General features: G+C 38.8%; 1 protein-coding gene across 1 annotated transcript; it reads left to right on the forward strand.

Annotated features, from left to right (window-relative positions):
- Nucleotides 1-12,588: 12,588 nt before the first annotated feature.
- Nucleotides 12,589-50,631, forward strand: LOC128096158 (zinc finger protein 431-like). The gene is made up of 6 exons (XM_052715357.1): nt 12,589-12,742; nt 27,943-28,039; nt 39,548-39,660; nt 47,012-47,138; nt 47,330-47,390; nt 48,531-50,631. The coding sequence occupies exons 3-6, from the start codon at nt 39,658-39,660 to the stop codon at nt 49,942-49,944; spliced, it is 1,605 nt and encodes a 534-aa protein (XP_052571317.1). The 5' UTR covers nt 12,589-12,742; nt 27,943-28,039; nt 39,548-39,657; the 3' UTR covers nt 49,945-50,631.
- The last annotated feature ends 21,458 nt before the right edge of the window (nt 50,632-72,089 follow it).

Here is a 72,089-nt window from a genome sequence, read left to right on the forward strand (position 1 = left end):
AACATCACAAGGTAGTAGAAGTAGAAGAAAGTGACCTTAAGAATAGCATCATGAAGATGCTAGAGGCCTTTCAAGAAAAAAATGAAAAATGAAATGGAGGAAAAGATAAACAAAAAAGTGGAAGAAATCAATAAAGAAATTGAGAAAAAGACAAACAAAAAATTGGAAGAAATAGAGGAAAAGACAAATAAATTGGAAGAAAGCAATAAATCCCTTAAAGAAAACCATGAAAATGCAATTAAACAGGTGAGGGAAACAGTTCAAGACCTGAAAAGGGAAATAGAAACAATGAAGACAACACAGAGGGAATGCTGGATATAGAAAATCTGAGTAAATGAACAGGAAATATAGATGAAAGCATAACTAACAGAGATAACAAGAGATGGAAGAGAGGATCTCTAGTGTAGAGGATACAATAGAGGAAATGGATTCATCAGTCAAAGAAAACACTAAAGCCAACAAAGTCATAACACAAAATGTAAAAGAATTCTGGGATACCATGAAAAGACCAAACGTAAGAATAGTAGGGATAGAGGAAGGAGAAGAATGCCAACTCAAAGGCACAGAAAATATATTCAACAAGATCATAGAAGAAAACTTTCCCAACTTAAAGAAGAAAATACCTATGAAGATACAAGAACACCAAACAGACTAGACCCCAAAAAAAGTCCACTCACCACATAATAATTAAACAACTAAACATACAGAATAAAGAAAGAATATTAAGGGCAGCAAAGGAAAAAGGCCAAGTGACTTATAAAGGCAAACCCATCAGAATAACACCCAATTTCTCAATTGGAAAGCCAGAAGGACCTGGACAAATCCTTAAGGCAGACACTAAGAGACCATGGATGTCAGCCTAGTCTAATATACCCAGCAAAACTTTCAATCATCATAGACGGAGTGAACAAGACATTCCAAGACAAAACCAGATTTAAACATACCTATCCACAAATCCATCCCTACAGAAAGCACTAGAAGGAAAATTCCAACTTAAGGAAGTCAGATACACCCACAAAAACACAGGCAATAGATAATGCCACAGCAGTAAACCCCAAAGAAGAGAAGTACACACACACTACACAAAAAGATAACAGGAACTAACACTCACTGGTCACTAATACCACTGAATATCAATGACAATTCACCTATAAAAAGACACAGGCTAACAGAATGGATACAAAAGCAGGACCCATCTTTCTGCTGCATACAAGAAACACACTTCAATTTCAAAGATAGACACTACCTCTGAATAAAAGGCTAGGAAAAGTCTTTCCAATCAAATGGTCTTAAGAAACAAACTAGTGTAGCCATCCTAATATCCAATAAAATAGACTTCAGACTAAAATCAATCAAAAGAGATCAAGAAGGACATTACATACTCATCACAGGAAAGATCCACCAAGATGAAGTTTCAATTCTGAACATTTATGCCCCAAACACAAGGGCACCCACATATGTAAAAGAAACATCACTAAAGCTTAAATCACACATAAAATCCCATACATTAACAGTGGGAGACTTCAACACCCCACTTTCACCACTGGACAGATCTACAAAATTGAAACTTAACAGAGAAATAAAGGATTCAACTGATGTTATGACTCAAATGGACTTAATTGATATATCTACAGAACATTCCATCCTAACAAAAAAGAATATACCTTCTTCTTAGCACCCCATGGAACCTTCTCTAAAATCGACCACATACTTGGCCACAAAGCAAATCTCAACAGATACAAAAAATTGGAATAACCTCCTGTGTTCTATCAGACCACCATGGTATAAAGTTAGATTTCAACAACAACAAAATTTACAGAAAGCCTACAATCTCATGGAAACTTAATAATGCTCAGCTGAATCACCAACGGGTCAAGGAAGAAATAAAGAAAGAAATTAAAGACTTCCTAGAGATCAATGAAAATGAATATACCACATAACCAAACTTATGGGACGCTATGAAAGCAATGCTAAGAAGAAAATTCATAGCACTAAAGGCCACATAAAGAAGTTGGAGAAATCCCACACTACTGATTTAACAGCATACCTGAAAGCCCTAGAATAAGAAGAAAAGTCACCCAGGAGGAATAGATGCCAGAAAATAATCAAATTGAGAGCTGAAATCAATTAAATAGAAACAAAGAGAACAATACAAAGATTCAGTGCAACAAAGGGTTGCTTCTTTGAGAAAATCAACAAGATAGACTAGCCTTTATCCAAACTAACCAAAAGACAGAGAGAGAGCATCCAAATTAGCAAAATCAGAAATGAAAAGGGAGACATAACAACTAACATTGAGGAAATTCAGAGAACCATCAGGTCATACTTCAAAAACCTGTACTCCACAAAACTGGAAAATTTAAAAGAAATGGATAATTTTCTGGATAACTACCACATACCTAAGTTAAATCAAGATCAGATAAACTATTTAAATATACCAATAACCCCTAAGGAAATAGAAACAGTCATTAAAAGTCTCCCAAGCAAAAGAAGCGCAGGACCAGATGGTTTCAGCACAGAATTCTACCAGATCTTCAAAGAAGAGATAATACCAATACTCTTTAAATTGTTCCACACAAAAGAAACAGAAGGACCATTACCAAACTCCTTCTATGAGGCTACAATTATCCTGATTCCCAAGCCAAACAAAGATGCAACAAAGAAAGAGAACTACAGACTGATCTCCCTCATGAACATTGATGCAAAAATACTCAATAAAATATTGGCAAACAGACACCAAGAACACATCAAAACAATTATCTACCATGATCAAGTAGGCTTCATCCCAAAGATGCAAGGGTGGTTCAACATATGAAAGTCTGTCAATGAAATATACCATATAAACAAATTGAAAGAAAAAAGCCACATGATCATCTCACTAGATGCTGAAAAGGCCTTTGACAAAATTCAACACCCCTTCATGATAAAGGTCTTGGAGAGATCAGGAATACAGGGAACATACCTAAACATAATAAAGGCAATTTACAGCAAGCCAACAACCAACATCAAAGTAAATGGAGAGAAACACAAAGCAATTCCACTAAAATCAGGAAAAAGACAAGGCTGTCCGCTCTCCCCATACTTATTCAATATAGTACTTGAAGTTCTAGCCAGAGCAATAAGACAGCATAAGGAGATTAAGGGGATACAAATGGGAAAGGAAGAAGTCAAGCTTTCCCTATTTGCAGATGACATGATAGTATACGTAAGTGACACCAAAAATTCGACCAAGGAACTCATACAGCTTATAAACACCTTCATCAATGTAGCAGGATACAAAATTAACTAAAAAAAATCAGTAGCCCTCCTATACACAAATGACAAATGGGCTGAGAAAGAAATCAGAGATGCATCACCCTTTACAATAGCCACAAAAGATATAAAATACCTTGGGGTAACTCTAAGCAAGTGAAAGACCTGTATGACAAGAACTTTAAGTCCCTGAAGAAAGAAATTGAAGAAGATGTCAGAAAATGGAAAGATCTCCCATGCTCATGGATAGGCAGGATTAACATAGTAAAAATGGCAATCTTACCAAAAGCAATCTACAGATTCAGTGCAATCCTCATCAAAATCCCAACACAATTCTTCACAGACCTGGAAAGAATAATACTCAATTTCATATAGAAAAACAAAAAAACTCAGAATAGCCAAAAGAATCCTGTACAATAAAACAACCTCTGGAGGCATTATGATCCCTGACTTCAAGCTCTACTATAGAGCTACAGTAATAAAAACAGCTTGGTACTGGCATAATGGACCAATGGAACAGAACTGAAGACCCTGACATTAATCTGCACACCTATGAACGTATGATTTTGGACAAAGAAGCCAAAATTGTACAGTGGAAAAAAGAAAACATTTTCAACAAATGGTGCTGGCATAACTGCATGTCAACATGTAGAAGAATGCAAATACATCCATATCTGTCACCGTGCACAAAACTTAAGTCCAAGTGGATCAAAGACCTCAACATAGATTCAGTTACTCTGAATTTGATAGAAGAGAAAGTAGGAAGTAGTCTTGAACACATTGGCATAGGAGATCACTTCCTAAATATAACACCAGTAGCACAGAAACTGAGAAAAACAATTAATAAATGGAACCTCTTGAAACTGAGAAGCTTTTGTAGGGAAAGGACACGGTCAATAAGACAAAACAACAGCCTACAAAATGGGAAAAGATCTTTACCACATCCCCACATTTGACAGAGGGCTGATATCCAGAATACATAAAGAACTCAAGAAATTAGACATCAAAATACCCAACAGTCCAATTAAAAAATGGGCTATTGAGCTAAACAGAGAATTCTCAACAGAAGAATCTCAAATGGCTGAAAGACATTTAAGGAATTGCTCAACATCCATAATCATCAGGGAAATGCAAATCAAAATGACTCTGAGATAACCATCTTACACCTGTCAGAATGGCTAAGATCAAAAACACTGAAAATAGCTTATGTTGAAGAGGATGTGGAGCAAGGGGCAACACTCCTACACTGTTGGTGGGAATGCAAGCTTGTACAACCACTTTGGAAATCAATATGGCGCTTTCTTAGAAAATTGGGAATCAACCTCCCTCAAGACCCAGCTATACCACTCTTGGGCATATACCCAAGGAATGCTCAATCATACCACAAGGGCACTTGCTCAGCTATGTTCATATCAGCATTGTTTGTAATAGCCAGAACCTGGAAACAATCTAGATGCCCCTCAACTGAAGAATGGATAAATAAAATGTGGTACATATACACAACAGAGTACTACCCAGCAGAGAAAAACAGACATCATGAGGTTTGCAGGCAAATGGATGGAACTAGAAAAAATCATCCTGTGATTATGTACTCACTCATAAGTGGATACTAGATGTAAAGCAAAGGATAACCAGACTGCAACTCACAACACCAGGGAGACTACCTAGTAAAGAGGAGCCTGAGAAAGACACAGAAATTGCCCTATGACAGAGAAATGGATGAGATCTACATAAGCAAGCTTAAGTTAGGGGGGTAATGGAGGGCAAGGGTCAGGGGAAAGAGAGCTTAGGGGAGCTGGAGGTACCAGCTGGATCAGGAGTAGAGTGGGAGAATGGCGAGGGAGATACCATGATGAAGACCCCAGGGGAATAGGAAGAAGCAGAGTGCTAGAGGGGTCCCCAGAAACCCACAAAGATACCTGCACTGTAGACTACTGGCAATGGTCGAGAGAGTGCCTGTGCTGACCTGCTCTGGTGATCGGATGGCCGGACACCCTGGCTGTCATGATAGAACTCTCATCCGGTGTCTGATCAAGGCAGATGCAGAGATCCACAGCCAAACCCCAGGTGGAGCTCCAGGAGCCCAATCAGTGAGAGAGGAGGGATTGTATGAGCAAAAGATATTGAGATACAGAGACCATGATTGGAAAAAGCACAGGGACAAATAGCTAAACTAGTGGAAACACATGAACTGTGAACCAATGGCTGAACAGCCCCCATGGTACTGAACCAGGTCCTCTGGATAAGTGAGACAGTTGATTAGCTTGAACTGTTTGGGAGACCCCCAGGCAGTGGAGCTGGGACCTGTCCTTGGTGCATGGGCTGATTTTTTGGAGCCTGGGTACACTTTGCTGGGACACTTTGCTCAGTAGGGAGGAGAGGACTGGACCTGCCTTGGCTGAGTCTACCAGGCTCTGCTGACTCCCCAGGGGAGACCATGTCTTGGAGGAGGTGGAAATGGGGGGTGGATTGGGGAGGAAGGCTGGGGGGGGGTGTGAGGAGGGAGGATGTGGGAATCTGTGGCTGATATGTGAAATCAAGTTAATTATAAAATAAAAATATTTAAAAAAGATTAAAAAGACCTAATTAGCTTTTACAATAAGATAAATCCAGAATTGGAAACATGTAGCAACTCTCAAAACTTTCATGGATTGATTTAATATAGTATTTTAAAACATAATTGTAGCTTCAAATTTTATTGAGCAATAGGACCTATAATGTTGATACAGGAATAAAACAGAAAGTATAGAAACAATATGTATGGCTTGCTTCTCAAGTAAGCTTGCTTAAATAGGACACATTTATAGGAGCCGTTCCTCTGCAACATTTCTTATTAGCATAGATGCTCTAAAATAAGGATTAGAAACTAAAATGAAATGTTTTTGATACTTACAAAGTAGCTTAACAAACTTAATTCTGTAAATGTAAAATGGTAAATTTGAGGAGATGTGAAAGTCAATTTATGTGCCCAAGACCCACCTCATCCCTCACAAAGAACTAAAGCAGTAGCCTGCTGCACTTTGAGGTAACCAACGATGGGCAAGGGAAGGAAGCCAGGAAAGGATTAGAACTTGCTCTTCTGGGATGAGAGCACAGAAAACTAAACCTAGTATCCTGACACTGTGGAATATGCTTTGCAGAGTGGACATGAGAATCTCAGCTAACTCTGTTTGCATGGATGTAAGTGACCATAGTTAGTGTAATCATCCAGGCTTTAGCTGATTTTGAGAGACCAGCTGGAGTCCGTACAGCAGCTTTGCCTGGGAGAAACTTCATCCTTCTCTGTACCATTCTCCCAGCCCAGAATGCAGTAGCTATGTATTAAGTAAGGGAAGTGTTTCTGACTTCACACAGGTAGGATTGTGGAAGATAATCAATCCTTGTCTGTGAGTCCACAGAAATCCCAGAGCACTAGCACAGGGGTTCCAGCCTCACCATTCAACTTACCCAGCAGAACAACAGTGACAGCAACACTCAGGCCTGTCACGTGCTCAGTGATGGAGTAAACCAGCTGTCCTCTTGGAAAGATCTTCGGAAAAAACTTCATTTATATCATGATAAATGTATTCAAAGTGAAGCTCAAGAGTCTATTAGTTTATACAAATCTATGGGAATGTGTTATGGTTCATATTACCTGTCAACTTGACACAGGAGACACGGGCTTCCAGAAACATCTGTGAGAGATATTTAGATTTAGAATGTCTCTGACTGTCTGTGAGGGATTTTCATTAGTTAATTGATTTGAGAAAACGCATCTTAATTTTAGTATCCATTTCAGACTGAAAGTATAACATTTGTGGCAGAGAATTTTCCAGTACTCAAACAAATTCCTTAGATAAATCATCCAGGATTAGCAGAAGCTGCACAGAAATATTGGGTAGAATAATTTCCTGAGAAAATAATATTTGAACTCTAAAATGGAGAGGGCCAGCCAAATACTAGCCTTTTTTGCACTAATTCATTTCCTGTTCTTGTCTATGGATATACTGTGACTCTGACTCAAGATCTGGCCACCTTGAATTCATTGCAACGAAGAACTGTAAGTTGGATATGTGAGCCAAATAAACCCTTGCTTTATTAAGTTTTCTTTGCCAGGGCATTTTATCATAACATAACAACTTCTTCCAGAGTGCAAGTGGGAACACTTTAGTAAGTATTTGCTTAATGAGGCATGAAAGGAAATATCATTATGTTGAGAAGGGGAGAGTATGGACTGTTTCCTAAGGCCGGGAGAACGGGGTGACACAATGATGCCCAGGGTATGTTCTAGATCTAAAGTATATATTCTATTTCCTGCTGAGTACAGCTAGGAACTGGGAGAAAGAAAAGATAAGTGATCTCACTGACCACAGATGTGTACCTAGGAAACAAAGAAAGGAGCCAAATCCTCAAGACACTCTTTTCTCCCCAACAATCCAGGTATAAGAAGTGTTTGCGCCAGGCAGTGGTGGCGCATGCCTTTAATCCCAGCATTCGGAAGGCAGAGGCAGGCGAATCTCTGTGAGTTCAAGGCCAGCCTGGGCTACAGAGCGAGCTTCAGGACAGGCTCCAAAGCTACACAGAGAAACCCTGCCCTGAAAAACCAAAAAAAAAAAAAAAAAAAAAAAGTGTTTGCATTATTTCATATAATCTACCATCTAATCTCCTTACCAGGGAGCTGCACTTACCATCCCTGCCTTCTAAGTGTGGGCTGTGAGGTCAGCAGTATACTTGCATGTGGGTGATCTGGGACTAGACACCAGGTCATGTAATTCCAAAACCCTTGCTATCTTTTCCTTTCTATAACTGGTGAAGATGGTACTGCTTTCCTTTTAAAGATGAGGAAACTGAGGCTCAGAATACTTAAGTGAGGGTGATTTACCAAAGAGAAGTAAGACCCCTTTCAAGCTGGAAGACCTACCTTGTCTCTCCACATAGTTGCAGAGCTGGTTGAATGGAGCTTATATACTCAGGGTCTTGGGACTTTGCATGTAGTCTGAAAATTCAGCCAGCACCTTAGACAGCAGAGCAGAAGGGAACTTGGGCATTCCCATTTCCTGCATCTAATCTCATGCCTAAAATCTAATGACATCACTGGGTTTTATTGAACATGTAAACAACCTGGCTGCCTGCCAGGTACCTCCTGTACCAACTACCCAACTCTATTACCACCTGGGAGGCTGAAATGTGCTCCCTCCTCATCCACTCTCCCTGGCCCTAAGACTTCAGGCTCTGGCTCTCAAGGCTGCTGGTTGCCTGCATCCCTGAACATTAGTGAGCACTGGTGAAGATAAGAAGGAGAGAAGAGAGGGGGCAATCATAATTTTTTCTTGGCCCGGACTATGGTGTTATAAAGGGTGGGGCAGCAACAGTGTTATACAAAGCTCAGAAACAGCCGTGCTCTCATTCCCCCTTTCTCTCTCCCTCTCTCTCCCTCCCTCCCTCCCTCCTCTCTCTCTCTCTCTCTCTCTCTCATCCTCTCTCTCTCTCTCTCTCTCTCTCTCTCTCTCCTCTCTCTCTCTCTCTCTCTCTTATTCTTTGGGATCTGATAACAACTCTCTCCTCTTACTCCTCCAGTCTTGAAGGGATAACTATGGAAGCTGCTAAGATATGGGAGACTTAGGGATTACTAGTTGATAGTCAACCATTGATACCTAATATAAATGTAGTTCTCAAATGCTCAGAGATCTGCAGAATATGGTATTTAAAATGTTAATCAAAAAAAAACTTATTATATCAAAAAGATGTCTCCATCTGCTTGATGGCAACACTGACCTCTGGGCAAGTTGCCCAAATGCAACACCTGCCACCAGGACCCAGCCCAGACTGTGGCAAACAGCAGGACATCAGGGAATTGACACCCCCTTTTGCATAGACAAAATAAGATCAGTCTTCCCTATGTCTCTCAGGAGAAAAACTCCCACCTCATAGTCCTGATGTGTCAAAGATTGATGCTGTTCTGATACTTCTGCCAATGATTTGGAGACCTGGGTATGGCTAACTGGGTAAGGAGTAGTCCTTGTCATTTTTAATAGATTTGAAAGCTGCTTGGTCTGCACTCAGATGTAATGTATCGCTTCTCAGATCTCTGATTCCATTTGACAACAAGGCTTTACTTTAGCTGCTTTCTCAGTTCTCTATATGAAATTCACAGATCCCCCTCTCCTGGGGCTAATACTAGGTCTAGACATAATTTACCTATACAGACAGGTATGCCTCATTCACAAACTTCATGGTACAGGGTAGACTGGTTTCAGATATAACTCCAGAGGTTCAAAGTTTTAACAAATGATTCTTAAAATTTTTTTAACCCTTTGCCATGATGCAAATCCATTCTAACTGTCTTAGAGATACCTGCAGGCTCCTGGGAAAAGTTCTGTCTGCTACTGTATCAAGAAATCTGGTCTGATGAAAACTAGCAATCTCCAGAGCCCATTTTTGACTGCACCCATTTTCGAGCATAGTTTGCAGTTTCCCTCTTCCTGCCTGGGCCAAGTGGCTCTCCAGATATGCCAATACCTGTACCAGCTGGCACCAGCTCTGAGGATGCCAACTGGGACAGATGCACCCCCACCCTCCAGAGAAATGACAGATACGATGGCTCCTGTACTCCTAAGGAACACATCATCCCTCAATTCACTGCTGGTACCACACCTCTCCAGGCCCAGGAAGGCACTTGCCCAGCAACTGGAGCCTGGTTTTCCAAGATGTCCCCAATGAAGGGCATATCTGCTCTCATGTCTCACTTATTCACCCTTGCCTCTTCTGCACAATCAGGGTACTTCTCCATGCCATTCTTTCTGGCAGTTATCACTCTTCCCATGGCTAGCCCAGCTCATAAGGCCAATGATAAAAATCTATTTTTTTTCCTCAAGCAACCCTTAAGGAACAGGTTGAGATCTCCACAATGACATTTAAACTAAATGCTTCTTCACTCCCACCTCCCTCTGTGTGTGACTCCTGGCACCGCCCCCCCCCCCCCCCCAGGCTTGGAATTCAGCGCCCTTGTTCTCCCACTTGCTTCCATAACTCACCTCTTTCTATAATAATCACAATGGAGGAATGTTGATACTCTGATGCACCCCTTGAACTCCTGCCCCTGCCTTCATCCTGACATAAAAGCCTCACTTTAAGGAAAACTCCTCTCCCTCTCCTTCCGCTTTTTCCTCTCATGAGGTGTGCACCCTCGGCCTCTCTCTCTCTCTCTTTCTCTCCCTCTTTTCTTCCCCTCTTTCCTACCTTTCTCTTCATATCTCTATTATAATAAAATCTCCAAGTAGATGCAGCACCGGGCGGGGTGAATGACTTTCCAGGTGCTGCTGCCCCTGCTGCATCTGCCCAGCATGTTTTCCCTCACAAGGTCCAGCCAGCCTTGGTTGCCCTCACCATGTGAATAATTCATAACAGGTACAGCTATCTTGTAGATGAACCATTATGATTGACAGGTATCATAGGCTCCAAAGCAATCTATTTTCACAGTGTCATTTACTTGATTTTCAGCTAAGGACATTGTGGTACAAAAGGAACATGCCAGAGACATTTTTCCATTATTTTTATAATTTATATATGTTCCTGCATTACTTTGATGTAAGAATGTCCCTACATGTCCCTTGCTTTTACACTGTGATCATGTTCAGAAGTGGATTTGCTAACTGAGCATGTTTAGGAACAGGCAGAATTCTATGTGAACATGTCCAGACTCCCTAAGTTAAATCCCCATGCTTCATTGTTTAGGAAAAGCATTGCTTTGGAAATAACTCACATGCTCTCCTTGCATCCTGTAGGTAAGAAATCTTTCTCAGTTCTCTGTTTTGGCTTTTGTGATGGCTATTCTTGGTAGTCAAATTGACTAACTCTGGAATTAACTAAAACCCAAACACTTGGGTACATCTGTGACGGAATTTTCTAACAGGTTTTGAAATTAAAGACCTGCTGGGCGGTGGTGGCACATGCCTTTAATCCCAGCACTCGGGAGGCAGAGCCAGGCGGATCTTTGTGAGTTCGAGGCCAGCCTGGGTCTACAGAGCAAGATCTAGGAAAGGCGCAAAGCTACACAGAGAAACCATGTCTCGAAAAACCAAAAAAAAAAAAAAAAAAAAAAAAAGATGAAATTAAAGACCCATCTTTAATCTGGATCATTTCAGGTGATGAGATCTACCTTTAGCATCTTTTTGGAAGTTCACACCTTTTACCCTCAGGACTCAAGAAGCAGAGGCAGCTGACTTAGAAAAGCCTACCTGGTCTACAGAAAGAATTTAGGGGTTACACAGATAAACCCTATCATGAAAATACCGAAAAGCAATCTAACCAAGAATAAGACCCACGTATAATCTGGATCACACCATCTGGCAACATATATAATGATATTGAAGAAAGAAGCTCTCTCTCTTTGACTGCTTGCCCCAGCCCTGGCTACCAAATTCATTCCTTTACAAAGCCTTAGAGCCTACTTCTTTACAATTTTAGTGTATACTGAAGACCAGCTGAGACATTCAGCCTCATGGAGTGACCAACTACTGGATTCTTCAAATTTCCATAGGTAGACAGATATGGTTGGACTAGCTGGACCACAGCTTGTGAGACATTCTAATAAATCCACTTTCTACATACATGGAGAGACTGATTTATACAAGTCCTGCTCATGTAGAGAACCTTGAACAATGCAGTCATGATTTTATTTTTCACTGCCCCCCTGAGGAAGATGTGCTGACATACAATATTGCTCATTAAGCCATTCTTGCTAGCTCCATTATTCTCTAAGTATTCAACTGACCATGAAGACTACTCTTTTTATTATTATTCATTTGTCAAGAGTTTGCCCTTAATTCCAGAAGAAAACTTCAAAATCAATGGAGCCATCATCAATCTTCTGATGGGAGACAGATTTATCATTATGGTTTTTCATCTGGTTCCTGCATTTCTCTCCTGGTTCTCTTAATGCCTGTGACAAACAGGTAAAATGTACCTTTAGTTCATCTGACCTCAGCATGAAGCCACAAAACAAATATCTCCTTTGGTGTCCCTAAATCCCTCTTTAAAATTGTCAATATTCTAGGTACCCTTCCGCTAATAGGCCAGGGAATCACTGCACTCCACTCTGAGTAAATGGCTGTGCAAGCTACTTGCATTGAGTCCAGGAGGAAGAATGGGAAGTGCCTATGGAATGCAGGAAGACAACAGAGTCAGCAATTGGAGCCAGGGGCAAGTGCAATTGAAATGCAAATCTCTGCAGTCTCGGTCTGGGCTGGAAGGTAGGGTCAGGATCCAGTGTGCTGTGTCTTTAAGCACACTGTAACCTTAAGGGAGGTGCTCTTGTCACTCATGCCTCATTAGCCAATCAGCGCCCGCAGGCCGAACTGCTAGTCAGAGGTGGTGCAGGGCCCTTCCGGGAGCCAGGTTGCAGACTTGGCTTTGCAAAGAAGCTGGCTCCTTTGTTTTCATTTGCTTTCCTGCGGATTCTGCTACAGGGAGCTGTGAGGAGGCCATGAGTGAACATGGAGGCCACGACATGGTGAGCTAGGAGCTGCTGTCCCCAGATGGGGAACGGAGGATGGGGAGGTTTGGAAGCCGGTGTGGCAGGTCCTCCCAGGGGCTGGGTGAGAATCTGCAGCCAGATTCCCTTTCCTGTGAATTCCCATGCAGTCCGTGCAAATTCATGGACCCAGGCACAGGTCTCTGAATAACTTTGCTCTGTGGCTACATCTGTGCAAAACAATGGGAGCAGGGAGCTGTGTATAGAAACATATTTGTAGTCAACAACAACAACATGCTTTTGGTGCATGCCTGGCAGGCAGATTGCCAAACTTGGAGAGGTCCAGTTTCCCCAGTACCTTCTAGAGGTTCAGCACTTTGCATTTAAGCTTTACATGTAAGATCCATTTACAGTTAATCTTGTGGAGGTTGTAAAAGGCATCTCTTGTGTTGGGTAGCACTCCACTACTTAGCTGTGATGTGGAAGAGTAGAACTGGTGATATAAAGGACTGCTGAAGAACCAAAAACACCCCCATTTCAAGCAAGCCCCTCACCCCAGCTTGAAACAGGCCTGAGTTTCAAAGTTCTCAGAGCTGCTGACATAGGTCCCAGGACAAAGTCAGGATGTTTGAAGAGCCATCTGGTAGCAATTGATTAGCCATAGAATGCCCCAATGCCAGAGATGGTCAAAGTACAAAGTCAGGATGATTGAAGGACTATCTGTTAACAATTGATTAAACACAGAATGCCCCAATACCGGAGGTAATCTATAAAGTTTGGCAAACAACTGGTTAAAACTACAAAGTAAGATAACACAGAAATTCTGAAAAGCCCCTAAAACTTGAGCCAATCAGAATTGTACCCGTGCTAGCACCTCTAAATGATGTAACCTTGTGGTTTTTGCCTTTAAAACCTGAGCTTGCAGAGGGGCAGGCACCTCCTCCAGCCTCTACTATGTTGAATGGCTTGACAAGGTCCCTGCAGCAGGGCTTGAACTGCTTCAATAAACCTTGCTTTTGCTTTTCGGTGAGTTCATGTCTCTGGTGGTCTCTTTGGGGGTCTCACGTCCAGGGCACAACACTTACCAATGCTTAGAAGATAGTAAGTCTCACAAAGTAGAGTTAAGCTGAGGGATGGCTGCCTCTGAAACACCCCAAACATAAGTATATGCTAACTAGGCCTGTGAGAGTTAAGAATACTAGGATACATATTTCTTTTTTCACCAGGAGTGTCCAGACATTTGGCTCCAAATTATTACAAAAGAGACACCCTGATTTACAACCAGCCACTAGGCCCATCCCTGTATCAAAGAATAGGCCTCTAACAAGCAGCTCAAGGAGTTCACAACCTAACATAAGGCCTGCTGTTCCTTAAAGTTCCAGTTTTCTTTCTTGAGAAAAGCATAGTTCTGAGAGATAGGCAATATGACACCAGGTCACAACTATTTAAAAAGTAAAACACTATTGTGTTAAGGACTGGCTTGTTCAAGCAAGGCATTCATTTAGGCCCTTAGGCTAGGAAGAGGAACATTCTTGGAAGAGCTAGTAACAGCCTGGGGCCTAGACCTTTCAGAGCTTTGCCTAAGGCCTTGAAGTATTGAAAATAAAATAGCTCCTTGTCTGAAACCAGGAATGTAGAGCTGGTGATGGTCTGGGGCCATGACCTTCTCACCACATGGAGCTATGGTTATAAGTCGTAAGGCCACTGTAGGATTAGTAATGTTCTTGCCGTACCCTATGTTCCCCCTGTGCAGCATTGTTTGATTAGCCTCTTCCTGAGTATGTCGTATTGTATGATAGTTTCATCTGACTTTATAGAAGTGTCTCATTTCCTTCTTTTCCCCCTAGAAGTAGTATGCAGGAAGCTATTCTTCTTAAGAAGCTTACTTGGCATGAGACATAGCTTGTACAAAAACCTCCTCACCCCAGCTTTTATCTTTTCTACCTTCTACTTTTCCTATCTTGCTCATTCCCTGACACCTGCACCTCAGGACCCTGTCACTGAAGAACGATCTGCTCTTTCAGGACACTGGTGTACTTCAGAAATAATTCTGGTAATACCTTTTCTGTGTAAGTCTTCCTTCTGCCTAAGTGGCTAGACTTGCAGTCTCCTGTCCTGATTTTTTACATTGTTCAAAGTGTAACCTGGAGTGTGAACGTAAAAGACACTTAAGGATGACAGCATATGTGGAATGCAAAATCTACCTAGACTGGCTCTTCTTTGAGCATTAGACAGAGATAGGTGTATATTCTCATTAAAGAGAATTTTCTTTATTAATCTCGTAAGTGTGTAAAGTGATATTTCCTGGGAACTAATATTAATTCTAGAACAGCTGCATTTCTGGCCTTGTAGAAAAATGTTTCTGAGACAAGCTATCTTCCATTGACTCAGGTGGCTTTGATTTCAGACTGTTGCACGCCATGGCAATAACCTTGTTGTCCTCTATATTGCACCTGCAAAATTCTTAAATGAAATGACTGTACCACCTCAGAGTTTTAAAATTATGCATTTGAGTTATATAGTAAACTATCCATTGCAGTTATAGGAAAAGAATTTTCATCCGGAGCATAGCTTGTCTTTAGACCAGAATAGAAGGAATAGTTTATTGTATACAGTGCAGGAGAAAACAGAGTAGACAGACAGTCAGCTCCTGGAGCCACCATTATGAAAAAGGACCTGATTGTGGCAGGAGGAGTTAATTTCCCAGCATGTATTAATTCATGTCATGTGAATGAAGACAGACCAGATTGATGGGTGTACAATCTGAGGAAGTTCCCTTGAGGCAATAAATATTGAATTTCCAATTAGGGAACTCTCCTGTGCAGGTAAGTTCAGTCCTGCTTGACAAATTTAAGTCAGCTTAGAGGTTTGAGACACTGACCATTGACTGTAACTCAGTGTGTCAGGTTACAGATCTCAGCAGCCAATATGTACATATGGAAGATCAGTCAGTCTCTTATTAATGCCTTCCTTCTACTACAGAAGGGTCTGCTCTTTTTCAAAGTCAATATAGCTAAGGTCTTTATTCTTAAAAATACATCATTTTTTTCTCATTTAAAAAAGTCACTTATTCATATTATTTGTTAACTTTTTTATGAGGGTATTAGTGCTTTTATCTCCATTTTTTTCTGTTCTCCTATGTTTCTTGTTCATTACGAATTTTATTCCTTTTTTTCCTCAAGTGCTATTGATTTATTTACTTCTGTTCAGAGCCATATCTCCTGTAGCACAGGCTTGCCTGGAGCTATGAAGTTGAGAATTGCTTTGAACACCTAACCCTGCCTCTACTGCACAGTGCTGGAAAAACAGTCCTGCAACTCCTTCCAGGCTCAGCCTTGACTGGTTGGTGAGAAGGATAAGAGACCAGTGAATGAGTGTCCTCCAATTTCTCTGATTTTTATTGGGCAATTACAAATGTATACAGACCCATGCAAGAATTGAGGTCACTGACCAACATAGAAGGTGATGTAGTCATAGGGGCAGGAAGGAGGGTAAGAGCTTTCCTGCTTTGGCAGTAGTTGATATTAGCAATGTAAAGTCAGGTAATCAATTTTAGATGCTCCATAAATTTCCTCCTGACTGGCCATTTCTTGAGATCTACAGACCACAACAATCAAGAATCTGAGTAAGGGACTGACCTTATCATGTATCCAAATTACTACAGTTACACTAGTTCAACCAAAATAGAGAATCTTTGTAAAAAGTTGTGGCCCTGCCTAACAGGACTGTTATTTTCCAGTTTGAAGATGTACAGGCTGAGAGACAAGGTGTGAATAATCCTTGGTATGCACTCATTCAAACCCCTAGTCTCAGGAGAACATGGCCCTAAAGCCTGTTTCAACTTTTCAAAATAATTATTTAAGATGAAAAATATATCATATCCCCAGTCTCTTTCTTGCCTCTAAGCCCTACCTGGACCCTTCATTGTTTTCTAATTCATGGCCTCTCTTGATTTAACAACAGTCGATGTTTGTGTGTTACCTATACTTAGCTGCAGAACTTCCCAGCTAAGAAGCAAAGGTTGGCTGTACTAGACAGTGAATGTGTAATGGAATGTGCACACAAAGAACCCTGTGTCTTGGGCAAGGAACAGGAAGTGCTCTGGGAGAGTCGAAGAATTTCTACTAAAATACAAACTTTCCTGACTAGGGCTCTGTCTGCTGGGCTGGAAGGGCAGAGGTGAGAAGGCCTGTGCTGGCTGAGTCATTTAATCTCTGCTCACCCAGTAGGGGAGGTGCTAATATTCTGAGGCCCAGCTGGGTGGTCCTAGTTAATGAGGGACTCTGGCAAAGCTTAGCAATAGGAGTTCTAGCTTGCAGGTTCTTTCCAGAATTCTTCTCTGATTTGCTGTAGGAAGTTGTAAGGAGGACCACAAGCCATGCCATGGTGAGTGTGGGCTGTTCAGAGGTCTGCTGCACTATCATTTATGCTAGGACTTGGGTGAACCATTACCCAGATTATGGTTCTGTTGTTCCATGTGGTTGGTGACCTGGGCAGTGGCCCTTGTCCTCCAAGTCTCCCTGTGTGGGATTTCCTGGGTAGGTGGAGGCTCTGCAGCCTTGGCATAGGATGATATGTTGTTTGTAATATCACTGTCAATAGTGCACATGAAAGCACTCTTGTGGGGTGTGGTGGGAAAACAAATTGGAAAACTGAAGTTCTGGTTCCTAGAAGTTCTGAATATTTCCCTCCACATTCAGGTTTGTCTTATAAATGTTATAAATAGTTTAGGAACTGATAGAGGAGTTTATGTGGATCATCCTTCAGCAACACATGGTTAGAATTCTTTTAACTTTCTGCTACCACTAGCCACCATGGTGTGATTCAGTGAAGTTCAGTTTCAGAGGACAGAGGGGGTTTCTGATCTGCAGAGATTCCTCATGTGTCCACGGTGTTGTGCAAGTAGATAGGGCAGATTCCACATATTGTGGCAGAAAGCAGATTTTAAATTATTCTTCTGTTGTTTTGGGATTAGGTATCGTTGTGACTGGGTTTACCTGAAACCACAAGGAGCCATAAAGGATTGCAGAGCCATAGCAAGAGATCACCTCCATTTTTCAGAGAGTACTTTAGAGCATGAGGCTTCTGTCTTTTGAAGAAATATCAGTAGCTGCAGAGTTAGAAACAACAGGTTGATAGTCACTTTGAGTTAATTTTGTGGAAGTTTTGAAGTCTGTGTTTAATTAATTCTGTACACATAGAATCATAGGAAGCTGTGTAACATTTGTCAAGATCACACTTTTTCTGACTAGTTTCCTTTGGTCTTTTGATTAAAAGTTGAGTATATTTTTCTGCCCTGCCTTTTTCTTGGCCCTTTCTCTTCATCCCATTTATTCTTTCACAAATATACACATTTTTTACTGTTGTAGGTCTGTGGTAAGTATAGAAGTAATATCGTGTCAATCTGTGTACTATTTTTCCTAATCCCATTGAGCATTCTGAATGTTTCCACTATGAATGTAGCTTTGTAATCAGCTTTCCTGTTATAAACTGTTGGGCATTTTCTTTGGATTGTATTTACTATATGGTGTAAATAGACCATATACAACATCTTATATTGATGCATCATGTTCCCAAGGATTATTTATTTACTTCTTAATTATTTAGGTTTTGTTGTTCTTGTTGTTAATCTGTGAAAGACTTTTGGTTTATTGGATAAAAAGTGTTATGTGTCTTGGAAGCGGGGTCAGCACATATTCTTCTTGGGGAAGACCTGAGTTCAGATACCAACACTCAAGTTGGGAGGCTCATAACTATCTACTCTTCTAGACCTAGTGGATCTGACATCCTCTTTTTTGTGTGTGTCACCTACATACATATAGAAGATATTCTCTCTCATGCACAAACATACAAAAAACATAGGAATAAACTTATTTTTGAAAGTGCTTGTGACTTATAAAGCAATTAGAGCAAAACGAATTGCTTTAGGTGCACACTGATTTTTTTAAAAATCTGTTATCTTGCATTTTGTTTCAATAAGTTTTCATCTCCTCACCTCAATGCAGAATTACAGGCAATCATCAATCATAGAAAACAAAATGGTGTCTATGTGATCCTAGCAGGTATCCTTTTCTTTATCGTAAGAGAATGAAATCCTTTTAGTAGTCAAAACTCTTTTCTACAAAGTTAAAACGTCAGAGGCTTCAAGTGAATCTCTCCAATTTTGGTGGACCAACCTCCTTTCCCAACCAATTTTCTATGATTGGTAAAGGAGAGAACTGTGGTACACAGGATGAGTGGTGGCCAGTGATTTCTTGGAATTTGATTTTGATTAGAATTTTTGTAGTTCTTGTTTAAGGGACCATAATATATATTTGTAGGATTGTCTTTGTGTCTTGTTTTGTCAGTGGTTCCATCGATGTTGTTGATTTTATTAATTGTAATCTAATTATATTGTCTATTTTCTGGAAAATGATGGACCTTCACCAGTTTTGTATTCAGAAAATTTCTGGATATGAGTTCCTTGAGTTTTTGTTGGTTTGGGGACTTTCTGTGGATAAAGTTTTAGTTTTCTCTTCTTGATTTAGAGGCTTGCCTCTTCCCATTTCCTAGCATATCTGTATTTTCTATTTGTTGCTGTCTTCATGTTTGGGTTTTTGCTGCTGAAGTGATTAGTATGATTAATACATTGGCTTTGAATCTTTAAAGCCTTGTTGTATATTATTGTCTTTGTGTCCTAATTAGCCTCAACTGTCAATGTGACATAGCCTGGAGTCATCTGAGGGAACAGCAGTTGAGGACCTACCAAATCAGAATATCTGGTTACTGTGTCTGAGAGAGATTGTGTTCATTATGCTTGATGTGGAAAGGCTCTTCTACTGAGTTGGCAACATCTCTAAGGAAGTGAGCTGAGCTAGATAAGAAAGCTACCTGAGCATGAGACAGTGACCAAGCAAGAAAGCCAGTAAACAATGTTTCCTCGTGTTTTGCTTTTAGTTATTATCTTGAGTTTCTATCCGAAGCTCCCCTAAGGAGGGATTGTGACCTAGTGGTATCAACCAAATAAACCTGTTCATTACCTGAGTTGCTTTTGGTTAGAGGATTTAATGACAGCAACAGAGAAGAAAGTTGGAAGAAAAAAGTGGTACCTCAAATGTGATTTTGTTGCTGCGAAGGCTGTGGGGATGTTGACTTTTGGAGGAATGTTGAAGATATTAGGACTTTAGATGACACAAGCCATAGAAAGCTATTCACAGAGTTTAATCAGCTGTTTGTTTGTTTTGGTTTTTCAAGACCGGGGTAGTTTTGGTGCCTGTCCTGGATCTCGCTCTGTAGACCAGGCTGGCCTCGAACTCACGGGGATTTGCCTGGCTCTGCCTCCCAAGTGCTGGGATTAAGGCGTGTGCTACCACCGTCCGGCGATCAGCTGTTCTTGTAGGACCTGGAAGATTGGAATGTTGAGAATAATGGCAGATAGTGGAGGTCAAGGTCATAGGATTTTAGTGGGTAATAGGCCCTGCAGGGAACCATGGAGTTGGCCTGGCCTACCTGCCTGGAGAGATGTGTCATAAGTTTATGACACATCTCTCGTTAAAGTCCATGACTCCTGGGGCACAATGTGCCTTCCATTTCCTGAGAGATCAATGCACCCCACAGGCAGTGGAGCATTCAGGCTGTTTTTTGTTTCTCTCTGTAAGATCCCTTAATAGTCAAGGAAGCATGGAAGCTTAACAGGACAATTGGTCTTAGACATTAATGTTGTGTACCCTGTATAGCTTACAAACTTCCTTTTGTCATGGCAAGTACAACTATTGATCCTGGAAATTGTCATTATCGTCTATTTTTGATAAAGGCATAAGACATCTGATTGTTATCAATAAAACAGTCTCAGCCTCATCTTGCTGTGACCCCTTCTAACCAAAACCTGGTTTCCTTCCTTGTGGCCTATCTGGTGACCTTGGCCTGGTAAGTAAACACAGACACTTGTAAGACTCCATGAAAATTTAGCTAGAGGTCATTTGTGTGATAGTTTGGTCCCGAATTTTTCTTATTCTCTCCATGCCCCAAGAAAGAGAGTAAGGTAGAGTTAAAAAGTAATGGGCTGATTTCTCAGACAAAATATTGCTTCTATTGGATGGTTATTACTGATGACTCATTCAGGTCTACAGTGAAAAAAAGTGGGTTTAGAAAGAAATGAAATGTCTTTGTTTTGTAGAGAAAACCAGCAGTAGGTAGTTTTGTATGGCTGTTAAGTGGCTAAAATGAGGCAGGAAATTTTAAGGAGTTTAGCATCATTACTTAGAAGGCCTTTACTCTGCATTAGAAGACTAGGAAGTTGCCCCAAGACTAAGACTCCATCCAGCTGAGCATTTAATTTATGGAAGAAATAAGCAAGGTGAGTCCTAGTCCCAGGAAGCAACTTCATACAGAACCTGCAGCAACTGTGGTCCAAGCTTGGTAGGGTCCATCAAAACTTGGCGGGATCATCTATGTTGTACTGATTCTGGAAACAAGATAGATGCAAAATTTAAAGGTCATGGATTCTTTTTCTGTGGTCAGTTCATCACTATTCTTCCCACTGTGTTTGACAGAGTCGAGGCCCAGTGAGGAGAGTATGAGATTTCATGGTATTTAGCAGTGAAGATGAAGATAGGTTGAATATCTTGTGATAGGCCACAGGATGTTGAGATACTCAAGCTATGAGACATCTGCCATGGAGAGCTGCATATAGGAATTGGATGTAGCAAAAGAGAGAGGTACATGAGAAGTTGAAGTCATAGAACTATCTGCCCTTTGAAAATGAAGCTCCATGTGTCTGAGACAGAGCCACAGGATCGGCATTTGCCCTGCTGAGTTGTAATCTTGCCTTGGTCCACTCTTCCCTCACTTGTCTGCATTCATCTCTTTCTTTTATTTTTTATTTGTTATTTCATCCCAACTTCGGTGTCTCCTCACTCCACTCCTCTTAGTCCTCCATCTTGTACTCAAACCCCCTCTTCTTCCATTTCCCTTAGAAAGAGGACCTCTCTCATAGATATCAACTAGACATGCGGTCTTAGTTAGGGTTTCTATTGTTGGGCTGAAACACCATGGCCAAAAAGCAAGATGGGGAGAAAAGGATTCATTTGGATTGCACTTCCAGATTGATATTTACTATTAAAGGAAGTCAGGACAGAAACACAAACAGGGCAGGATTCTGGAGGCAGGAGCTGATACAAATGCCGTGGAGGAGGAGGGCTGCTTACTGGCTTACTTCAAATGCCTTGCTCAGCTTCCCTTCTTATAGAGCCTAGGATAGCACCACTCTTGATGGGCTGGGTCTTCCTCCATTGTTTAATAAGTGAGAAAATGCCTCACTGATGGATCTCATGGAAGGATTTCCTCAACGTACTTTCCCTCCTCTCTGATGTCTCTAGCTTGGTGTCAAGTAGACACATAAAACCCGCCTATACACATGGTATAACAAGTTACAATAAGACTAGGCATAAACAATCATATCAAGGCTGGATAAGGCAACCCACTTTTAGGAGTTCTATAAAAATACCACAGTATGTTATTATAATGTAAATGTAAAGAACTTAGCACAGACACCTACAAGGTTCATAATTGCTGCTTCTGTCTGTGTGAGCACCTATGACCTTAGGTTGTCCAATTCTCTGGGCTGTGTTCTCCTGAAGTCTTTAATCTCTCTGGTTGCTACAATTCTTCCCCCTTATCTGCAGGCATTCCTGAGGTCCTCCTAATGTTTGGCTGAGGGTCTTTGCATCTGCTCCCATCAGTTTCTGGATTAAGCTTGTCTGAATACAATTGGGCTAGCTACCATTCTATTCTATAGGTACAGCAGAATATCATTAGGAATCCTTTCATTGACTTTTTTTTTTTTGCTGGTCGTTTTTGGTTCTATCCTAGGTCTCTGGGCTATTGAGCTTCAGGTTCTTAGACATCCAATCAGTGTTTGGCATGGGCTCCTTCTCATGGAATGGGCCTAAAGTTAGACCAGTCATTGGTTGTCCACTCTTGCAAGTATTGAGCCACCAATAACCCAGCCTCTTGCAAGTAAGACTAATTATAGGTAGAAGATTTTGTGTCTGGGTTGGTATCCCAGTCTCAATACTGAAAGCCTTGCCTAGTTAGATAATTTTGTTCAGGCTCTTTATCCCCCATTCCAAGGAGTCCTCTGTAGGGTCATTTTCATAGACTCTAATGACAATCCAAAGAGTAAGAAGGTTTACGGCTTCTCTTAGAGTTAGAAAGGAAAGTGGTTCAGCCAATGAAGGTCATATAACAGAAGCTACACTAGGTTTCCATACCAACTCCCAAATGTTCCCCCCCATTCCAGTAGTCTCTCCCTATACTCTCTCCTTGTATCCCTCAACCCAGCCTGCTCTCTCTGCTTTTATCTCCACACATCTCTAGTCTATCCAGAAAATTTATTCTATTTCTTCTTTCAGGGGAGATCTATATGTCCCTACTTGAGCCCTCCTTGTTAAGTAACCTCTCTGGGTCTGTGGATTGTAGCATGATTGTCCTTTACTTTACAGCTAATATCCACTTATACATAAGTTCATACCATGTTTGTCTTTTTGGATCTTGGTTACCTCATTTAGGATAATTTTTTTCTAGTTCTATCTATTTGTCTGCAAGTTTTATGATGTCTTTATTTTAATAACTGAGTAATAGTCCATTGTGTAAATGTACCACATATTCTTTATCTATTCTTTACTTAAGGGACATCTAAATTGTTTCTCATTTCTGACTATTAAGAATATAGCCTTTAATCCCAGCATTCGGGAGGCAGAGGCAGGCGGATCTCTGTGAGTTCAAGGCCAGCCTGGGCTACAGAATGAGTTCCAGGACAGGCACCAAAAAAAAAAAAAAAAAAAGAATATAGCTGCTATGAACATAATTGAGCAGGTGTCCTTGTGGTAGGATGGAGCATCCTTTGGGTATATGCCCAAGAGTGGTATAGCAGCTTCTTGATGTAGATCTATTCCCAATTTTCTGAGGAACTGCCATTTTGATTTCCATATTGGCTATTCAAGTTTATAAAAGTTATTTCCACACAGGAACCAGAGTGATGGAGTTAAAGTGTTGCTCAGCTCATGCCGTTCTGAGGTTTAAGAGTTTTTCAGTGACTTGAAATTCTTAGACCTGCTCTTACTATCCCAAATGGTATTTTGTTGTTGTTTTGTTCTCTAGGCAAGACTGGCCATCAATTCATGGCAGTTTTTTTTTCCCAGCTTCTGAGTGCTGGGGATATATGCTATGTATTCCTCTGAATAGCTAAAAGTTGTGTCAGATCTGAAGAGCTAGGTTCACTGCTTCTTGTAGAATTAGAGGGGAAAGTGGTTTAGCCAAAGAGAGCTCTACAACAGAGTCTGCAGAGACTGTGGACATTTGTTCACTTCCATTGTGCCGTTCATTTGTGGGCATTGATGTGAAAGATTAAAACACAAAAACCAAACAAGTGTGGGGTAATGGTAACCAAATTTGGCTGCTTATCAGAATAGCTTACTACAGTTTACTGGACAACACCTGAGTTACTCTGAATCTTGTGGATGGAGATGGAGCCTAGAAAGTGGAATTTTAAATAAAAATGATTTAATGCAGTAATTTGTAATCCACAGCTCTAGGGGGTTTCACAGAAGGAGGAACTCTCAACTTGGCATCATGTGGATCTTCACACTATAGGGATTATTTCCTAGTATGTGTATTCAGAATTGTTTTTTGTTTGTTTGTTTTCGAGACAGGGTTTCTCTGTGTAGTTTTTGTGCCTGTTCTGGATCTTGCTCTGTAGATCAGGATGGCCTCAAACTCAGAGAGATCCGCCTGGCTCTGCCTCCCAAGTTCTGGGATTAAAAGCGTGTGCCACCACCACCAGGCATGCACTCAGAATTTTTTTATTTTTTTTATTGATTTTTCTGTTTTCTTTTTTGTTTTGTTTTTTGAGACAGGGTTTCTCTGTGTAGCTTTGTGCCTTTCCTGGAACTCACTCCATAGCCCAGACTGGCCTCAAACTCACAGAGATCCACCCGCCTCTGCCTCCCAAGTGCTGGGATTAAAGGCATGTGCCGCCGCTACCTGGCATGCATTCAGAATGTTTTAAAGTTTAAGGACTTTTCTGTCACTTGCCTATACCAATGGATGGTATTATAAATTGTTTGCATCTTACATTGCTAGCTTTGTTTTGTGGCAAAGGCAACTAGCTAATATCTAGCACTAGAAAAGTTTCAAACTGGTGTTAGTGACTATATAGATCAGTGGATATAGCAAGTTTGTCTAAATGTAGCCACTGTTGATTTAGAGGAAATTAGTTTATGCACTGAAACCTCCTGACTCATGAAGTTGACCTAAGATAGTTCAGTAATAAACTTATGTTAATTCTTGTATGTTTGAAGAACAATCACTGCTGGGCGTGGTGGTGCACACCTTTAATCCCAGTACTCGGGAGGCAGAGGCAAGTGGATCTCTGTGAGTTCGAGACCAGCCTGGTCTACAGAGTGAGTTCCAGGATAGGCTCCAAAGCTACATAGAGAAACCCAGTCTTACAAAGCAAAAAAAAATAAAAATAAAAATAAAAAAAAGAAAGAAAGAAAGAGAGAACAATCACACAAGACAGTATATTTACAGTGACATTAGGAGTCAGCAATTATTTTATAAAGTTTATTTATATGTATTTGTCAAAGCATGTTGCTGTACAAGCACAGTAAGCTGGTTCCTGGGAACCAATGGTTGTGGTAATATTGTGTTCCCCAATATATTGTGCCTCCTAATAAACTTATCTGGGGTCAGAGAACAGAACAGCCACTAGATAGACATAGAGGCCAGAAAATGGTGACACACACGCCTTTAATCCTATCACTTGGGAGGCAGAGATCCATCTGGATCTCTGTGAGTTTAAAACCACACTGGAAACAGTCAGGCATGGTGACACACGCCTTTAATCCCAGGAAGTGATGGCAAGAAGCAGAAAGGTATGTAAGGCGAGAGGACCAGGAACTAGGGCAGGTTAAACTTTTAGGCTTTAGAGCAGCAGTTCAGCCGAGATCCATTTGGATGAGGACACAGAGGCTTCCAGTCTGAGGAAACAGATCAGCTGAGGAATTGGCGAGGTGAGGTAGCTGTGGCTTGTTCTGTTTCTCTGATCATTCAGCGTTCACCCCAATACTTGGCTCTGGGTTTGTTTTTATTAATAAGAACTTTTAAGATTCATGCTACAAATGGTAGAAAAAAACCAAGTCCTATAAGGATAGTTGTCCATTGGCCAGTACACATGAAGTATAGCATGTACCTGTACTCACACATCAGATACACAGTCAGACACACTTCTCTCTCTTTCATGCACACACATACACAACATACACACAAATGCACACACATCAAACACATAAACACACAGCACAGACACAAATGAACATATACACTCAAACACACACAAACATAAACACAAACACAAATACACACATATATAAATGCTCACACAAACATAAATATACACATACCATACATACAAATACACAAACACATACACACGCACAAAATCATACACCCACAAAGAAACTTTCAAAAATAGTATTAGTATTTTAAAAAACACTTGATATATGTGTGGTGAATAAATTTACAGAGGATTGAATTTTTTGTTCCATTTGTTATTCTTTATTTGTATGATATAACAGCATGTTCTGAAAAGTTCTGACCTCATGGAATGAGTCTGTTCTGGTAGCCAAAGTAGAAATATTTGCAAAGTATGATAGTTGTAATACTTTGGTTACCATGAGGGGAGGATGCATAAAATATTTTTGCAGGGGCTGGAGAGATGGCTCAGAGGTTAAGAGCACTGGCTGCACTTTCAGAGGTCCTGAGTTCAATTCCCAGCAACCACATGGTGGCTCACAACCATCTGTAATGAGATCTGGCGCCCTCTTCTGTATACATAATAAATAAATAAATTACAAAAAATATATATTTTTGCATTTAATATTAGTGGTTTAGAGGAATCATTTTGAATCTTTATCAGTAACATAAAAGGCCATGCGTGTTGGAGATGCTCAAATTTTAAAGACTCTTGAGGGTTAAGTAATAAAAAACTTTAATATCTCAATGTAATAAAAAGAGACCATGTTTTGATTTGGTTTGATTATTTGACACGTTCTTTCTATGTAGCCTTGGCTGTCCTGGAAATGGCCATGTAGACAAGACTGGCCTTGAACTCAGAGACAGGTCCTCCTGTCTCTCATTTCCAAGTGCTGGGAATGAAGGCTTACACCAGCATACCTGACCTTTGTTTTAGGTTCTTTGAAAGAGTCTCAATATGTATTCTTAGTGGGCCTTGTAGTTGCTGAGTCGAGCAGGCTGGCTTCAAGTTCAGAGTTCTGCTTGCTTCTGACTGCAGATCCCTGAGATTAAAATGCATGCAACCACACCTGGCTGAGATCTTTTTTATATGACCACTAAATGCCAATGTTGGGTGTGCTTTGAAAAAGTTGAATAACACATGTGATCAAAATTTTGGGCCAGACTTATTTTGTAAACTGGTCTTTAGTAGGCCAGAGTGGCCTTGAATTCCATATTTACCTGAAGATGGCCTTGTCTTGATGATTTACCTATAAACAAGCCACGGTCCAGCTTATGATAGAACATGTAAAATGTGGAAATGTTGCTCGTTTGTTCATACTGCATAGATTTTGATTCAGAGTTGAAGAATAATCTTGTTTTTCATTCAGATATCTGTGATTTCTATTTGCTTTTTGTCTTTTTTGGCCCAAGTGTACACAAATTAGTTCTAAATCATCATTTCTACTCAGCTTTCCTTTTAAAAAGCTTATTTGCTTTTTCAATTATGATTTCTTTACATATTTTAGATTTTCCATTATTCTAGATAATTTTGTTTTGGGAGTGAAAGCCAGGCAGAGGTCATGGTAGGCAGTTGCTCTGCTCCAGAGCTGCTCCCTTCCTTAGAAATACTTCGATGTTTGGAAATACTTTTTCTTTGGTATGGTTTCAGTAAATAGATCAAACCCTTTGCTTAATCTTTTGTATTAGTTTTTTGTTCATCTGTGGGTTTTCTCACTGTGGGATAATTGTGCTGTTAGATGACTTCATTTCTGAGTTTTTAAGGCATTTTTTGTTTCATGTATGATATCTTTGAATAAAGACTCAAGCTTTTCTTGTGGATAATATTGAGACTGCATGTATGGAATTTTCTTTCTTTTTGTCACAAAGCCTAATATATGTTTTAGCTAAATTATATTTACCCTGTTTTTAATTTTTTAATTAATGAATTAATCAATATATTTCAGCTAGTTTTGCTGGCTAGCTTCTCTGGAGTTCATCTATGTAGACCAGACTGTTCTCACACTTGGTAATACTGCTACCTTCCAAGAGCTGAGATTACAGGTATGTGCCCAGTAAAATGTAATTTATTTTCCAGTTGTTTTTTCCCCCTAATATATGTCTAAATTAATGATTGTGTATTGCAGCAAATGTGCAATCTGCTAACAAATGTAACTTTTGCTTACAAGTAGGTAATCATTGGGATAGACATTTCCTATTCTTTATTTGGAAGTTAGGATTTTTGAGTTCAGATTACTTAAATGCAGGATACATTTTCAATTCTACGGAAGTATGGAGATGTGTGTTTATGTTAAGTGAAGTTACTATTACTTTTGTATAACAGTAACGATGTACCAGGAATGTCCAGACAAATATCAAGTTTCCTGCAGTCCCAGTCTATGTTCTTTTAGGCCACTGAGAACATGTGCTCATTTCTGGGAAAGCTGTTTTCTGGTTTAAGAAGCGTTCATTTACTTTATAGGTGCTAGGGTGGTGTATCATGTTACAGTTCCTTTTCTTCTACCTAGGCTTATAACTGGCCAAAATCAGTTGAGAAATTCAGTGTGATTGACTCACAGACACTTAGGTTTAGGTTTGTTAGCCATACATTGTAGCTAGAGTTTTCCTGCCTGGCCCACAGTCAGGACAAATCTCTGACACCCGCCAGTCCCACAGCCACTCAGACCTGACAAGTAAACACAGAGACTTATATTGGTTACAAACTGTATGGCCGTGGCAGGCTTCTTGCTAACTGTTCTTACAGCTTAAATTAATCCATTTCTATTAATCTATACCTTGCCACGTGGCTTGTGGCTTACCGGTACTTTACATCTTCCTTGTCCTGATGGCGGCTGGCAGTGTCTCCCTCACCCAGCTTCCTGTTCTCTCAATTCTCCTCTCTGTTAGTCCCGCCTATACTTCCTGCCTGGCCACTGCCAATCAGTGATTTATTCATTGACCAATCAGCAACACATTTGACATACAGACCATCCCACAGCAATACATTAGCCACCCTTTATTATTTGAGAATTTCACACATGAATATAATGTATCTTGATCAAATCCACCCCTTATTTCCTCCTCGTCTGTACCCCTCCCTCTTTTTGTTTCCTCTTCTCTGCTTCAGGGGCTAATTTTAGACTCACTGAGTTCACTTAGTGATTGGGGAGGAAAGAGTTTATTTGGCTTCCAGGTCCAGTTCACAGTCCATCATGCAGGGAAGTCAGTCAGAAACTCAAGGCAGAAGAAGCCTAGAGGTAGGAACTGAAATAGAGACCCTGGAGGAATGCTGCTTACTGGCTTGTTCTTCCTGGCTTATTCAGTTTTCTTTCTTTTTTCTTTTCTTTCCTTTTTCAATTGAAAATAGATTTCCACACAATATATTTTCATTATGATTTTCCCTTCCCCAGCTCCTCCCTGATCTTCCCCTCCCATCCTTATCCACATCCCTTCTTTCTCTCTCTCATTAGAAAACAAACAGTCATCTAGAAATTCTATTTGCTTTCTCATATACCATTGTCCCACCTGCCCAGGAATAATGCAGCTCCACAGTGGACTAGACCCTCCCTCATAAGTCAATAATCAAAAAAACACCTGATAGTTGAAGTTCTTCTTCCCAAATATTGCTATCTTGTGTCATGTTGAGGAAAAGCCAAGCAAGACAAGGATCATGACTTTAGAGAAAACATGGGCTGTGTAGTGAGACTCTGTCTGAAAATAAAGTCAAATAAAGTAACAAAATATTTAAACACGCAAATAAATAAATCCTCATAATTTATTCATCTTTTAGTATTAATCTATTCAAATAATTTGATCCTCTTTCTAAGACTTTGAAAGACTTGGTAATGAAAGCACCTAGTAGTATTTTCCTTTAAGTTTGGCTTTTAACCAATTTGATGATTTTATTCAAAGGTATAAAACAGGGAAATTTTGGATGTGGGTAGGACCTGCTCCAGGTGTCATACACTTTGATCTTTATTTCTGAAGCAAATCTCATTATGACATCTAAGGAGTAACACCCCAAGTTGTCCTCTGGCCCCCTCATGAACATTGCACCCCATACTCATATGTGCACCTTCATATGAATACACATGCAAAATATAAAGAAAAATTAAAGATTAGGAATAGTGAGAAGTAAAAGTGTCTAGGAGTTCATTAATAGGACTTATTGTTGTTGCTAGAAGGCAAGTTGAATTTTGTAACTTAAATGGGCTGATGGAAGTCTGAGAGAGGAATAAGATTCAGAAGAGCCATTTAAGTTAAGAGCATTAGTAGGGATGAGTAAGTGTAAATCAGTGGAGCAGAAGTTAGTTAGGAGCAATGTCTATAGGTACCAGAAAGTGTCCTATCATTAGAGGAATGAAAAAAATAAAAGCACACCACTTGTCTCTTTCATGTAAACACCTGTGTTCAATGTTCTTCTTTTCACGTACACACAGATTCCACAGTGCTTTCACAGAAGCCAGATGACCACTATAGGGAATTTGTTTTCTTCTGACTTGTGGGTCTTGTGGATCAAACTAGGTCTTTAGCCTTGGTTGCAATTGTCTTTATTGTCTGAGGCAACTCCTTAGCTCTCATATGTATTTATTCCTTTTATTTATTTGTCAGGATAATTTGCATGTGTGTCTGAGGATCTGACTCAGATGGTCTTGTCTGTCTATCCTTAGAGCATTAAGCATACATAGATTTGCTTGCCATCCCAGGACTTAATGCAGTCCAGCGTAACGTTTATTCAGTTCCACAGTTTATAACCATGTAGATTGCTTCTGGTTTTTATTATTTGTACTCATGTAAAGGTGTCTTGATGATCATGTGGACATAGAAATATTCTCAATGTTTTCAGAATCAAGCTGTTTTGAAATTATTGCTTATGATGTAATTTTGTTATTACCTTCTCTAATCACATTGATCTATAGGTCATTGTGCAGATACTTTAACATTTTTCAAGAGAAGGAGTTCCATTTCTGCATGTTAATTAAAAGCAACAATATTTGTTTGTGGTGTGCAGTAACATTAAGTGTACCACATTTGCTTCTCACTCTGCTCATAAAATCTAAGATCTCTTCTTGGACAATGTGCATTTTAGTGTTTGGTCATTACATACTTAGAGCAATTACAGTACATGTACATATAATTCAATAATAGCAGTTTTTTATTTTACTTTACTAGGCTCTTGACACTGTTTTTAGAGGTACATTTTGTTGATGCTTTGCATTTTTATGATTAAATGTAAGCAAATTGTAAAAAGTAGTGATTATGCAATGGTATGAATATCAAAGTATATACCTTTATACTTATATTTATATTTTTTAACAGAGTCTATACCTGGATCATGAGGGTGAAAACAGACTACTTGAACTAAGAATAAAATACAATTCTGGATTTTAGTCTGCCCTTGAGGATATTTAGGGGACATGGAAGGGTAGATATATATTATTCATTGAACTATGCATTGTGAGTTCTAGGCCAGCTGGAGATTTCTAATGAGACCCTGTCTCAAACAACAAAGCAAAATTATATTCCACTATACTTATGAAAGTGTGTGTGTGTGTGTGTGTGTGTGTGTGTGTGTGTGTGTAGCACAAGCCTTCCTCAAACTGACAGTACCTGCCTGCCTCTACCTGCCTCTGTCTCTAGTCTGTTACTATTACAGGCTTGTAGACCCATTCCTGGCTCAAGTGGGCTCTTCTAAAGCTATTAGTGAGATTTGAAAATGTTCAGACAAAAATAGCAGTTCTGTGGAAAGATGAAAGAGTTAGAGACACAGTCCCATGCTAGATGTTTGTAGAGACCTCTGCTGAGGTTAAGTTAGGATCCTTCAGTGACTTTGGAAAAGGAATTCAGGATGAGTTAATACAGATCAGAGTTGGAATTTTATTTTGAGATGGGGTCTCTATGTATTTCTACCTGTCCTTGAACTCAGAATGTAGACAAGTTTAGCCTTAAACTCCCATAATTCTACCTGCCTCTGCCTCTTAAGTATTGGAATAAAGGTGTGTGCCATATCAACTTGGAATAGTATTATTTATTTACTTAGACTGTTTGTATATGTGTACTCATTTATATATGGAAAGGTGTGCATGTGTCTTATGATATGGGTGTAAACGTTAGAGTAAAATTTTAGGTGTTGGTCCTTTCCCTTCAGCATGTTTGAGAAAGAGTCTCTAGTTTACTGTCACATGAAAATAGGCTTGTAGGATTTTTTTTGTCTGCCTTTTATTTTGCCTTAAAAGCACTGGATTATAGACATGAACAGTTGCAACTGGCTTTATAGTGCAGAAGTAAAGGGATAGTTGCAAGGTGAGTACTTGATCTATTAAACCATTTTCTCAGCCCTAAAATTTATTAAGTAGAGATTTTTGGAGTGAGTTTGTTTTGAATCACAGTCTCACTTTCTAACCATGTCTGGCCTGGAACTCACTATGTAGTAGATAGGCTACGCCTGGAACTTGAAGAGATCCACCTGCCTCTGCCTTATGTGACCACAACTGGCTAATAAGAGATATTTATCATGAATTTCACACAGATATTAGTAGAAAGAAAGGACTTTGGAAACATTTGGTCTTGTGAGGGAGAGCTACACTTAAGAATTGATACAAAGTCATATTAGCATTTTATTAATTTATTTCAAGTGACAGATCTTTACAGTGATAAAGGACATTATCCCACAGCATTTCCACTTTTTTGTCTAATTAAAGAGGAAGGTTTTAGCATTACTATAATAAAACAAAAACAGTTATTAAGTAAGAATTACAGTAACAATATCTAATCCATTTGCATTGATAAAATTAGAGAAAGTATTAATTATCTATCTTATCTTGGTGAGCCTAAAGTTTTGTATCTAATTTACTTTCTAATATAACTAAGGAAAACTATAACTATTTAATTTTCAAGTCCATCAAAGAACTCAAAAGGATGTAATATTATATAAGTAAACAGGAAGTGCATTGTAAGCAATTTCCAAAAAATCTAGAAATGACAGAGACATCTAGCTGCCTAGATAGTCACCCAAAGTCCCTCAGCAACGTTGGGGCATCCATCTTCAACCTACAGGCCTAGAGTCTCTGGCATATTTTTCAATGCAGTAGGAAATTTAAAGGACTGTTCTGCCTAATGGTGAAGTTCATCAGTTGCTTTCTTTTGTGTACTGCAGAATGTCTGGCAGTTCTTCTGTGAAGCAGGAACCTGAAGGACTATCTCACCTTGATTTGGCAAAGTTCATTGGTCACTTTCCTATGGGTCCTGCATGTCTAGTTTATATAATGTACTGTCAGGCAGTCCAGGCAAGGGCCATTTCTTGCCCAAATGGCCAGTTTTGCCAAGAAGAAGATAAACCTCATATGGAGTGTCTTCAATGCCCATCTTCCTCTTTGAAGTAAATCAGTGCTGCCAGGAGCAGATGTGTTTCACTGTCCAGAAATGTCTAAGTTCTTAAAATATTTTAAATCCCATATTCTGTATGTCTTTGAAGTGTTTGAAGATTGCCTATCTATCTGAAATATATCTTTGTATATCTAGAAAACTTAAGTAACCTGAGTATAAGTTTGGTTATCATAGATGACTAATTATTAATCTGTATTTCTTAATTATACATTACAATTTTAAATGAGTTACATAAATATAATACCTTAAACAAGAGTAGAAATATACATATAGTATAACAAAATTGATGTTAGTTTTGTGTCAACAAACCAAATCCATATCAATATAAAGTATTTTGAGATTAACAGTTGTTTTTTGGATCAAAGTAGATTTTTTTTTTTTATCATTTCTATATCGTATCCCTCCCCCTTTTTTTCCGAGACAAGGTTTCTCTGTGTAGCTTTGCACCTTTCCTGGAACTCACTCTGTAGCCCAGGGTGGTCTTGAACTCATAGAGATCCACCTACCTCTGCCTCCCAAGTACTGGGATTAAAGGCGTGCACCACCACCACCTGGCCCCCTTTTTTCTTTAGAAAGAGATTGCATTTATAATCAATCTCCTTTAAATAAAAACAAACATTTATAAACAATATTTTGGGAATTTGGGTGTAGCTTTTCATACTACTTCCTGCCGATGTGGTGCTGGCACTCTTATGGGGATCCTGAGAACATTTAAAATTATGGTTAAATCTTGGCTGTAGTAGTCTGTGATGCTGTGTCATGTCAGCCAGTTGCCTTGAAGTAGTTTTGGATGTTGGATCATTTGGCCCATCTTTCCTATTGGAAACCTCTTAGGGAGTCTTCCTTGATAGAACCATATAAACCTGGAATTAACCAGCTTCTCATGTTCTATGGAAACAAAAGCAGAACCTCTTTTCCCAAGCAACATATCCTTAGGCCCAAATTTTGAAGTCAAGATACCTTTAAAAATATATATGTTGGTTTAATTGAGCAGTCCCTGTAATCAAATCTCTCTCTCTCTAGTTTAAAGTCCCAAAGACAACAAAAGAATATACAGAATCCAGACTCTCTGTGTATTTGCCATATGTATATGGCTTCTTTTTTTATAACTATTTCTTTTTTAAGGACTTTCTCTACCCTTTTTTCTTTTCTCTCTAAAGCCTATGAATATTTTTAAACATCTTGTAACATGTTTAGAGGTATTTTCTATCTGAATCTGTCTTTATTGTGTATCTTTAACCCTTCTCTGACTAGGAGAGTTTTAAAACTGTTAAACTGCACAACTAGGATGAAAGCCAGGCTTTTCAACATGGTGCAGGTACCAATGAGTCATGCTTACCTCCCCAATTCTAAGAAGCAGTATTAAGCAGCATGGAACTGTGTTCTTAAGTCTGCAGCTGTGCTCTCAAGCCTGGAGTCAGTGGCTGGGAGAAGCCTCTCTGTACCATGGCCTATGGGAGAGACTGCAGATGTTCATCATGCCACTTAGCTCGTGGTGACTGACTCCATCTTGCAGGCAACTCTCGGGAGATGTGTCTCTGTGCTGCTGATAGCAAGAAAGTGTGAGACTAAGAAGCCCAGTGTGGCTCCATTTATGTGCATTCAGATTATTTTTAAGCTTTTTCTGGTCTATGTGGATCAATGTCACACATATTGAAGAAGCTCAGGCTTCTTCCCAGCTAGCTCTTTAATCTTAAATTAACCCATTTTTATTAATCTATGTATTGCCACATAGTCATGGCAGTACTGGTCTGCTGGCATGTTGTGCCTTGGGTGGCGGGCCAGGGTCACCTCCCTCCACCCCCTTTCTTCACAGAATTCTCTATAGAAGAAGATTACCTCCCTTTGCCAAGAGAGCTCTATAGAATGGGGCCTGTTGGTTGTTTTTATTCTTTGCTGTTTTGGTCCTTTTGGGTGTTCTCCACCCAGCTTCCACATAAATCAAACAGAGAGGCTTATTACTACTTGTGAGTGCCTGGCCTTATCTAGGCCTGTTTCTAGCCAGCTTCTCTTCACTAAAATCATCCCATCTACCTTTTGCCTCTGGGCTTTTTCCTTCTCTTACATCTTACTTTCACTCTTACTCCATGGCTGCCTGTGTGGCTAGGTGACTGCCAACTTCCTTTCTTGCTCCCAAATCTTGCTCCTTTTCTCTCTTGCTATTTTCTCTCTCTGTCTGCCAAACCTGCTTATACTTTTTCTTGCCTAGTTATTGGACATTCAGATCTTTTTTAGACCATCAGATAATTTAGACAAGCAAAGTAACATAGCTTTACACAGTTAAACAAATGCAACATAAAAGAATGCAATGTATCATTTTTGCATCATTAAACAAATGTTCCACAGCATAAACAAATATAACACATTAAAATAATATTCCACAATATTGCCCTCTCTGTTTGGGAGAAAGATCATTAGTGGCAGGGTCAAAAACATAATTTTTTAAGAGTTACTTTGAGTTAATTTTGTGGAAATTGTGAAGTCTATGTTAATGTCTTTTTTTATTAAATTTTTAAATTCATTTTACATACCAACCACAGATCCCCCTCTCACCTGTCCTCCCACTCCCTTCTCCCCTGCCGAAACCCCCTGGCCTACCCCTCATCCTCTCCTCCAAAAAGATAAGTTCTCCCATGGCGGGACAACAAAGCTTGGTACATTCAGTTGAGGCAGGATCAAGCCCCTCACCTGCATCAAGGTTGAGCAAGGTGTCCCACCATAGGTTATAGGATCTAGAAAGCCAGAGCATGCACCGAGGATAGATCCTGATCACACTGCCAGGGGCCCCTCAAACAGATCCAGCTACATAATTGTCTCCTGTATGCAGAAGGCCTAGTCTGGTCCCACTCAGGTTCCACTGCTGTTCATCTAAAGTTTATGAGTTCTTATGAGCTTTGTTCAGTTTTCTCTGTAGATTCCCCACCTCATGATTTTGACCCCCCTTGTTTATAGACTCCCTCTTCTCTCTTTGACTATACTCCCAGAGCTCGGCCTGGTGCTTGGTTGTAGATCTCTGCATCTGCTTCCATCAGTTAATGGATAAAGGCTCTATGATGGCATTTAGGGTATTTACCAATCTGATTACCAGGGTAGGCCAATTCAGACATCCTCACCACTATTGCTAGTAGTCTAATCTGTGATGGTCCTTGTAGATTCTCCTAGTACCAGGTTTCTTCCTTGCCCCATAATGTCTCCCTCTATCAAGATATCTCTTTCATTGCTCTCCCACTCCATCCCTCCCCCAGCTCAATCATCCTGTTTCCTCATGTTCTCATCCCCCATCACCTCCCCTTTATTGCCCTTCCTCATTCCCAGTTTACTCATGGAGATCCCATCTGTTTCCCCTTCCCAAAGATGATCTGTACATCCCTCCTTATTTCTTAGCTTCTCTGGAGCTGTGGGTTATAGTCTGATTGTCCTTTGCTTTACATCTAGTATTCACTTATGAATGAGTGTATACCATGTTTTTCTTTCTGAGTCTGGGTTACCTCACTCAGGAGCTGGAGGGTCAGAACATAACTGTTTAAGGGTCACTTTAGTTAATTTTGTGGGAATTATGAAGTTTGCTTTAATTTATATGTACAGAATTATAGAAAGTTTGGTAGCATTCATCAAGATCACACTTTTTAGAGCTCAGTTTCCTTTGGTCCTTTGATTAAAAGTTGACTATATTTTCCTGCTTTTGTTCTTGGCTTATTCTTTTTCCTTTATCCTTTCACAGATATTGTACATATTCTGGATTGTTTTAGCTTTGTGGTAAATATAGAAGTCAGATTTTGTCAATATATGTATTATTTTTTCATGATTCTATTGAACATTCTGAGTGTTTCTACTTTGTATGTAGTTTTGGAATTGGGTATTATGTTATAAATTCTTGGGAATTTTCTTGGGATTGTATTCAATTCATGCTGCAGATTTACCATATACAACATCTTAATATTGATGAACTGTGGATCATTTATTTACTTCTTTGTTTATTTAGGTTTTGTTGTTGTTGTTAATCTGTAAAAAACTTTTAGTTTATTGAATCAAAAGTTCTATGTGGCTGGGCAGGTGGCAAAGAATGTATTCTTCTTTGAGATGACCTGAGTTTATCTCAGTATCCAAGTTGGGAGGCACAAAACCACCTGCTATTCCAGATCCAAGAGATCTGACCCCCTTTTTTCTTGTATGTCACTTTTATACATATGGAACACATTCTCTCTCACACACAAACATACACAAAATATGGGGATAAACTTTTTTCTTTAAGTTCTTGTGACTCATAAAGCAGTTAGACAAAACAAGTTGTTTTAGGTGTATAATACAAATCATACACTACTGTTTCTTTAAAAATCTGTTATTTTTTATTTGGTCTAGACAAGCTTTCAATTCCTTGCCTTATAGGCAGACTTATAGGCAATCATCAGTTATAGGAAACAAAAGGATTCCTAAATGATTGTAACAAATATCCTTTACCTTGTCATAAGAGAATGAGATCCTTTTAGTAACCAAGTCTGTTTTCTACAAAGTTAAAACATCAGAAGGCTTCAAGTGCATCTGTCCAATTCTGTTAGAACAGTCATCCTCACACAATCCATTTTCTATTATTAGCACAGGAGAGTACCAGAGTGCACAGGAGTACTGGCCAGTAATTTCTTGTGGTTAAATTTTGATTAGAATCTTGTAGTTCTTGTTTATGGGCTCATGATATATATTTGTAGGTAAGTCTTTGTCTTGTTTGGTCATTGGTACCATCTATGTTGTTGAGTCTATTAATTGTCATCTAAATTTATTATTGTTTCTCTAGAAAATGATGGAACTTCACCATTTTATTTTTCAGAAAAATTTACTATATTATGCTTTGAGTCTCTTGAGCTCTTGTTGGTTTGGGAAGTTTCTGTAGAGAGACAGATTTAGTTTTCTTGATCTTGGAGGCTCACTTCTCCTTATTTCTTGGTGTATCTGTGTTTTCCTGTTATTATCTTCATATTTGCATTTTTTTCTTCTTAAGGGGTTGATATGGTTAAACATCTGAGGGAAAATAAATTGAGGCTATGCCCAGATCAGAATTGTTGGTTACTGTGTTTTTGAGAAACTGTGTTAATTGATGATTGATGTGCAAAGACTCTTCCACTGAGGTTACATTACCCTAAACAAGTGAGCATAAGATGGATAAGAAAGCCAGCTGAGCACAAGATGGTGAGCAAGCAAGAGAAAAAGCCAGTAAACAAAGTTTCCTTGTGGTTTTTGTCTTCAATTCCTAGCTTGAGATTCCATCCTTAGCACCTACAATTGCGGGTTGTGATCTGGCAATATCAGCCACATAAACCTGTTCATTACTTGAGATGCTTTTCATTAGACAATTTAATCACAGCAAGAAATAAGCAAGTTAGAACAAACTTTGGTGCACCAAAAGTGATTTTGTTGGTGGATAGAATGTGGGAATGTTGTCTTTTGGAGTAATGTTTAAGATATTAGGACTTTAGATGGCAAAAGGCATAAAAAGTTGCACATAGAACTTAATCAGCTCTTCTTGTAGGACCAGGAATATGAGTATTGAAAGTAATGGCCACAGTGGCACTTCAGGGAACAGGGTTTCAGGGGGAAATAGACTCCATTAAAAATTTAGCTAGAGGTCATTTGAATAATATTCTGTCCCCATATCACTCTTATTTTCTCCATTCCCTAAGAAATTGAGTAAGGTAAAATTAAAAAATCATAGGCTGATTTCTTGGACAAAGTATTGCTTCTCTTGGGTGTTTATTGCTGATAACTCAATCAGGTCTACAGTGTAAAAGAAACAAGTGGTGCAGAAAGAAATAAAAAGTCTGTTTTGAAGAGATAAATAGGACTAAGTAGTTTCAAATAGTAGTCCTTTGGTGGAGCAGAGACAGGGAATTTTGAAGTTTAGGACCATTAAAGAGAAGGCCCTTCTCAGGATTTGAGACCCAGGAAGGTACCCTAAGTGCAAGACTCCATCCATCTAAGCCTTTAATTTATGGAGGGAATAGGCAACTTGATTCCTAATCCCAAGAAGCAACTTCACAGAGGACCTTCTGTAAAGATTCTCCAAGTGTGGTAGCATTCATCTCAATGTAGAAGCCTAATTTGTGGTGAGTAACTCATGTCATACTGGTTCTGGAAACAAGACAGATGTAAAATGTACAGGTCATAGGTTCATAGGTTCTTCCTCTGTTGTTTCAGTTGAGCACTGCTACATACATCTATGTTTGGCAGAGTCAGAAACCCAGTGAAGAAACTGTGAGAGGTCATCGCATGAAGCTGTGAAGATTACGCCAGTGTTGTATTTTGAGATGGTAAGATATTGAAATGCCCAAACTATAAGACATCTGCCATGGGGAGCTGTATACAGTGAGTAGAAGTAGCAAAGAAAAAACATGTATGAAAAATTTCAGGGGTAGAGTTATTTAAGCCCTTTGGGAATGAAAACTCACCTGTCTGAAACAGAGCTATAGGATTTGTTAATTCTTGCTGAGTTTTAGTTTTGCCGTGGTCCAATCTTCCCTCACTGTCCACAATGTGTCCACATTGCTTTCTTTTTTAAAATTTTTAAATTTTTTTAAAAAATGTATTTTTCTCTTATACAATATATTCCAACTGCTGTTTTCCCTCCCTCCACTCCTCCCAGTCCTCTCCACTGTTCCCCTCTCCACCAGGTCCATTCCTCCTCCATTTCCTTTCAGAAAAGAGCAGGCCTCCCAGAAAAAATGTACATAACAAGTTAAAATAAGACTAGACACAAACCCACATGCCAATGCTGGATGAGACAACCTAGTAGGAGGGAAAGGGTTCTGAGATCAGGCAAAAGAGTCAGAGACAGCCCTCCACTCACACTTTTAGGAGTCTCACGAAAACACCAACCCACACAACAATAACTTACATGCAGAGAAACTAGTGCAGACTCCTGTAGGCTCCATGATTGCTGTTTCATTCTCTATGAGCACCTTTGAGACCGTTTTCCTGTAAGTTAGGAAAATTTTTGGCTCTCAGTTGTTTCTAGAAATATTTTCTGGGCCTTGGAGTTGAGATTATTTGCCTTCTATTCTTATTACTCTTAGGTTTCATCTTTTCAAAGTGTTCCAGATTTCCTGGATGTTATGTTTCGGGAAAATTTTAGATTTAGCATTTTCTTTGATCAATATATCCATTTCTTCTATCATATCTTCAAAGCTTGAAGTTCTCTGTTCTGTGTCTTGTGTTCTTTTGTTTAAGCTTGCCACTGTAAGTCCTGTTTGATTACCCAGATTTTCATTTCCAAAATTGCTTCAGTTTGTATTTTTTAATAGCTTTTGTTTCCATTTTCAGGTCTTGACCAGATTCATTCATTTTTATCACCTGTTTAGTTTGTTTTTGCTTTTGTTTTTGTTTTGGCTTTCTTTAAGGAGTTTATTCATTTTCTCCAATTTTTCATTTATCCTTTCCCTGTTTTCTTTAAGGAATTTATTCACTTCCTCTTTAAGAACTTCTATCTTTTTTATAAAGTTGGTCTTAAGGTTTCTTAATTATGCTTCAACTGTGCTGGAATAGTCAGGGCTTGCTGTAGTAAGATAGCTGGAATCTGGTAGTGACATATTATAGTGGCTTTTATTGATTGTGTTCTTATGCTAGTGTCTGGGTATCTGAGTTTGAGGTGATTGTGAGTCTAGGTGCCAATTTCTCAGTTTGTCTTTGTTGGATGGGTGTTTTGTTCCTTGGGTTCTATTTGTTCTCTGGTCTTCTGCTCTGTGTGGCCTATGGTTGAACACTGTTTGTTATCCCAAGCTGAGGACTAGAAATGTTGCAGTAGGTGTGGCCTTTGTTCCAGCAGGGAGTATCTGCCCAAGTTTGGGGTTGATAAAATGTGAAGAGAGGAGGGAACTTAGGGATAGTGTTGAGGGGGTACTGAGAGAGTTGGGAAAGCTATGAGCAGTTGGCCTACATGAATTTCTGGTAGATGATGTATCCTTTGCTTGAGCAAGGGGTCTTCCTTCACCGAAGTTGAAGGCTATAACCCAGAGATGATTATGGAAGTGGGATTGAGGCTAGTGTTGGGATTATTGAATGAGTGGAGGAGTCCACAGCTAAGCAGCCTATGTGGATTACTGATGGATGGCATGGCCTCTGGTCCAGGAGGGAGTCTTTGCCTCAGTTTGCCTACCTATTTTTCTGGCTGGTATGACCTGCACTTGAGCAGAGGCTATCCATCTGATTTGGGGGTGGGGATATGGCTTTACTGGTAGCAACTATAGGGTTTGTGGGGATTGTGTCTGTGGAAATGTACAGAGTATGGAAGTTTCCTGGGCTGGTGGCCTGCCTACCTATTCTTCTGACGGTTGTGACACACACATGAGCAGGGGATGTCTGCCTGAACTGGATGCCATATTCCTCTTTTCCTGAATGGGAACATATCCTGTGACACTGTATATTGAAAATTGTTAAGTTGTTTCTAGATTTTCAAAAGATGTGACAATAAAGAGATTGTTTTGAGTATCAGCAGAGACTTTGCACATTTGGGCTGTTACAGATTATGAGGATCATTGAAGTTAGACTAAATGCATTTTCATTTTTTTCTTTATTCTTTGTATTTATTCTTTCATACAATACATTCTAACTGCAGCCTCTCCTTCCTCCAGTTCTTCCAATCCCTACCCAATCCCTATTCTCCTAGATCCACTGCTCTTCTGTCTTCCTTCAGAAAAGAGAAAGCCTCTCAGGGATATCAACCTAACACATCATAAAAAGGTGCAATAAGACTAGGCACAAACCCTCATATCAAGGCTGGACAAGGTAACCCAATAGAAGGAAAATGATCCCAAGAGCAGGCAAGAGAGTCCAAGACACCTTGATTCTGATAGTTAGGAGTCCCTCAAACACCCCAAGTTAAACAACCATAGCACATATGTAGAGGACCTGGCACAGAGTCATGCAGGCTCCATAATTGCCACTTCAGTTTCTCTGAACCCCTATGAGCCTTGCTTAGTTGATTCTGTGGGCCATGTTCTCCTGGTTTCTTCCACCCTTCTGGCTCCTACAATCCTTACCCCCTTCTTCCACAGGATTCCTAGAGCTCAGGCTAATGTTTGGGTAAGGATCCCTGCATGTGCCCCCATCAGCTGCCAGAAGAAGCCTCTCTGGTGACAATTGGGCTAGGCACTGATATGTATTATAGCAGAATATAGTTATGAATCATTTCATATTTTTTGTTGTTTTTCTGTTGTATTTGGTTCTATCCTAGTTCTCTGAGCCATTCAAGTACCAGTTCTCCTAGTCATCCAGGCAGTGTCAGACATGGGCTTCCTCCCAGAGCCTTGGCTTCAAGTTAGACCAGTCATTGTTTGGCCACTACAGAAGCTCTGAGCCACCTCTGCCCTAGCATATCTTGCAAGCAGGACAAGTGTGGGTTGAATGTTTTGTGGCTAGTTTGATGTCCTAGTCTTGCTACTGGGAGCCTTATGTTGTTACAGAAGATGGCTGATTCAGTATCCGTGTCCTTGATTACTAGGAGTCTTCTCTAGGGTCACCCTTATAGGTTTCAGGAAGCTTGCACTGCATTATGTTTCCACATGCCCTGCTGAAAGTTCCCCTACTCCAATAATCTCTCTCTATATTTTCCCCCTATGTCTGTCTCTTCCTTACTTACTTGGTCCTTCCTGTTTCCATACCCTTTTCCCTCCAGTGTGCCCACAAAATCTATTTTCTCTTTCCAGGGAGATCCATGCAGCTCTCCTAGAGCTGTTCTTGTTACTTAGCCACTCTTCATCTATGGAATGTAATGTGATTAACTGTGATTATACTTTATTTAACTAATATTCACTTAGAAGTGAGTATACTATGTTTATGTGCTTCTGGGTTGCCTCACTCAGGATAATAAAGAACTCAAGAAACCAAAAAACAACAAACCAAATACTTAAATTATAATGGGGTACCTTTCTAAACAGAATCCTCAGTAGAACAATCTAAAATAGCTGAGAAACACTTGAAGAAACGTTCAACATCCTTAGCCATCAGGGAAATGTAAATCAAAAGTACTTTGAGATTTTAATCTTATACCTTTCAGAATTGTTATGATCAATAACACAAGTGAGAGCTAATGCTGGAAAGGATCTGGAGCAAGTGCAAACCTCAAGACCCAGTAATAACATGTTTGGGCATATACCCAAAAGATGCTTTTCCCTCCCACTACAAGGACACTGGCTCAGTTATGTTCATGGTGGCTTTGTTCATAACAGACATAAACTGCTGTGTCTGTGAGAGATTTTTGTTGATTGATTATTGATCTGGGAAGGCTCCTCCACTGAGGGTAGCTGTATTCCTAAAAAAGTGGGCCTGGGATGGAAAAGAGCTATTTGAGCTTGAGACAGTGACTAGGCAAGAGGGAAACACAGGGGGAAAAATCTTTGCTCATGGATTTTGCCTTCAAATGCTAGCTTGAGCTTCTATCCTAAGCTCCTAAAATGGTGAACTGTGATCTGACAGAATCAGCCAAACAAGCCCATTCATTGTCTGAGATGCTTTTGGTTAGAGGACATTTAAACAACAGCATAAAAGAATGTAAGAACAAAAAAATGGAGCACCAAAATTGGTTTTGTTGCTAGGTAGAATATGGGAATGTTGTCCTTTGGAAGAATGTGGATGATATCAACACCTTAGACGGCAAAAAATATAGAAAATTTTACAGAGAACATAATTAGCTATAGTTGTAGAACCAGGTAGATAGGATTGTTGAGAGTAATGACAGAAAGTTGAGATCATAGGATTCCAGACAGAAATAGATAGACTCAATAAAAAAAATATATTAGAGATCATTTGGGTGATATTGTGGCTTCATAATCTTTCTTACTCTGGCTATGCCCTGGAAATTTAGTAAGGCAGAATTAAAAAACAATGGGCTAATTTCTTTTTTTTTGGTTTTTTTTCGAGACAGGGTTTCTCTGTGTAGCTTTGCGCCTTTCCTGGAACTCACTTGGTAGCCCAGGCTGGCCTCGAACTCACAGAGATCCGCCTGGCTCTGCCTCCCGAGTGCTGGGATTAAAGGCGTGCGCCACCACCGCCCGGCTGGGCTAATTTCTTAAATAGAATATTGAATCTCTTGTATGGTTATTACTGATGACTCATTGAGCTCTGCAGTAAAAAAAATGGATCAGAAATTAATGAAAATGAAAAGGTAGTTTCAGATGGTGGCCAAGTATTGAAATAGACAGGAATTTTCAAGGAGTTTATCACCATTATACAGAAGTCCCTTGCTCTGTAATGGAAACCTAGCAAGGTGTCATAAGGATAAGACACCATCCACCTAAACCTTCAATTTATAGAGGAAGTAAAGTGATTCCTAGTCCCTGGAAGCAACTTCATATAAAACCTGCTGCACCTGTGGTCCAAGCATGTTGGTGTCCATTCTAATTAAGAAGTCAGAATTTGCAGGCTTACCCTTCTTGATCCTGGAAACAAGAAAGCATCAAAATTTTAGGTCATGGACTCTTAGTTTGTGGTTTCAGTTCAGCATTGTAACAGGCATCTATGTTTGGCAGTGTCAGAATACAGTGAGGAGACAGAGTTTATTGTGTGAAGCTGTGAGGATGAAGTCTGTGTTTCATTTTGAGACCACAAGATGATGAGATACCTATGCTATGAGACATCTCCCATGGCGAGCTGGCTGCATATAGGGAGTTAAAGTAACCAAAGAGAGAGATGAATGAGAAGTTGCAGGGATAGGGCACATCTAAGTCCTTTGAAACTGAAGCCTTATGTGTCTGAGACAGAGCTATAAGATTTGATGGTTTTCCTCTGTGCTTGAGACTTGCCTTGATCCACTCTTCCCTCACTATATTCCCATTCCTCTCTTTTGGAAAGTGAATGGTATTCTGTGCCATTGTATGTTGGAAAGATGTAATTTGTTTTCTGATTTTACAAGATGTCACTGTCAAGATTTTCTTGAGTGTCAGAAAAGGCTTTGGACATTTGAACAGCATAGGGGCTATTGCAGACCAAGAGTATCATTGAAGTGACTAAATGTATTTTTTTTCATGGATGACCATGAGCCTATAGTGACCTGGATCAGAATGTAGTTGATTGTATGAAAAACTTCCCAGATGTGATGATGTATTTGAACATGTTTCTCTTTTGGGGAACTTTCTTTTGATTAGGAGGAGCCTTTCTGGATGAAATTCCTCATTGGGGATGGGTTATGAGCATCTATAGACTCAACCAATTTCCTATTCTTTGTTTCTACCTATTGTGTTTTGGTTGAAATTCATAAACCAGCATCCTTCTTGTGCAGTCATGCCTTCACCACCATTATAGACTCTAGATACAGTAAAAGCAATTGCCATTCAATGCTAAGCCAGTATTGGTAGTCTGTTGTTTACATTTTTTGTTTGTTTGTTTTTGATGACAAGGTTTGTCTATGTAACCTTTGCTGAACTGAAAGTACCTCAGTAAGCCCAGTTGGCCTTGAACTCAGAGACCACCTAAATCTGGCTCACAAGTGCTGGGATTAAAGTTGGGCCAAAATTCCTGGCTTTTCTGTTTTTTATTATTGGGTGATGGGCCTGAAATGTAGGTTTTTGTACATGTCAAACAATACTGTTATACTGAGCTTTACCCCATCCTGAAATTTGAAATTTGGCAGATGGTATCATTTTGTTTTCCAGCATGACATGTATTCATGACATTAATACTGCCTGAGCCTTCTGTCATTGGATTGCAGGTGCATGACATTTTTCCTGCCTGCTGTGTTTGTTTTGAATATTTTAAATGAATATGAGTATTTTACCTGTATGCATGGATATGCACCATGTGGGTACCTGGTCCTCACAATGATCAAAAGATGGCCTCAGAAACCCTAAACTTGGAATAATGGATAGTTTTGATCTCCTGTGTAAATATTGTCAGTTGACCCCACCTATATGCAAGACCAGCAAGAGCTCATTACTATTGAGCCATTTCTTCTGCCCTGTGTTGATTATATTTATATTTATTTATATTGCTAATGTTTTCATCTGTCCATTTGAAACTGTGTTTAAACACTCAGTGCCTTTTAGAAAAATCTTATTGATGTTACACATTAAAATGAGGTACTTCGGGTTTCTGGAAGATGAATACAGAAGTGGAGTGAATGTCTAACTCTTTGTAGAAACTAAAGTAAATAACCTCTGTGTTCTTTCTATCTTTTTGCTTGTTTGACTGATATTTTTTGCACAGGAGACAGGGTCCCAATATGTACTTCTGGCTGTCCTAGAACTGATTGCATAGACTAGGCTACCATTCAACTCAAGCAAATATACCTGCCTCTGTATTCTGAGTGCTAGCATTAAAGGCATGATCCAATACACCCAGCTTGTCCTTCTTATTTTTCTTTTTTATACTTAGTAATTGTTCATACAATTTTTCTAATGTGTAGTCTGTACTGTTGATCTGTTTACTTTTCTATGTTTGTTAATAGGCATTTCTGTTGCAAGGTTATATCCCATACAAGGGGTACAGAAATGAGAGAGGTGAACCTCCTATTCAGTTTCCTTCTAGAGTGACTTGATGATTACATTACAATGTCTGTGTTATGGAGGAAGTATGTGGAGCACCAGAATTATATGACTATACCATCAAGAAGTATAGATTTACAATGTTGTCAGTATCATGCTTTCTGTTGTACACATCTATGGGATATTTTAGAATGCAGTGACCTATGATGATGTGCATGTTGCCTTCACTTGGGAAGAATGGACTTTGCTGAATCCTTCCCAGAAGAATCTCTACAAAGATGTGATGCTGGAGACCTACAGGAACCTCATTACTATAGGTAAGACTGAATTTTTCTTCATATAAAATAAGGGGACAACTATTCTTTGGCTATGCTTCTCTGTAATTTGAGTGAGAAAGAAGAATGAGGTGAATAAATCAGGCATGGTTCTAAGGTTCACTGAAGATAGTAACTTAAATTTTGCACAATTTTTAATAATATACCGTACATTTTCTGAAACTATATTTTAGGATACAGCAGAGAAGACCATAATATCGAAGAACACTGTAAAATTTCTAGAAGACATGAAAGGTAATTTTCTCTTGAAAACTGTTACAAATGTGTCTTTGAAGAAACTGTAATGTGTCCTGGAAGTTACAAAGAAAAGCAACAGTGTAAATTAGCACAGCTTATAATGCATTGATGATTATTAAATTCTCACAACAAATAACATATATCTCAACTTCAGGTAGGTGAATTACATTTGCAAGACATTCTTTTAAGAAAGAAGACAAGAAAACAATGCTTTAACAGATGTGGCCATTTGAATCAAAGCCCCATGAGTGTTGTGCTGTACAACTGCCAGCCCATTTCATTTCATAACACTTATATTAAAAAAGGTAGACACATTGAAGAGGTGATAAGTATATGTTCAAAACCTCCTAATAAGCAAATAGTCCATAGTAAAGCTAGTGTTACTCATATACTTTTTGTGACTTTGATAAATTTAGTGAAAGAAACACTTAGAGTCAAGGACTATTGTCGAGAGACCTTAATCCCCATACCACATATCTATGAGAAACAGAAATTCAAACTATGAATTCAATGTGGAAACCTTTTATTTGTCATTCTTCCTTTACTATGTATGTCATATGTCATTCTGGATACAAGCCACATGAACATAGGGATATGGAATGATGGAACATACCTCTCAGAACTATTAGAATATATGTAGCAGTCCCCACAATGAATAGACTTGTTGAGTCTGATTCAAGTATACAAGTAAATGGTTTTCCACCTTCACTGTAAATACATCAACAATCTCACACTGCAGAAAAGCCCTATGAGTACTAGGACTGTGTAAATAGTTCTGTTTGTCATAATTCACCTAGAAAATGTAATGTGACTCACAGTATAGGAAAATTTATGACAGCAATAAGTGTGATAAAGCTGAGTTTTTCCAGTTCTCTTCAAATATGTGAAAAATCTCATATAGAAAAAAAATGTGTAAATGTGAATCATGTAATAAATGCTTTTACCATCACAGGTATCTTCAAAGATGCAAAACAACCCCTAATAAATGGGAATAATATGAGTGTAAACAAAGTAATAAAACCTTAATATCTGATTCTTTGCAACTGGACCAAATTGTAAATTAATTCATTCAAATGTAAAGATTCAACAGTGTATTTAAAGTGGTAAAGCTTTTACATGTGCCAATTATCCTTTCAGGAATGAAAGAAGTCATACTGGACAACAACCTCCTGAATATCCTCAATGTGTTAAAGCCTTTGCTCATCACTGTACTCTTCAAAAGCATAAAAGAATGCATACTGGAGAGATACCCTGTGAATGTAATCAGTGTGCTAAAGGCTTTTCACATTTTAGTAATCTTCAAAAACACAAAAAAACACATACTGGAGAGAAACCTCATGTATGTAATCAGTGTGGTAAAGGCTTTTCACAACTCAGTGTTCTTCAAGTGCATAAAAGAACACATACTGGAGAGAAACCTTATGTATGTAATCAGTGTGGTAAAGGCTTTTCACAACTCAGTATTCTTCAAGTGCATAAAAGAACACATACTGGAGAGAAGCCCTATGAATGTAATCAATGTGGTAAAGGCTTTTCACAAGTCAGTCATCTTCAACGGCATAAAAGAATCCATAGTGGAGAGAAACCCTATAAATGTAATCAGTGTGGTAAAGGCTTTGCACATCCTAGTAACCTCCAAATGCACAAAAGAACGCATACTGGAGAAAAACCCTATAAATGTAATCAGTGTGGTAAAGGCTTTTCACAACCCAGTCATCTTCAAATGCATAAAAGAACACATACTGGAGAAAAACCGTATGAATGTAATCAGTGTGGTAAACTCTTTCCACGTCCCAGTAATCTCCAATTGCACAAAAGAACACATACTGGAGAGAAGCCCTATGCTTGTAATCAGTGTGGTAAAGCCTTCACTTCTCAAAACAGTCTTGGAATACATAAAAGAACCCATACTGGAGAGAAACCCTATGAATGTAATCAGTGTGGTAAAGATTTTGCACGTCCCAGTAATCTCCAAATGCACAAAAGAACACATACTGGAGAGAAACCCTATGCTTGTAATCAGTGTGGTAAAGTCTTTGCAGAACAAAAACGTCTTCAGATACATAATAGAACACATACTGGAGAGAAACCCTATGAATGCAATCAATGTGGTAAAGCCTTTGCGGAACAAAGAATTCTCCGAATACATAAAAGAACACACACTGGAGAGAAACCCTATGAATGTAATCACTGTGGTAAAGCCTTTGTATGTCAAAGTCATCTCCGAACTCATAAAAGGACACATACTGGAGAGAAACCCTACGAATGTAATCAGTGTGGAAATGCCTTTGCCCATAGCTCTCATCTTCAAAGGCATAAAAGAACACATACTGGAGAGAAACCCTATGAATGCAATCAGTGTGGAAAATTCTTTGCAGAACAAAGATGTGTCCAAATACATAAAAGAACACATACTGGAGAGAAACCTTATAAATGTAACCAGTGTGGTAAAGTCTTTGCCCATCTTTGTTCTCTTCAAAGGCATAAAAGAACACATACTGGAGAGGAACCCTATGAATTTGATAAGTTTGGTAAAGACTACACATCATAGTGATCTTCAAAAAAATTAAGATTGTCAACAATCTGGTCAAGCATTTTCATATCTGTCTTTATATAGTTGTATCTGAAAACTCATTGGAAAAATAAATTTATGAATGTATTAAGCCCTATGAGTTTCAACAATAATGTTACCCTTTTAGATTTTTGTACATGAATTACATGAAATAACTAACTCAGGTGTAAAACTTTATGGATTTGTATTAGTGCCTTTTCTGTTTTTGTGATATAATGTCTAGGTCAACTTATAAAAGAGTTTAGTTTGACCCTTGGTTCTAGGGGGATATAGGATCACCATGAAAGTGGCATGGTAACAAGTGCTAGACATGGCAGCTAAAGCAGGAAGCTAAGACTCAGATCATCAGCTTGAAACATGATATAGAGTAGGAACTGGAAATGGTGTGCAGATGTAAATTCTCAAAGCCTTCCACACAGGAACATATTTCCTCCAGCAGGGCAGCATTTCCTAAATCATTCCAATTGACACCAGTAACTGAATAGGATTGATTTCTCTCACTTGAAGGCTACATTCTTGCTTTCTGTTACACAAACCAATTTATGATAAAGAAAAACCGTGTAAGTGAGCTTGTAGATGCCTCAGCACCTGTGTTATAGAAATGAATGCTTGTAAGAGAAAAACTTTCATGAGTAAAACTTGTTTAAAGATTTGTTTTACTTTCAATTATGTGGTGTCAATGTGTTTGTGTGCATACATGCATCTAAATGCTGGTTCCCAAGAAGGTTAGACACTTGGATCTTCTTGTAGCAGGAATTATAGGAAGTCATCCAAAATTGGACCCTGGTCCTCGGAATGAACTTTTCTTAACTGCCCAGCTATGTCTCTAGCCTCCTAAATATTTTAAAACTGACATATTATGTTGATGTCAGGAAATAGGGATGAACTTATACAAGAGGAAACCCTATTCATCTAAATAATTTGGTAAAGACTTTAGACTTTTTCAGCTTCAAGAAAAAAAGCCTTTTTTTTTTCATTTCTTTTTCATCAAAGTCTTGAAGGAAGTAAATTACTTACCATGTTCACTCCAGACTGATGGTGGAGGTCACTGCATTGTGGTTTCTTTTGTTTGTTTGTTTTGGTTTTTTTGTTGTTGTTGTTTTGGGTTTTTTTTGAGACAGGGTTTCTCTGTGTAGCTTTGTGCCTTTCCTGGATCTCGCTCTGTAGACCAGGCTGACCTCAAACACACAAAGATCTGCCTGCCTCTGCCTCCCGAGTGCTGTGATTAAAGGCACCCCCCCCCAGCTGCATTGGGATTTGTATTGTGAAACATTTGAGATAGTTACTAAAGTGTGATATATGTGTGTGGAAGTCCATTTAGTGAAGTTTATTTTGTTTTTGTTATATTTCTTCTGTGGGGTTTGTTCATTTTCTTTGGTGCTTTTACTTAGTAATAAGTATTTTTATCATAATGGGTAGAATGGGATCCCCATCATCTAAGCGGTCCACTGTTTATTATCAGGCAGTGGGATCCAAAAACCTGGATCATGCTCCTTCAACAGCCTTAATGCAGAGGGAAAGAGCATGGTCCTGCCTCAACTGAATGTATAAGGCTTTGTTGACTCCCCATGGGAAGACTTACATTTTTGGAGGAGGAGATGAGGGAGGGTTGGGAGAAAGGCTGGGAGGGAGGAGGAGGAGGGGGAGATCTGTGATTGGTATGCAAAATGAATAAAAATGTCTTAATAATGGAAAAAAATAAAATAAATATCAGGCAGTGTGTGTTCATACTTATCAAGTACAGGTGTCTGTGAAAGTGTAGTGGGTTGTTCCTGCTTTTGTTTTTCATATTTTCACAAATTTGCTTGAGATTTTGTTAATTGTTATTCAGCCTGGCTTGGGTGTCAGTAATTACTGAGGGCTACATTTAACTCATGAGCCTCCTTTTCCAAGGGTAAATGATGTACTCCCAAAGTGTACAATTTTCTCAGTATGATATAACAATATTAATGTTAAAATGCTTAGTAGAAGAGACTATAAGAAACATTAAATACTGGGCTGGAGAGATGGCTCAGTGGTTAAGAGCATCAACTGCTCTTCCAGAGGTCCTGAGTTCAATTCCCAGCAACCACATGGTGGCTCACAACCACTTGTAATGAGATCTGGTGCCCTCTTCTGTCCTGCAGGAACACATGCAGGCAGAATACTGTATACATAATAAATAAATAAATAAATAAATAAATAAATAAATAAATAAATAAATAAAAAAAGAAACATTAAATACCTTGTGTATGTACAAAGCAATATTTTTATATATCTGGTAGGCATGTAATAAAGTGGGATAATCAGCAATCATCTGTGTATCTAATACCACAGATTGTTGTGATATGGTGATATATACATATATCTATATGTATTTATATGTGTATACATGTGTATATGTGAAATTTAACATTCCATGCTTATTCCTGTCCCCATTAGTTAACCATTTGGCATTTCATCTTTAAGTACTGTCTTTGCCTTCTAAGGGGATTCTCGAGAGATACCAGATAATATAATGGCAGTAAGATTTATTTTATAACAAATGTTTATGGTATGTGTGTAATGTGATTATGGCTTTGTAGGCCAAGGCAGACTTGTGGGGACCAGAAGACAACTTTGTTGTATCTACTTTATATGATGATCAAGGCCAGGTTTCCAACTTTGCATGCAACCTTTCCCACTGAGCCATCTCACTGATATTCAGATAAGATTAGTGGGAATATTACATGAATAAACTATTGTCTTTTCAGATTGTAAACATATTTTCATACAAGTATAGAGGAACACAGGACAATTTGAATGACAAATCCTCTTTGCATATGAAAATATGCATACTATGATTCATTTTTCTAAATTTGTTTATGCTGAAGACTAAATATTTGTTTATAACACTTTCTCAGAACCACACCTGAATGCCACACAATCACCTCAGCCAGTAAAGGTGGCTGCAGCTAAGCCTGATGACCTGAGTTCTAGATCTAAGTGACCCATGTTTCTTCTACAAGTTTTTCTTTTATTTCTACATGGGCTGTGGCATATGCACACTCCTATATCAGCACATACATAGGTAACATTTAAAACTAAATAAATGCACAGAGGTTACTTGCAGCCATGTGACTCCCTTGTTTTCATCACTAGAGCTCACAAAGGGAAAGTACATAATAGACACCTCTAAGTTGGTTTATGTACATATACACAGTTCAAACATTTTTAAATGAATAAAATTAAGGAAGCAAAGAAAATAACCCAGTTATTGAGAACGTTTGCATTTTTAAATTTTCCAGTTCAAATTATTATAGAATTTCAAGCAGTATTAATGTTCATTAAAAGTATGATTGTCCCTTTTTAAATCTTATTTTATCCTTTCTTTCTCTGAGTCAAAGATAGGTCATTTAAAAAATATATCTCAATTGGACTTAGAGGTGCATGCCTGTAATCTCAGCACTTGAGAGACAGTGTCAGGCCAATCTCTGTGAGTTTGAGGCCAGTTTGGTCCCCTGCAGCGCATTTACCACCAACTCCACAGCTCCCCAGTGTTTTCTTGAGTGTGAGCAGCAGGAAATATTAAATAGAAGGATTTAGATTGTGTATATGAACAGATAGAAAATAAAGGATAGCCTCGAGAGGGCCTGGAACCTATTCCAATGGGCCTTGACTGTTTCTGCCCCAGGGTATTTATAGAGACACCAAGGGGTGGAGCAAAAGACCTGCCCTCAGCACAGCCAAGTGCAGACCATCTCAGACACCTGCACTCAGGCACATGGTTCTAATAATCCTCTATACAGACCTGCTGGGTAAAGCCACGAGGAACCTGAAAATGGGCTCCCACAGATCCCCCTTTCTTAATATATAAAAAATAACTCATTATTAATAGCTTATAGCAATCTGCATAGTTGTTATTCCCCCCAGTATGAGAGTAGAGGATGATATAGATGGCATTTTTTTTTAATTAGATCCAAGGTGACCTCAGCAGTCTTAGCTGCCTCAAGCCCTTTCTAAACCAAAAACTTAATGCAATTGCAATCTTAAAGAACCCCTTAACTTCATCATTACCATTAACAGGTTAACATAAACATTGCTGTACATAGTCACAATTCTCCCAATCTTACAACTCAAAGCAAACTCTTTACAGAACCATTTGAATTAACATAAATGGTGCTATTTATAGTTAACAATTTTCTCAGTCTTATAACAATAACTCTTAATAGAACCATTTGAATTTCTTGCTAACAGAACATAGGAAAACTGATGTATTCACATCAAACTTAAATATTTCCTTAACTCCACAAAACCAGGGTGCATTAATATCAATAGGTTAAACATAATTTCTGCTAACATACATTCAACCTTAAATCACTCATAACTCTTCCTTTTCTTTATAATTTTTTTAAAACAATCTCAAACCTAGTTAGAAGAAAACCCACACTCATACAATTCCTACAAACCCTTACTGAAAAGCAATATTTTCAATCTAACCATTAACACTTTGAAAACTTTTAGCAAAACATCCAAAAGCAATTTCTTAATAAAACTCTTTACACTTTAAAAGTAGTCTCTTAGTATACCCCATTTGCATTTCTTGCTAACAAAACATGACATTAGTCCACTCAAACAACAAGAAAATATTTTTTTAAATTAAGTAGACTAAGGAATATTATTTCTCCCTTTTTTAATAAATGTTTTTTAAATAAAATCTCATGCCTAGTTAGAAAACCCAAACTTTTCCATTTAAACCGTTCCATTTGTAAAACAAAACCAGTTCCATAAGTAATTTCATTTTTACATAAACAGTTCCACAAAACAATTGCATTTTAAACACAGAACAATTCATGAATCACCAGCCTATATGCATACAGAAAATTGCATCTTGACTCTAGGTAGAAACAATAAATTTCTTCATTTAAACAGTTCCATTTTTAACACAGATAACTCTATAAAACAGTTCCCAGGTCATTACTATAAGTAAATTCAATATTATCCCGTTGCAGTGAATTCACTATTGTTCATCTTATTTCTTAAGTCCCCAAATTCAAATAATAAATTCTTGTACGAGCCTTCCAAATTTCAAGAAATCCATAACAAAATTTTTTGTAGTTTTATCTCATTTTCTTAAGTTCAAAAAAAGTAAATTCTGATATCAGACTTCAACTTCCAAATATGAAGAGATATTTTATAACCAAAACTTTTTGCAGTTAACAATTTTAGCAAACAAGTGTCTCTGCAGCTTTGATTCTCAAGCCAGAGACCTTTTTAGGTACACTAGTATTCTAAACCACACCGTTTTTGATGTTAGCTCAGGTTTTTCTGTTGCGTTGATTTTCCACAGATCTCAGCTGTGGATGCCTTGTTGTGCTGGTTCTAGAGTCCACCATTCTTAGCTTCTTAGCAATTTCTGGAGCTTTTAAAACCATTCAGACTGCCTACTTTACAGTCTAGTAAGACACTACCTTCTGTGTCTCAGGTTCTTTCACCATATACATTAAACATAGATTCACAATCAACATTTACACATTTTCACAAACTCACATGTAATATGTGCTTAAGCATAAACTCACACTCAACATTTATACATTTTTACAGACTCACATATAGCACATTAGCGTCTACTTATTTATACTCCTCAAGGAAACTGTAAAACTACTTTAGCAAATATATTTCTTATTTACTTCTTATATTTATCTTTTACAACTAGCATCTTTACTTATTTACTTCTTATATTCTCATTTAAACTTATATTTACAACTAGCATCTTTTCTTCTTACAAGCTTATTACTACATGTTTTAAGTCTACCATAGATTTGCAACTAGCATCTTTTACTTATACTTCTTGCAAGTTTATATTCTTACTTCTTCTTTTAATTTAGATCTTTATTTCTTAGCATATATCTAACTTAGCAAACGCCTAAAGATTCTTTAACACTTAGAAGAGAGTTAACATTTTCTAACAAGACAGAATAATTTTCTACTTCTTACACTTAATTATCATCACTATCTCTAATAGAAAGATTCTTTAAACTAGACAGAAAGTATCCAAATAATTTCTAAAGTTCAGAGCTTATAATCAGCTTTGCCATTCTAAAAATTCTTGATAGATTGAAACAAGAATGTAATTCTTTAATAGCTTTCCTTAACTCTGGGACTTAGTGACTTCTGTTGCTGTGCATTTCAGATTTTTTTTGTTTTGTTTTGTTTTTCAAGACAGGGTTTCTTTGTGTAGCTTTGTGCCTTTCCTGGAACTTGCTTTGGAGACCAGGCTGGCCAGGAACTCACAGAGATCCGCCTGCCTCTGCCTCCCGAGTGCTGGGATTAAAGGCGTGCGCCACCACTGCCCGGCCAGATTTTTTTGTTGTTGTTGTTTTGTTTTGTTTTTGTTTTGTTTTGCTTTTCAAGACAGGGTTTCTCTGTGTAGCATTTGGCCTTTCCTAGATCTCGCTTTGCAGACCAGGCTGGCCAGGAACTCACAGAGATCCGCCTGCCTCTGCCTCCCGAGTGCTGGGATTAAAGGCATATGCCACCACTGCCCAGCTTCAGATGTTTTATAACAACTCTATTAAGAGCTACATCAGTTTACAGCAAACCCAAAAAGGAAAAGAGAAAAGAAAAACCTTTTAATGAATATTCTGTTTCTGAATTGCTAAGCTAGTCAGTCATTCCATAACAGTCAATTTCCCAACAGAAGATAGTTGTCTAAATTGGAGTGAGGTTCCAGACCTGCAGCTTTCAACAGGTCTGAAAACATTGCTGAAACTTAGTTACAGTTGTCTCAAAACTCCTCAGCAATCTGGAAGCCTCTTTCTACTCTTACTATCCCTGGACTGCAAGGCGGAACCTCAATATCAAGAAAATTAATTTAGCTGCTTTTCATACTCAAACTCTGATACAATTTTCCCCTTTTTAATTTTTAAAGCTGTATTTGCCATGAGTTCTTTAATGATGCTGATGTTTCTGATAGATTTTTATTAGCCCAATAGTCTCACCAAAACTGCTACTATTCAAAGGAGTCAAGAACATAGATGTTCTTTCACAAAACATCCTTCATTAGCTTACTCAGAGGAAAAGCATTTTCATGATTTAGTATTTTCACTTCAATAGCTTTAACTCATAATGTTATTAGCAGTTGTGATATTTAGCGTTGATTTCGTATAAGGAACTTTCAGGTGAAGCAACTCTTTTGTAAGACAGCTAGATATTCTCAAGTTTGTTCCTGTCTATAAAGCAGTCATTTCTTTTTGAATACCTGTTTCCCTGTCTCCCTTATTAGATTTGCAAAGTAATCATTCATTGCCAGCTGTTTGTTCAAAAGGCAATGAACTTTTTTAATTTCAACATAAGTTTCTTCATAGCTAAGACATCGTTCAGTGAATAAACTGCTTTTCCTTGTTTTAAGGATTTTAAAGTGGCTTGTTTGCTCTTATAGGTAGCTTTTTATCTGATCTGAGTTCTCAAGAGGTAAGATCAAGCTTTCTAGCATTGCTTTGAGAAGAAACTTCATTCTGAGCTGAAAAGTTTTTGGACAGTATTGCCATCTTTAGCTGAAATACTACATTTTCCAGAATTCATTACTCTTCATCAGCTCACTGTTAAGAACTAGTTTATGGACTCCATTTCCCATAGTTCTTTTTGGGTCTGGGAGTCAACTTCCAGTTCTCTTTTACCAGACTTGCTTACAAGTTCTTGCCTGGGAGGTTTCAACCAAGTTTTTTGCTTTTGCAATGGAAGGTTTGAACAAGCATTTTACATTTTCAACTATGGGACATTGGGAGATTTCTGGTCTTTTCTCAGCTGACTTTAACAGGTGTTTCTCCTTCATCAGACACTGGCCCCAAATCAGAACTGCACCTGTCTCATTAGAGGGCATTGAGGCTGGCATTCCTGATAGCAACTTTCTTTGAGGCTTGTGTTTGCCTTAGCCACTCAGTGAAAAACAAAGACATTTACAGGGAGAGCTTTCCCATGGCTCCTTCGGAGAGATTTTCTCCCACTGATTTTCTCATTTTGCTTGTTCCTTTCCCCCAGATGCAGAGCTTCAGATATCTCTAGCTGCTCTGTTCCTCTGCTAGCTGCTTTTGGAGGTAGGAGCTCCCCCCCCCCAAATCTGCCTCAAACTCTTAGCAGCTTTCACAGGTCCTGCATTTTCTGGGGAGAAATCTTTCCCTTCTGTTTCTTCAGAATCTTTCTCCCTGACGGTACCCAGTTTGGTCTCAGTTTACTTCCTCTACCCCAGAAAGAGTTTCTGACACTACAATGGCGGCTTTTCCTACTACTGAAGGTAGGGACTTTTTGTCCATTTCTGTTTTGGGGGTTTGTGGACTTTGTTTTCCCAATTTCCGTTCATAGCCCCCAAAGTTAGAAAATTGAAGAGGTTTTTCTGTCTAGTTGCCTTACTTATTTTTTCTACACGATCTTACACTTCTAGGTTTTTCCTACTCTATATTATTATGCTATACCTTATACTTACTTTTTACAGATAGAAATTGAGAAAGGGATAGAAGATAGAAAATTTTGACAGAAGAGAATTTTGTGCTGCAGCATCGGACATCCTTCCAGTCCGTTTTTCCTTTTCTCTCGAGGATAAAACCCTTGCCCCTCAATAATATATATATAAAACACTGGCATGCCACTTTCCACTATCAGGGCTGACTCACACTTTCACCAAAAACTCTGTAATAAAACTATTATTTTCCTTTTTCTTTAGTCCCTATTACTTTGTCTTTAGTCCCTGTTCATTTGTCTTTAGTCCCCCATTTTTTGTCTTTAGTCTCTTTTCTTTAGTCCCTGTTCATGGCACCATTCTGTGGGGCATTTGCCCACTAAACCCACAGCTCCCCAGAGTTTTTTTGAATGTGAGCAGCAGGAAATATTAGATAGAAGGATTTAGATTGTGGAGATGAACAGATAGAAAATAAAGGATAGCCTCGAGAGGGCCTGGAACCTATTCCAACAGGTCCTGACTGTTTCTGCCCCAGGGTATTTATAGGGATGCCAAGGGGTGGGGCAAAAGACCTGCCCTCAGCACAGCTAAGTGCAGACCATCTCAGACACCTGCACTCAGGCTCGAGGTTCTAATCATCCTCTATGTGGACCTGCTGGGTAAAGCCACGAGGAACCTGAAAATGGGATCCCACAGACCCCATAGTGAATTCCAGGGCAGCCTTGGCTATGTGGATATATCCTGTCTCAAAAGAAAATTAAAATGAAAAGGCTGTCTCAAATTATAAAACTTTTCCTAATAATCTGGCTGAATTCAACAAAACCTTTTATTATCTTTACTCACATTGAGGGAACTGTGTTAACAATGAAAATTAGAAGCAATATGTATTGTCCATTCAACAGAAATCCACTGAATCCCTTCAAAATGATCTAGCATGGACTTTCATTATCTTCAAGTGATAGGAGACAGAAGGAACAGTGGGACATCTTTATCTTATCCATTATAATGACATATGTGGGACCTGGAGATTTGGCTCAATAGTACTGCTCCTCTTAGGTACCCAATGTTGGTTTCTAGCACAAACATGAGATTGGTCAGAACTACCTGTATTTCCAGGTCCTGGAGATTTGTTTTATTCTGGCCTAGGGCCCCAGATATGCAAATGTTGAAAAGACAGATATGTATATGATTCCATGTTGTAAAAAGGGTTTTCTTCATGTGTATGCTATTTTTAAAATATAAATTTAATTTAGGTGTGTTGGTTTTGCAAGTGAATATACCAACTGCATTCCAGTTATCACTGGAGACTAGAAGAGGGTGTCTGATCCCCTGTGACTGGAAGTACAGACAGTTGTGAGCTGTCTTGTGGGCCCTGGGACTCAAAGTCAGGCCGTGTGAATAGCAGCCAGTTTTCTTAGGTGCTGAGTCTTCTATTCAATCCCATGAACATGTCATTAATAGAATTCAGGTGTGAATGGCTCATCTAAGTTCATCTTAACTTTAGTCCTGATGACCCAGAGATAATATAAGATTGATAGCATCAGACACTAACTTAGTCTTGGTGTTTATAGAATTTTCCAGGTCCAAATCTCCACAAACTGAGGGGAAAGTACAAGAAATGATCAGGACAGAAAAAGACAATAAAAGTCTTTAAAATGTGACTGATCATTTAACCAAAGGATGAAACTGAGTTTATCTACAATGTGGTAAATAGGCAGCAATGGGAGCCCACAGGGACACATATCAGGTGTACCCCTGATGGAATTTATACCTCCTGTATGGAGAGAAAAGGAACTTGCAGGCATGATCTGACTTGTCCGAATAAGGTCATATTCTCTGTCCCTGTTGCCTGAAAAACCTTCAATTAAGAGCTCTAAATGGTGGTGACTGTAGATGACATCCAGGTTTTGAGGAGATCCTGAAACTTGAACTGAAGTCCCTCTAAGTCTAAGGCAATCAGGCATTTCAAAGAGCTGAGGAATTTGGGGAGAATTGTTAGGGAGGGAGCTTGGGTATTGAAAGTACAAGGATCAAATGCCAAGAGCAGTGCTAGAGGTGTACCTGAGGACAAGTTCAAATGTACTGTACTCTGTACCCACTCACCTATGGTGGGTCAGCCTCCTCCAGGTCTTCCAATTTTTTCTTTTTATTTTTTTTTTGGCAACCCATGTATCTGCCAGTGACAGTATCCTGCATCCCCCACTTTGCAGTTCACACTGGGACCTTTATATCTCTCCCTTTTTCTAATGAAAAGTGGAACCCACAAAATTCTAACTTCCCTGGGAATTTCATTGTGGGAAAAGACTGAGTCCTCCAGATGAGAATGTCTCTACTGAAGAAACATTTACTCCTTATCTTGCAGAAGAGACAGAACCTGAGGTTGGAGGAGGGTTTTTGAGATGGGAAAAATTTCATTATATAGCTTATATATTACATAGTTGTGCATATTTCTTGTCTTATATCTCAACCTGTAATGACCCCAAGGATGGATTAATTACCTTACATCTTCATCACTGTTCCAAGTTAGTCACACTGAAAATAAATGTCATGTTTACATTTTTTATTAATTTTCTATTTTATCTATTTTTTATCTAAAGAATAGTGCCACTATGAATGTCTGGCTGCCCTGGAACTCATTGTATAGACTAGAGTCTTCAAGAACATCAGAGAATTTGCCCACCTTGCCTCCAGAGTAATTAAATCATAGGTGAGCACATCACAAACAACTAACTTTTTTTTATGAGACGGGCTTTCTTTGTGTAGCCTTACTGTCCTGGAACTAGCTATATAGACCAGGGTAGCCTTAATTTTACAGAGATCCACTTGCCTCTGCCTCCCAAGTTTTAGAATTAATTAAAGGCATGTACCACCACCACCACCTAGTGTAACTTGGTTCTTTTAATTGGCTTAATAAGAGTGAGTGACCAAGCCCGGCTGGTTAGAGTAGTCAGGACTAACTCCAGGAACAGAAGAAGGTTCCCATCAAATGCAGCCCTTCTGCCTAAAAATCCTATGTCTTCCGAATATAAGCAATATTGTTTTTCTTTATCTTTGAGTCTATTAAAATTCATCAAGTGACCAGGGCAGAATACTTTCCTTATTCTACAGGTGGTGAAACAGGCTCACAGAGATAAGTGACTTTTGAATATACTGAAGTTGGAACTTCTTATCCCATCATTCTACTGACTCACTAAATGAAGTTGAAGCCACCTAAGCCAGGAATGGTGGCACAGACTTTTAATCATGGTACTTAGAAAGTGGAGGGAAGAACTGCAGGGTTTGAAAGTCATCCAAGATTAGAAAAGTCAATGGGGTATAGTTGGAGGCCCATGGAACCCAGGGGGACTATGATTGGAGCAGGACAGTGTTTATAGTCTTTGCTGCAACTCTAGAACTTTAGGACCATGGCCCCAGCATGTGTTAGCTGAGGTAGTTACCACTCCAAGGTTTATATTCTTGATAATGTTTTCTGTGCAACTGTCTAGGTCATGTCAGACTCATTTTGCTCAATAAAGAGTAAAATTCTCCTGTAAGTGGGTGAATTAGCCTCAAGCAGTGATGAGCTACAGATTTGTGTATCCAAAATAGCATGTTCCAGCCTGAAACCATAACACACAACCAACAGAAAGGGACTCAGCAAGTGTATTCATATATTTGCACGTACTTATTCACACATAGTTAACAAGGAAGATATTGGAAAGAATAAAGAGAGGACTAGGGGAAATGATGCAGTATATTTTAATTGAAATGTATAAAAATACATTTTAATTAAAAAATGTGGCTTGAGAGATAGCAATCAAGGGCACTGGATCTTATGGCAGAGGACACAGTTTATAACACCAGAAACCATGGTAGCTAACCATCTCTCATGATTCTGTTTCCAAGGGATTTGAGTCCCTCTTCTGGCCACTGCAGGAACTGCACAGACATATGCTGACAAATACGCCTAAAAATAAAATAAAGATTAAAAAATGGAATTCTGTACAGTAATATAACAGCCTTGAGAGAGACAGCAGTCAGAGTGAGTTAAAATGAATTCTTTCTGGTCCTTCATGAAAGCAGCTGTGGGCTTCTTCTGAGCCAGCTTGATCAGAGGCAAGAGAAGCCTTAATTCTGAGGTTAGAGTAGCTAACCTACTACTAGGTCAGAATAGCTGATCATTTAAGAACATTATCCACACTGTGGATAGGTGACTTTCCCCCTGCCCCCTTTTTTTGTATTTGTGTTCTATGTCCTTATTATGTGTGAGAATTGTGGTATTAATACATCTTTTAAAGTTATCTTTCAGATCATCCATTTTGATCCATGTATCTTTTAAATCATATATTATGATCCATTTATATTTAGATCATAATTGATGATCTAAAAGATAGATTTTCTGTGTAAATCTTCATATACCTTAGTGGCTAGACTTGCATTCTCCTGCCCCTATTTAAATTGTTCAAAGTATAATCTTGGGCCTGAACATAAAAGAGAATTCAGGATGGCAGCTTATGTGGAAAGCAAAATCTGTTCCAGACTGGCTCCTCTTTTATCATCAGCTACCACTGATACATGCTGTTATTAAAGAGTTTTTTGTTTAATAAACTTTTAAGTGTGTGAAATTGTTTTTTCTTGGACAGGCATATTATTCCTAGAACAGCAGTACCTGATTATGAAGAAAAATGTTTCTGAGACAAGCTTTCTTATGTTTACTCAGGTAGCCTTGAGTCCATTGTTCCCCAGGACAATGACCTTGTTGTCCTTGGGATTATACTAAATAAATTGTTAAATTAAAGAACTCAAGCACTGCCCCAGCCTGTGGGGTCTTCAACCAGGACCTAAAGGGAGGGCCGGTGAATGAGAGGGACAAGAGACACAAAGAATGAGAGCAAGACAGGACATCTGTTCAAGCTCCAAAATTTTATTTTTCTTTCAAGGCATGTATAGGTAGGCAAAGGGGGTTGCGAGCAGGAGGGGACTTAATTATGGGGGTTGCAAGCAGGAAGGGACCTAGTAATGGGGGTTGCAAGCAGGAAGGGACTTAATTATGGGCTGTTAGGCCAGCAGAAAATGTTGCTCTGAAGGTTATCTATCTACCCTTGTCTAACTGCCTAATTGCTTAGCTGCAGCTCATTCACATGATATCTGAGAAGAGGTTCTGGTATCTGTGGGAAGAGGTTCTGGTGCTATGGAGAGTTAAGCAAGGCCTAGATCTAAGAAAAGAGGAGAGAAGCCTAAATATGGCAGCATTTGTGTCAAGAGTCGCTTAGGCTTATGGCTCCCATCAAATCACCACTGAGGTTTTAAATTACACATTTGACTCATGCAGTCAACTGTCCATTTCAGTAACTAGAAAATGATTTGTGTATGGAGCATGGCATCTGCCTTCAGACCAGAGCAGGAGGAATAGTTTATTGTATACCCTGTAGGGGAAAACAAGGTCGGCAAACAGCTGCGGGAGTCACCGTTATGAAATAGGATCTGATTGTGGCAGGATCAGTGATTTTGTACTTTCTCAGCAGATATTAATCCATGTCATGGGAACAAACGCAGGCCATATTGATGGGTGTACTCTTCTGGAAGGTAGCTTGAGCCATTGAATATTGAATTTCCAATGAGGGAACTCTCCTATTCAGATATAGCCAATCCTACTTGTCACAGTTACATCATCTCAGAAGTCTGAGACACAGCCCATTAGCTTGTAGCTGTTTGTGTCAGGTCACAGGCCTCAACAGCTAACATTACACATAGGGGCAGGGTGACATAATATCTTATAAATGCCATTACCTCTACCAAGGAATGATTTTCTTTTTTTCAAAGTCAATATAGCTTCTTTTTTCAATTATATTTACCTTTTATTAAAAGTCAATTATTAGTTTCACTTTTTAATTGTGATTGTCTTTAGGTAACTGCTCTATTCCCTTACTTGTTTTATTCTCCAATGTTTCCAGATCATTAAGAATTTCTTTCCCTTTTTCTTAAGTACTGTTCATTATTTATTTCTGTTTAGAGCAATAGCTTGTGCTCCTTAGGCTTACCTCACACTGTGTAATTGATAATTGCTTTAAATCCTGCCTCTGATGCCTTATGCTGGAAAAAAAGTCCTGCAAATTCTTCCATGTTTGGCCTGGACTAGTCAAAGAGAAGAAAATATAGACCAGTAAATGAATGTCCTTCAACTTCTCTGAATTTTCTTGCAAATTTACCAGTGAAAAGGGATGTGTGAAGGATTTGAATTTACTGATGAATTTTAAAGTAGGTGTAGACCCAGAATCCAAAGGGAGGGGCAAGAAGGAGCATGAAAGCTTTCCTCCTTTGACCATAGCTCACATCATAAATAAGTAGTGAGATAATAAATTTTGGATGATTGATAAATGTTCTGATTGGCCATTTCCTGCTTCCACAGACCAGGCAATTAAGAATCTGGATAACAAACTAAACTTATCATGAAACTAGATTTCAATAGTTACACTAGTTCAGCTAAAATAGAATGGGATAAAATGGTGTATCCCTGCCCAAAAGAACTGTTATTTTATAGATTTCAGATCTACAGCCTGAGAGAAAAAGTTAGCCTTATGTTGGGTGTGCTATAATACAAAACCATAGTCTCTGGAGCATGTTGCCATATAACCTGTTTCAACATTTTATAATGATTTTGGGGGATACAGTTGCATCATTTTCATCCTCTCTGGTGAGTCCAGCCTGACCTTCAGACATTCCTTGGTATAGGGGAGTGTGGATTGAAAAATAACAGGTAAGAAAAATAGAGACATAGAGTAAAAGAAAAAGACAGAGACACAGAATATCATTGGGAGGGCTCTGGGTCAATACTGCAGTTGCCCCAAGTTTATTACTCATGGGATTTTTATACACCAGCAAAGGGAGGGACAAAAGGCCTCCCCTTCTCAAGGATAAAATGGTTCAAAGTACAAACAAGTGTAAACACCTCCTTAATTCTTAAAACATCTAGTAGGCATGCCTTATGGCAAAACATCCTGTAATTAGGCCTTGAAGTATAAGACACCTGGTAACCACACCTTTGGCCAAAACATCCTATTATGCATCCTTGCAGGGCAAAACAAGCTCAGACTCTCTGACCTTGAATCAAGGTGGAATAAGGCCATACTACAGAGCCTCTGTGGGCCCCCACAGATTTCCCCTTCTTTATAATATAAGATAAATATTAAATATGATATAAAGGGGTCCCTTGGACCCCTCAGATGACTATGCCTGGCTTAGGTCACCTTCTTCAACCATCTAGTCTTACCCATCTTTGGCACATGAATTCCATATTACATGCCCTCTCTTACATTGAAAGGTGGTAAAAAGGACTTGCTCTTCTTTGAAGACCAAGATCTGGAAAAGTCTCAAGTGGGGTGCCTAGCTTAACTCTATGAAGTTCTGAATCAACTTTCCATGGATAGTTCAATTAGCTTGATAATCATAGGCAAGCAAGTAATGCCTAGCAATACCCATGCTCCTGTGGCTGCAACACCTCCTAATAAAGGAGTAAAGGATGACAAAGAATGAAATGCCCTTTTTAAATTGGTCCAGGATGTCAAAAGCAGTTTTAGTTGCATCAAGTCTTTTTAAAATCAGTAATAAGGACTCATTAGCATCATGCCAAATTCCACTCAGATGAGCCCTAACCTTTTTCTCATCCAGTAACACTTTTCTTGTAAATAGAAGAGGTTACAAGCATTATCAGGTGAACATCACAATTCTAGTATGATTATTAACAATGGACACACAAGTGGTTAAATTACAATGCTATTAACCTTGATCCATTCAAGAGATAAGAAAATGTTTTTGCGTTGAGCTGCTCCAGTCCTCAAATAGCAAATAGCAGCAAAACCTTTGTCCCATAGCCTCATCAGTCTTCTGGGCCTCTTCAGTACCTCCAATTTGATTTCCTGACCAGTCTAGCACAACACCTCTGTAATCGTGTTCAAATGCTCCAATGAATCTCCTTCCCATAGGGGAGAAATCTCGGAGGCAGCTGTTCCCCAGGTCTTCTATTTCTTTTGGTCAATCAGTAGATGAACACTATACTGGCAAAGGTAAGGTCAGCATCCCAAGATATAGTAGGGATAAATGGCCAAACACCCAGTCACAAACAGATATACATTCCTTGGCTGGATTCTTAATAATTAGAACTCACAGATGTCTGGATAATTTGTGTAGCAGATCTATCAGGAAGCTGGGAATCATTTCTTCCCTTCCAAGACTGCAGGATGTAACATTAGAGGATCAAGAACACAGGTTCAGCAAATCTCACTCCAATTCCTCTGGGGGAGTGTCAGCAGCTACAGTGTCATCAGGGCTGGCATTCCTCTGTTTCACACACCACACCAAGCACTCAAACTGTAGCCATCAAACTGTAGCAGGAATTTTAAAGAGTCTTATTAATAAAATCAAATCCAGGGCCAGGTATTAGGGTGAATGCTGGAAGATCAGAGAAGCAGAACAAGCCACAGCTACCTCACCTTGCCAGTTCCTCAGCTGATCCTGTTTCCTCAGACTGGAAGCCTCTAAGTCCTTATCCAAAATGGGTCTCAGCTGAACTGCTGCTCAAAAGCCTAAAAGCTTAACCAGCCAAAAGCTTCTAGTGTCTGGTTTCCATGCCTTATATATCTTTCTGTTTTTGCCATCACTCCCTGGGATTAAAGGCTCATTTCTTGGGATTAAAGGTGTGTGTCACCATGCCTGGCTATTTCTAATGTGGCCTTGAACTTGCAGAGATCCAGAGGGATTTCTGCCTCTGGAATGCTGGGATTAAAGGTGTGTGCTACCACTGCCTATCCTCTATGTTTAATATTGTGGCTGTCCTGTTCTCTGACCTCAGATAAGTTTATTAGGGTGCACAATATTTTGGGGAAACACAATACCATCACAATCAAACTTCACTTTCTTCCTGTGAAATAACACAAACATGCCCTCAACCCCATATTAAAACAGGGTCAGGACCCTTCCATAATCCTGTGCAAGGATCCTTCAATTTCACCTGCTCAAAATTTGCTCAGTTGTCCTCATACCACAATCTGTCAATGACAGATTGCTCATGGGCATCCACATTTTAAAAAATTTAAAATGAAAAGGGCATGATTCAAGGCATTATGTAGTGACTGAGGGTATTACTCTCCCCTCTTAATTTTTTGAAGTTTCTTCTTGAGATTGTCACAGGCTCACTCAACATGGCCTTTTCTTTGAGGATTATAAAGAATGCTTGTTTTATGCTCAATTTGCTATTTGTGGGAAAACTGTTGAAATGTTTTACTAATATACTCTGATCCATCATCCATTTTTATAGTTTTAGGAATCCCCATTTATGAAAACATTTTAAGCAATGATCTAACACATGCTTGGTGGCTTCCCCATTTTGAGCACCAGTTATCAAAAACCCTGCATAGGTATCTATTGTCACATGCACATATTTTAATTTGCCAGATTCTGCAATATGAGTAATATCCATTTGTCACAAATGTTAGGAAGAAGGCCTCAAGCATTTAATCCAAAGTGAGGCACAGGCAAATACTGTGGACACATATCACATTGCTTAACAATCTGATGAGCGACTTCCCTGGTAAGGCCAAATTGTTTTCTTAAACTTCTGCTGTTTTTTTTTTAGATTTATTTATTTATTATATATACAGTGTTCTACTTTCATGTGTCCTTGCAAGCCAGAAGAGGGCACCAGATCTCATTACAGATGGTTGTGAGCCACCATGTGGTTGCTGGAAATTGAACTCAGGACCTCTGGAAGAGCAGTCAGTGCTCTTAACCACTGAGCCACCTCTCCAGCCCCCACTTCTGCTATTTTGAGAATGAAGGGTATGTGACTCTTGAGCCAATTCCACCTTGAATAAGGCAACCATACATGTTAATTTATCAGTTGATACATTACCATCAGCTAAAAGTCCAGGAAGATTGGAATGAAACCTAATATGACCAACAAAGCATGGCAAATTTCTTTGCTAAACGAATTCTTGAATTTTGCTGAAATGGCATCCTAACCTGACCATTGCTAGTCCCAATACAGGGAACAGATTCTATAAATTGAAAGGCTCTGAAAACGTAATGACTCTTTATATACAATGAAATGAACTATTTACAAGAAGCTGGAAAATCATGGTCACAGCTTGCAATTCTACTAACTGTGCTGAAGTTGGAGTTATTTGTACTACATAAACTTTACCATTGATAACATAAGCAGCTCTCCCATTGAAGGAACCATCTGTAAAAACTAACATAGCATCTTTTATGACATATTTCATCACAACCTTAGGAAATATAAAGGAATGCATTTGGGTGAACTGGAACAATTGATAAGCTGGAAAATGATTATCAATTTGGCTCCAAAACTGAGAAAAAGCAATTACCCAATTATCATTACTTTGAAATAATAAATCAACTTGCTGTTTAGTTAAAGGAACACTGATCACACTTTGTTCTCTACCAAACTATCACCTAGAGTCTATTGGCTTTTCTGTACTAAAGTGGCTACTGCTTCAAAGTAATCAGTCAGCACTTGGGCCAGGGAAACAGGCAGATGTAAGCCCAGTAATGGCCCATCTTGCCATTAAACAGCTGTTGGAGTATGTCATGTAGGAAGCACATAAATTTCCCATGGTTTCTCATAGTCAATATAACTTGCTTGCTGATGTTGAATGACATGATTCACCTGAGGCAGCCCTTGTCTAGCAGCATCTGTAAGATGCTAGGGAAACTGGAATCACTATTCCCCTGAAGAATCTGACTGTGGGGCTCAAGATCTCCCATAGACAACTTCAAATAGGGCTGTAGCCATTGAATATCCTCTAATAATTTTTGAAAATCATTAAAGGTTTAAAGCAATCTTTCCTAATTTCTAATTTTTGAGACTTAATTTCTTTACGATACAAAAAATATCCCAAATAACTAATCCTGCATGGGGAAGGCCCTGCTGAAGCGGTGCATAGGTTACAACCAAAATTCCTTCATTTTTATGGGCAAACAAAATATCATCCATATAATGGATATATAAACTTGCAGAAATTGATCTTGCTCAGTCATGGTTCAGCCTAGAGCACAGCTCCTGAATGGATTTCATTGTGGAGGGACAGACTGCTGAATCACCCCATAGCAGTGTGTTTTTGGGGCCTGGGGCTGGCCTCTTTGTTCATTTCCCTGCAGAGGATTCCCCTGGGGATCCATCTTTAACATACATTCATAAGCCCAATGCTTTCCTCTCTTACATCTTGAGCACAAACCAGTTTCCTTATTTGCCCCTATGCCTTTTAAATTTAGAAACTGAAACAGGAACCATAGAGTCAAATTCACCAACAGAATAAAAGGCGTGGAAGAGGGAATCTCATGCATTGAAGGCACAATAAAAGGAATGGATACAGCTTTCAAAAGTTATTAAATCTATAAAGCTCCTGACACAAAACATTCAGTAAATCTGGGATACTATGAAAAGACAAAATCTGAGAATAACAGAAATAAAGGACAGGAAAGAAGCACAGGTTAAAGCACAGAAAATATTTACAACAAAACCATACGCAAAAATTTTCCTAACCTAAAGAAGTTGATGACTATCAAAGTACATGAAACATACAGAATGCCAAATAGAGATGCTCAAAATATAAAGTCCCCTTCATACATAATAATCAATGCACTAGATGTACAGAAGAGACAGACAATGTTAAAAACAACAAGGGAAAAAGACCAAGTAACATGTGAAAGCAGATATGTTAGAATTACACCAAATTTCTGACTGTAGACTAAAATTCAAGAGGGCCTAGACAGATGTGCTGCAGACTTTAACTTGTTACAAATGTCACCCCAGACTACTATATCCAGCAAAACTTTCAATCACTGTAAATGGAGATAATAAGGCATTCTATGATAAAAACAAATTTAAACAAAAAGTATCTATAAACCCAGACCTACAGAAGTTTCTAAAAGAAAAATTCAAACCTAAAGTGGTTAACCACACCCAAGAAAACTCAAGGACTATAAAAGTTAAAAGAAGGGAAACTTACACATAAACACACACACACACACACACACACACACACACACAGTGGGGTGGAGAGAGAACAACAGCAACAAAATAATAGGAATCAACAATAATTGGTCATTGATAACTCTCAACATCAATGGTCTCATTTCCCCAATAAAAAGACATAGCCTAACAAAAATAGATACAAAAATAGGAATCATCCTTCTGTTGCATCTAAAAAACAAACTTTATCATCAAGAATTAACATCACCTCAGGGTAAAAGAGTAGGAAAATATAACCCTAAAAAGGGATCTAAGAAGGAAGCTGCTGTGGGCATTTTAATAGCTAAGAAAATAGACTTCAAACAAAACTAATCAGAAGATATAGGGAAGGAGATTATATATATCCTTTTCAAAGGGAAAATCCATGAGAAGGAAATTGCAGTTCCTACAATCCATGCCCCAAACACAAGATCACCAAAGTTCACTCACCCTTACACACTGATAATGGGAGACTTGAATACCAAACTGTTGCTAATAGACAGGTCATCCAGACAAAAACTAAACAGAAATGCTGGAGTCAATTGATATTATCAACCAAATGATCCTAACAGATATTTACAGAACCTTTCACCCAAACACAAAAGAGTATACCTAATTCTCAGATCCTCATAGATCTTTCTCCAAAACTGACCACATACTCATACACAAAACAAATATCAGCAGATACAAGATAACTTAAATAAAACCCTCCATCCTATAAGATGACCATGGGCTAATGCTGAATATCCATAACAACAGAAACTACAGGAAGCTTATAAACTGATGGAAACTGAAAAACTCACTACTGAGTTAAAAATGATTTAGGTGCTGAAGGGACAAGAGGATCAATTTTGGCCCAGTCATTTAATTTCAGGAGCATAATGTCCCAGATTATGGCATTTCTAATTGATAACTAGCTTCATTAATAACAGGCATGTATTCCAGCAGCAAGGATATAAGTCAAAGAAAATGATCATATCTCAAGTCAGGCTCTTGGGGCTCCATTGGTAAGCTGTGAATTATTTTAATGTTAAAAGTATTATACTTTTACAAGATGTGAGCTTTTAAGATGCAAATACTTTGTGTGTGGAAAATAAATACACCCCTGAGAAGGGCACATGCCATTATAGTTAGCAGTTGCCATATCTTGACCATCAATTAGATGGTTTGTGTTTTAAAGGCAGGAGAAGCTTGGATATGCATCAAATGAAAAATCGATGAATAGGAAATTGCAGTTCTTGCCACCTATAACCCTAGAACAAAGACATCAAAGTCCATAAAAGAAATACTTTTATATATGACAAGAGGTTGGAAGGAATTTGAATACATTTAAGAAGGACAATAGAGCCTAAATTTTTACACTGTCTGTGAATTTGTCTAGTTGTATGCTCTAGAGGCTCCCTGAAAGAAGACAACCTTCACAGTGAACAGGTCCAGCAGTGAATTCCAGACTCAATCTTTATTTCTGTAGGTTTTGGGTCAGGTGTATTTCAGCTTCTGGATGGTAAAGTAGCAAATCTTGAAGTCATCACTCCCACCCCAAATCCTTGACTCTGTTTTAGCTTGTGGTCAATATCTGACCTCTTTCACTTCTTCTTCCCTCTACTGTCTTGTGCAAATTTCTCTGTCTTGTCTGGACATATGTGAGAATCCTCTTTTTTTTCTAGAGTAACTTTTGTTCACTCAGTTGCCAGAATAATGAAT

This window comes from Peromyscus californicus, unplaced genomic scaffold, assembly GCF_007827085.1.
Source record: "Peromyscus californicus insignis strain IS unplaced genomic scaffold, ASM782708v3 Scaffold_5__1_contigs__length_169319896, whole genome shotgun sequence".
NCBI lineage: Eukaryota > Metazoa > Chordata > Mammalia > Rodentia > Cricetidae > Peromyscus > Peromyscus californicus.

Excerpts from the sequence above, each read along its gene's own strand:
- LOC128096158 (XM_052715357.1), top strand. Across the intron at positions 47,139-47,329 it reads CAGGAACCTCATTACTATAG|GATACAGCAGAGAAGACCAT; the intron begins GTAAGACTGAAT and ends ACTATATTTTAG. Across the intron at positions 47,391-48,530 it reads ATTTCTAGAAGACATGAAAG|GAATGAAAGAAGTCATACTG; the intron begins GTAATTTTCTCT and ends TTATCCTTTCAG.